The sequence below is a fragment of the Centruroides sculpturatus genome, unplaced genomic scaffold (assembly GCF_000671375.1).
Source record: "Centruroides sculpturatus isolate CEXI.00-Female unplaced genomic scaffold, Cexi_2.0 scaffold63, whole genome shotgun sequence".
NCBI lineage: Eukaryota > Metazoa > Arthropoda > Arachnida > Scorpiones > Buthidae > Centruroides > Centruroides sculpturatus.
This window is the reverse complement of record NW_019384640.1, coordinates 70,102-142,190: the sequence shown is the minus strand read 5'-3', so window position 1 is coordinate 142,190 and position 72,089 is coordinate 70,102. Positions and strand designations below refer to the sequence as shown.

General features: G+C 29.7%; 2 protein-coding genes and 1 pseudogene across 4 annotated transcripts in view; 1 reads left to right on the top strand and 2 right to left on the bottom strand.

Annotated features, from left to right (window-relative positions):
• The window catches only part of LOC111625968 (autophagy-related protein 13-like), a 42,167-nt gene extending 38,132 nt beyond the window's left edge, over positions 1-4,035 (top strand). For both annotated transcript variants that reach the window (XM_023369227.1, XM_023369225.1), the window contains 2 exons: positions 40-409; positions 1,459-4,035. In XM_023369227.1, the coding sequence (XP_023224995.1) occupies positions 40-409; positions 1,459-1,680 (592 nt within the window). In that variant the 3' untranslated portion in view covers positions 1,681-4,035. The remainder of the gene's footprint in view (positions 1-39; positions 410-1,458) is intronic.
• A 7,716-nt stretch (positions 4,036-11,751) lies between these two features.
• On the bottom strand, positions 11,752-19,967 carry LOC111625966 (annotated as a pseudogene).
• A 2,873-nt stretch (positions 19,968-22,840) lies between these two features.
• LOC111625967 (post-GPI attachment to proteins factor 2-like) lies at positions 22,841-61,992 on the bottom strand. Of its 2 annotated transcripts, XM_023369224.1 has the most exons (6): positions 61,651-61,784; positions 59,614-59,712; positions 42,113-42,377; positions 34,326-34,432; positions 31,033-31,141; positions 22,841-25,718 (listed from the first exon to the last, which is right to left on the bottom strand). In XM_023369224.1, exons 2-6 carry the CDS (start codon positions 59,617-59,619, stop codon positions 25,561-25,563), a joined length of 645 nt encoding a protein of 214 aa, XP_023224992.1. In that variant the 5' UTR covers positions 59,620-59,712; positions 61,651-61,784; the 3' UTR covers positions 22,841-25,560. The 2 variants fall into 2 exon arrangements, with proteins under 2 accessions (XP_023224992.1, XP_023224991.1); XM_023369223.1 differs by lacking the exon at positions 59,614-59,712 and having other exon boundaries at positions 61,651-61,992.
• Positions 61,993-72,089: the final 10,097 nt, after the last annotated feature.

Sequence of the window (72,089 nt, the reverse complement as noted above, 5' to 3'; positions counted from 1 at the left end):
TGATCTCAATATTGTTATGTAATTGCATTTTATTTTTAGAGAAAAATGCTTCGGTCTCACTGAGTCAAAAGTTGGTGCCTTCGTTCCAAGCAACAGGCGTCCGGATCCCTCTCCGCTTCCGGATCTGCTACTGCCCGACACGCCATTTCTAAATCTGGTCCGGAATGACAGTGACAACAACCCCATTTCGGACGGGCCAGCAGATGGTAAAAAGGAGAGGACGTCGGAAGACGTGGTCGACAGGAATGCAAACATGGAGACCGCAAACAGAAATGCCATCAATAGTAATAATGTGACTCGCAAGAAATATGGAAATTTTGTGGATTTGAACAGCAACCCTCAAGACTGCAATTATCGTAAATCTTCGGGAAGCGAAAATTCTCCTTACGATTTTGTTATGGTTGAATTGGTAAGTGGGATGTTTTCCTGTCTTAAATTTTATTGTTGCATTAAGTAGTTTAGCAGGCCTTAAACAAACAGATGGAAATTCAAGTAATAGTATTATCAATAGTTGTTGATATGTAATAAAAATGATTTGTTAGAAGCTTGTTATAAACTTTAACTAAAAAGACATTTATACTTTCGTACAATAAAAACATGAAAACACAATCTTCAATATTGTAATTCTATTTTATTAATGAACAGTTTTAATACATAGCATTATCATAGTGTGAAAACTAAAGCAGTTAAGTGATACTTGCTCTTTGATGTTCATAATGATTGGTAAGCAAGACAAGATTTGAATTTACAGTCAATATCTTTGGCCATAGAAAAAAAATTCAACTACATTCTGGATTTATACATATCCATTGATGCAAGAACAATTGCACAAGTACTAATGTTACTATTTAAAAAATGTTTGGCAGCTTAAATGAATTAAACAATTTACCTTGCAAGTGAGGTATTTTATTGACAAAAAGAAGTTTAAATGCCAAGTAAAGTTCATCTCATTAACATTTTATCACTCAAAGTATTTATATTTTAGTCTAGGGTAAGATTTCTAAAAATATCATGTGATAAATGAGCAAATGATTACTATACATTATTTCACTTAGCTTTACCTTGCCAATAAAAGGACAAAACACAAAGGGTAGTCTAAGATAGCAATAAGATCTAACTGAACTTCATTTAATTGCAAAACTTCTTGCACGGATAGAACTTTTTAATGTTGCTATATATGGTGATGTGTTGTTGATCATGCCCCAAAACACCTCCAGATTCATATCTGTCAAAATATTGTACAAGATAAAAAAAAAAGTGACAACTTATCGTTGGCTCATAAATAAAGCAATGTTGAGAATTTAACTCCACTTGTCCTAAAAGTTTTGTTTGCGATGACACGATATAATCCTCAACTATTATCAACATATCTGTTTTATCATCCTTAAGATATTTGGTTTATGTAAATATTAAGTCTGTATGTAATAATTGTTTTTTGAATTTTGGCCTACTTAACAGAAACCATCATTTGCCGACTGGAGCGGAAATGGAGACCTGGGCGCTTTTTTCCGAGAATGCCAGTCTGCGCCTCCCCTCACTTCATTCGAAAGCCAGCCGTCACTCGAAGAACAAGTGGTAGAGATAAAGAACCAACTGGCAGTCTTCGAGACCAGCATGAAGGACTTCGATGATTTCGTGGACACACTCTGTCGTACTGAATCTCGCAAGAATTCCGACTGAGACGAGTCAACGCCGAATCTTTGCATTCGTAATTGCTTTATTTTATTGATACTAACCATTGAAAATAATTATGAAACTTAAATGAGAATTCTAAAAGTCGTTTTAAAAAATTGGAAGTTTACTTTACGATCTCTTAAGACTTCAGACTAAATAGCATAATATAAGAAAAGATTGTATTTAATTTATGAATGTGTTTATATTAAGATTTTTATAGTATTTAACTTGTACAGTTTTTTGTAAAAAGTAATTTACTTACAATATTTGTTTCAACATCCAGAAATTTTTTCGACGTATTTATTGTTAGTTTTAAGGCATCGACGGCAAAGTATTATCCAGCATATCATGCAATTCGTTTATCGAATAAAAATATATTGCCATGCAAGTTTTATAGTCACAAATAGCAACTAAAAAGTAACTTATATGCCATTTTTCCTAGTCAGAATATAGTAGTATCGCATACTCAAGAATTATAACTATTAGATACTTCATTATATTTGGACAGCCTTTAAAATTTGTCTTTTCAACTTGCATTTAGACTTTGACAGCAGTTGGAACGTTTTATATCCGTATTTGAATCTGCCCGAAAAAGGCGACTCTTGCAAAGACTTGCATTATGTTTTGCATCCAGGCTTTTATCTTGCTTCGGAGGGACGAAACCTATCTAAAAGTAGAAACTCTTTGATCAGCAAGTTCAAAATAAGAGAATAATATTAGATCAAAACTTTTAAATCTTGCACATCTCACAAAAAGATCTGTCAAGGCATGATACATAATTGAAAAAAAAAATTCTCTTGTTTTACTGATAAAAATGGCAGATTTTGGAAAATCTGCACATCTAGAATAACTTTTATGCCATCCGTCTAAGCATTTGATATTGAATTTAAATAAAATCAAAATTATTGTTATAATTCTCATGTCAAATTGTATTTAGGTGCTATTTTTATAAAAATTCAAACATTCAGTTTTAGCAAAATTATTAAACCATTAAAATAAATTACAAAACATTTAAAAAATATGCTATGCTAAATTCCAGGACTTTCTACAACAGACTGCCCAAACTTAAAGATCGTTCTCTGCAACAGTTCGATACTTTGTAAGCCACTTAACCGATTTTAACATTTATATACAGTTAATTATTGGCTTCTCGTTCATCTTTAAAATTTTATAACGTTTGTGCCAAATGTATCGTTACCGCTGTCACTCGGGAAGAAAGGGTCGAGTTTAATTTCTGTATCTTTGTGAGACGCCGACAAATATTAGTGTAGAAACTAAAATTGGGATGTTTGATTAGTTTAAACAATGTCAAACTGTAATGTCAGAGTTGTAATTCTTAGTTTTTTGTTGGCAAATTCTGGAAATAAATAGAAAAGTAATGTGTGTCTTTGTTTGAAGTAAAAACATATTATTTTTTATATTTGTGGTAATGTTACATCAACGTGGCTGCAAATAACAGAAAACCAATTTATTTGTAACAAATTATAATAAAAAGATTCCTCCTTTAAATGGAAAACATAGATTTAAAATTTGGTATGATTTCTTTGATATGGCCAATTTTGTATTCTGTACATTATTTGAAGTTAATTGTGCCAATAGGAATGTTAAAGATTGCATTGAACTGATAAATTCTGTATCAAGTATCTGAGGTATGGAAAATGAGTATGAGGTGTCCATACAAAGGCATGCGGCATTTTTCAAAAGTTTTGACCTTTTGAAAAATATAAATTAAATAAAGAAATTAATCATTATCATCAATAGCCTTTTAATATTCTTTTCACCGATTTTTTATATAGCATAATTTGGGTGAAATTTAATGCAGGAATTAATTGGAATGTGTGTACATAAACAAGAATTCACATAGCATAGAAATACATTGAAAGTTTAAGAGATTCATTCTTTAAATAAATCAAAAAGTTTATGCTTAAAAATTCTTTGAAAGCATAATACAGTTGTTTGTCTATGTTAATAAAGTAGAAATTAGCATACAATATTCAAATTATTTCTCTTGAACACATGGAGGGTGTGTGGCTGTTTACGGTGGTGCCATTCTAATCCCATTTTCTGATATTTAAAGAGAGATAATAGGTTCCAGTCTCTTGTTCCTTCAGATGGAATAACAAGAACTAGTCTGTAAAGAAAACACAAGTCATTTTGATTATGTTTGAATGATGCTGTCTACAGAAATTCAATCTCTTCTATGAGAAGAAATTAGAAATACATAAACTACAAGTTTCTTGGTATAAAGGCCCACATAACATTTATCCCAGTGACTACAGAGTTCTGGAGACAGTTGTCTGGCAATGCATAATCTGTCACACCTTATGATTAAAGCTGCTAATAATCTTCCCACAGTTTTATACTCTTTGGTGCTGTTTCAAGATCTAGCCAAGTCACTCAATCTCATTGAACTGCTGCCACAACCTCAAACACTGTAGGATGGACATTTGATTCCCTTGCAACCCAGGGTCGAGACTTGCTTGGCTTTCGGTATTCCTACAGCTCTTCGTTGTATTGAGTCAGATGCACACCTGTGAGGCACAGGAAAAGAATTTGCGTGCAATAGAAAGCTTCTTGTGGGTCATTGCAGAATTCTACTGGTAAATTCCAACCAGGCAATATTGTCAGTGGTATATTTAGGCAAATGCACTGGAACACTATTCTGAAAAATTTTTTACTGGATAGGTGTCTTAACAGATATAAATACAGGAAAATTATCAAAAACTGAAAGATCTTTTTAGACTGCAAATAAAATATTAATTTTATTCTGAAAGTCATTGAAACATTAACAGTTATATCAAAGCAATTCTTTCGTGGCTTTAGACCCTAGTCACTGTATTAAGTCATTTTTGAGTTGTCTGTTTCTGTCTCTTGCTAAGGAGTTTGTATGACATGCTACAGTAAAGCCACTTTTCATATTTACTATGTCTTTTGTTTTTACTTGTGATGAAATATCCAAATAATTTTGTATATGGGAGACCTATTTTACTCATTCTTTAAACAGCCTAACTGTTGTGATAACAAGCTGGTGAGTGAAACATCTTATACTAAATATCACTTTTGGATAGCTGTTGTAATGTTATATGTATGTCTTGTCTCTTTAATCCGACATTAAGTTTGGTAGACTATCATTACAGCTTTCAGGTTAGACACTTCTTTTATTGTTTCCACATATGCATTTCAGACTTATATAAATGTTAAGTCCCTCTTCAGTGCAATACTATGGTTCTGTCTCCTAAAACCACAGTGTACAATGTACAGTGTACAATGGTGTAATTTTCACCATTAATACGGAAAACCTGTTTTCTTGATCCACATGTTTTCAATATTCTTCTAAATATCACTTTTGGATATTTGAGGTGTTTTTAATGGCTGTATTTTAAAATCTTTCCAATGTTACCCATTGTACACCATGGTTTTAGGAGACAGAACCATAGTATTGCACTGAAGAGGGACTTAACATTTATATAAGTCCGAAATGCATATGTGGAAACAAATATGTGGAAGTGTCTAACCTGAAAGCTGTAATGATAGTCTACCGAACTTAACGTCAGATTAAAGAGACAAGACATACATAGAATCTTATACTAAGTTTAATTCAAATGTAAGTTTTACAACCATAAGTACACTTATTAAACATCTTTTAATAGTCAGATGTTTCCTGAAATTTTGAATATATGCAATGATACACATGTGGGTTATTTGTTGAACTTTAGAAAAAATTTAATAATATTTACAATATTTTTAACGATTGTGAACTATTACAAGTAAATTGAAAAAAGCAGGGCTGTGGAGTCGGAGTCGTGGAGTTTTGATGTTTTAGCAGGAGTCGTAGTCGGAGTCGTCAAAAAATCCGCCAACTCCGACTCCTATTTACTTACCAGCTTGTTATGTATATAAAACGGAAAAGTATTGGAATCGTGTCAAATTTGACCCTCCAAGTTTTTTATTTTTTTGCAAATCCACACGTTTGGAGACCTCCCGAACCCCCTCAAAAAAGTCAATAAAGGGGAAAAATTCGCGCGCGCGTGTGTTGGCGTCTAATTTGTTTAATTTCTTTATTTTCTGTTCTGAGATATTAAACAATATCTCAGAACGGGTAAAGTTTAAGAAACGAAATGTGGCACTGTGGCTTGCATATAAAGGGGCATTAATACTATTAAATTTTGGTTCTTAATTAAAGGTGGACAGGGTGAAGACATAAAAGTGGCCATGTGTCATATCTCTTAATGAATATTTTACTCGTTTTTAGCGTTCAAAATTTAAAAAAATAAAATAAAACTCGTCTTTACCCTCAAAGTACGCTTTTTTGTCATTTTATAATAGTACAGTAGAACCCGTTAAGATGTTGTCGCTTAAGATGTTAGAATGTATATGGGGACACGATTTAGTTCAACCACTTTGACTTAAATAACTAACTCCTGTGTTAAACCATCCGACTCGTATTCTGACCACTCTGACCACAGAAATTATTAGGCTTCAAACAGGGTGAACGAAATCATGCCCCCCGCACACAGTCTAACATCCACACATATAGAAAAAACCTCAAATCTTTTGCATATCTCAAAATTTCAAGGTGTCCCGAGTCCAAAAATGTAAAAATTTGGGAGGGGTCATTTTTTGACCGAGTGCTACACTTTTCCTCTGTTATACAGGCCTATAACAGCTGGAAAAGTAAAAACTATCGAATAAATATTTATATATTACTTAGAGAAGTCTTTTAGCTTTGGAATAAAAAGTTTCTACGCTCTATCTTTATTACAACTCTATTTATTGAATATTTTATTCTGATGTCACGTGATGACATCAGAATTTCCGGGTCTCTTTCGGTAACAAGTCTGCCCCTAGTCGGAGTCGGATGGTAAAAAACAGTCGGAGTTGGAGTCGGTAGATTTTTACGCGACTCCACAGCCCTGGAAAAAAGTACAACTTGAACCTCTTAGGCCTAACAGACAAACAAAAACCAGTGTTTTCCTAATTGGTAACCACAGCAGGAAGATAACCTCTATTATCATCAATGAATCATAATTAATATTCTAGTATTACTTAACTGTGTTGGGTACCATGGGTCAGTCTGACCTCATGCAAATAAATGTTGATTGTTGTTTATATTCTCACATAATTTACATTGAAAAATGTCAGAAGTAAACAATATCATTTAGGTTTTATGATTATAAATATTTTAAAATTGATTATTGTTAGTTATTAAATGACACAAAATTCAACCCCCTCCCAGGCCAGTTCTTTTTTCCAGAAAGACACAAAATTGTTAAAATTTCAAATGAAATAAAAACATGTTAGAGAAATTATTTATTTAAGTTCAAAAATTTATGAATTATTTAAATAAAGTTTCATAATCTCTACAGATGATTTTACTGTGATTACCACAAATGCTTATTTCTTTTTTGTACCGGCTGCTTGTCTTACCATCTCTATTGCCGAGATGTGAACGACATCTTGATCTTTTAGTCCCTTTTTCCAGTTGTGCTGAACCTACTGGAACTTGACTGTATTAACTCTATAGTAATGCAACACGCGTCTGACAATGCTCGATAATATACAAATTTATTAAGTAAAAAAATTTTACAATAGTGAGAAACTAATAGTTTGTACCAGAATATAAACACAATTAGGCCCAGAGTGCAAGAACTAACAAAGTCGCTCAAAATAAGTAATTAATATCTAGTTCTAGTTTTTAAGTGCCATGTAACAAAAAGATACCATGGTGTCAGTTTTTATACATTTTGAAGTCATACAAACATTTCTTTATTGGTTTAGGATATTTAAGTCTCCTTCCATTAGTATGTGTATACACAGGTGATCTGAATCGAGACACAATAATCATATCGCATGATTCCTTGTCAGAAACAAACTGAAAAAAGTGTTATTTTTTTTTATTATTATTAGATGTGGCATTCCAGAACTACTTTCATCAAAAGATTTATGACGTCACTTCCAGTCATTCAGAATTTTAGCTCTAAAAAACACCAAAGTATCCCTTAGGTTTCTCTGTGGTGTTCGTCACATGGCCTGATAGATTACCCAATCTGAATACTGTAGACTTATTATTATGGGGGCAGGGTGATCAGAATCAACCATGCAATTATCATACCACACGATACCGACATGGAATCGTGTGGTATGATAATTGCGTGGTTGATTCTGATCACCCTGTATATTCTTGAGGCAGCAAAAGAAAATACATATAGCAATGAACCTGAAAAATTAAATTTTTATTTTATGGCACTTTAAAAGTGTCTGGGTCAAAATGACCACATAGTAACTGACATGGGTTAATAATTCATTGTTGCTCTCCACGTGTACTTAAAGTTTCCACTATGTGCTTTACATCATGCTTCATATTTTCTTCTTTTCTTCATATTTTTTTCTTATTAGGCAAAACAGAAACACTTGATTTTGCCTAATAAGAAATACAAATCCTAAATAAAGCTGAGTTAAATTTTTGTTAAAATCAAGCTGTTTGTCATATTCAGGTTTGTGATGTATGCTAATGTTTATTTCACGTGGTTGAGAAATTATGCTAGTGTCGTCGACACTAAAGCCTTGATTTCAATTGCAAGTTTCCAGTTAATACAGAAACAACCCAAAAAGCATTTTTCTAGTGGCTTGCCATACCACTAAGGAACATTTTTCTTTGGATAGCTAATAAAGTGATTATATCTGATGTCAGAACAATAGAATCTTACTATTCACCACATTCAAGTGTGACAGTGAATCTAATTGGCCAACATATTAGCATCCGACCGTCTCCTTTGCATAGACACAAATACTACTACTATCAACAGAATAAATTTCTATATCTTTGTCACTGAACGTTTGCCTCTGGCACTTGCCGCCGCCGCCGCCACCACCGGAAAATTGCAGGTGGAATGTAAGCTTACTGTAATTATGTGTTTGTGCCAATTTGGTGCTAGTTTTTTCTCCTTTCATAAAAATAACCTGCTTGGAGGAAAAAGTTATTTTAAATACTATCTCTGACAATATCTACATCAGTATGAGTTTAAATCAGGGCTTCTTAAACTTTTTTAATTCACGACCCCATTTATGATTATATTTTTTGGGTCACGAAAAAAATCACAAAGATATATACAAATTTGCAAAAACAATAATGGTGTACTACCACAGTTCACTCTTGTGTTACAATGGAACAGGGACAACTGAATACACTGAAAAGCGACAATACTACACCAGTTCACACTACAATCAGTGTTGCTGAATCATTGTCTCGCTGCACCAGAAGTGACACAAAGCACAACACACGAAACCTATGACACAAAGCAGGCCATTTTCAAACTCTCACAAATTATTTTCAATATTTTGCATTAAAATCTCACAACCCCAAGATTTCACTAAACGACCCCAAATGGGGTCGTGACCCATAGTTTAAGAAGCCCTGGTTTATATAATCTGTATTGTATTGTACATGTAATTGCGAGATACATTTAGGTGAAAGTTATTTGCATGGAGCTTGATCGGCACAAAGTTTCAATTTACAGTCATTAAGAATATAAACAGAAAATTCAGGACTTCTAACAGTGATAGGGTCCATTTGGCATATTGATCAATGGAATATCTATGCATGTGTTCTCATTTTATTAATTTTTAAGTTTGAAATAAACCTTTACTTCTAATTTAATTTTTATATAACTCATAGTTTTTACATTAACTTGCCTTTATAACACACACAAGAATATAGTTACTAATGAACATTAATTAAAAAACCATTATTATAAAGCTTTGCATATAGCATATTTTTCCCCTAGGTGACTAGGAATGATTCTATAACCAAGCCCTTTCTGCACTGCCAAAAAAGAGAAATATCCATTGCAATGTCAGCCAGGTTTTCATAGGTTGACAAGTAGGCAACTTAATTTACCTTTTCTTGCACAATATGTCTTTTGTACAATAAAACAATGATGGGAAGCTTTGAATGATTATCTGATCTAAACGTTGCAATTTAGAAATTTTATTTTTGTTAAAAATTGAACTGTTATAAGTTTCAGAGTAGGAACCATTAAGTGTACACTGCAATTGTAGGTTAAAAAAAAAAATGTTTTTGGCAAACATGCAGGTTAGACTTTTTTCATTTGGTTAAAAAACAGGTCTGACATCATTGTGCTTTCTTACTTTCTGCATATTGTAAAGGTAATAGTTCTGTATAGGTCTTGGCATTGTGGAAACAATTGGAAAAATCTTTATAATCTCAATAATAACCTTAGCAGTTTTTACCACCTTTTCATGTTTGCTCCCAAAAGAAGAATTACACAATACTTTCGTAACACAAATTACTTTTTCGACATTATTGTTTTGTCCGGAAGACAGTTAAAAAATAAGATTGACTTGTCCTCACTGAAAATGTCACCCAGGTTACAGTTTCTTCAAACTTTTTACTTTGCACAATCTTCCTCTTGCACTTTCCCACAGGTTTTATTGAAAATTATTCTTAGTGTTCATTCATAAATTCATCCAGCTACCTGCTGCTTACTTTGAATTCGGTTACATCCCAGCTGTTATCCAATTGTATGGCTTTTTTCTATTCGTTTCAGACTTATATATTCATACCACATATTCATTTTGGACTTATATAAGTTTTTTATCAAAGGAATATTCTTGCAGAAATGATTTTGGTACACATGCTTTCTTTTCTATTTTGTCTGATTATGTTGTTCATTGAAGCTTTTCAAAATCCTCTCCTTTTTTTTCAGATATGTCAAGAGAGTACTTGATGGAAAATCTGATTCTTTTTGCTTTTTTCCGCAGTCTTTATTATAGATTAAATTTTTTCTCCCTTTGACAAAATCTTGTTTTCTACCTACTTTAAATGAAAATCATCAATATAACAATTAACTGATCACTCTCAATTATGAAAATGTTGACATGCAATTTAAACTTTACATTGAAATTTATACAATAGGAATGCTTAGCTCCAAATAAGAATGTACAGTATACAGTACAGTTCAGTACAATACATATAGACAAACTCATAAGTCTGATTGTAATTTCACAACTTTATGAAAGCCAATGCTTTCATTGGCTTTGTCATTCCACTGCAGTTTTTCCCAGAGGATATGCCCACATACTGGGTCCTAAACAATGGAACAAAAAGGCTTTGAGTCCCAAATAACTCAAAGACGGCACCAAAGTTTGTACGCGACTATGGCTGTAAAGAATACAAAACAGCAAAAAATTTGTTCACGTGCAGTCGAGCAATGACCCAAAGTTCAGGTTACATAAATTTATCGTCTGTGAGTTTTGTGCAGAATGATGTTTCCGGGCATACATTGAGATGTGTATTATGGTGTATGTACTGATATTCATTGCAGAGCAAGTGGAGTATTTTGTTTAGTAAAAAGTTTCCTTACTGTTTATGACAAGTGCACATGGGGTGGGCATACATTTACTGCCACAAGTAAGGTAAATAATAATTATTACTGTGTTATTTACTAAAATTGGAGATGACAATGGAGTAGAATTTAGAAAATTTCTGGGAGATGTTTAACATCACAGGGATGTGGGATTGGATAAAAACAATATCAGGAAAACACAACAGAGAAAAACTAATTGGCATTACTTTACTTTCTACCTCCACATTTTCTATATCATTCTCTATGCAAACTTACATGTAAAGATTGATTGCAACGACATATTTAAAACAGTTTTGTTGTAATAATAATAATAATATAATAATAATATAAAACAAATGTCTATTATGTTGTTTTGTGCACTGCAATTTTTTCCTTGGGCTTTTTCTCTTTAAATTCTATTTGGTCACAATACCATGCCAAGTGGATTTTGGCTCTAATATGTTATTTGTAAATCTGATACAAAATAGATTTCTTACCAAAATAACTTATGTATATAATGTGACTTTGCTAAAGCTTTGGTATCACACATCCAAGAATCTTACTGTTAGTGTCTTGAAAATGGTGTGCCATGGAAAATTATTTAAATACTTTCATTTTGACTACCATATACTATATTTACATTTCAGTACTAGCCTACCATACCCGTCAACTAATGTGGCAGGTACAAGTCTAAACCAGAATTTCGAGCCGCGGCCAACTTCTTCAAAATATATGGTATCGTCTTTCAGAGTAGCACCGAAAGATGCCACATGCAAGTACTTAGCATGGGAACGGTCTGGGGTTTGAGTCCTTCAGCGATTTGGTCGGCCTGTGGTTACCATCAGGAGGAATTCTCAATACAAGATCCAGTTAAATGAAAACATAGTCTCTGATATTATTAAGACTTTATTAGAAAAGTGAATCTCTTCTAGAAATCATGTTAGAAGAAATATTCTGTACATCATTTATAAACAAAGTAGTGAAAAATATACTGTACATTATAGCGATCAACACAAAATAGTTAAATAAAAGTTCCAATCGAGCCGTTGGATTGTTTGGTAAAGTTAAAATTCAATACCGGAATATAACGGGTGAAATTCCCAAATATATTAATAAATAAGAAAAAAAACCATTACGACTCTATAAATATTTGCACGAGAGAATGCAACACAAATATTGTGCAAAAATCATAAGATAAAGGATTTTTACCTTATCTCTTGTAAATATCTTACATAATATACAGAAATGGGAATATTTAAATCCTCGCCAGAATGGCGAAGAATCTGAAAATTGTTTAAGTGCTATCGATTTCATTGCTTAATTATAATTTACTTTGTGTTTGATGACATTAATAATATGATAAAAACTTTTAGCAGATGGATTATTTGCTATTTACACACAAATTTAGTGGATGAATAGCTTCTATTTACACAGTTTTTCTTCTACTACTCACAAAAGAAATCATGAAGATGTAAATTATTAGAAAGAAAATTTGACATTTTTTCTTTCTTTCTACGTAATTTTTTTTTCACAATTATTCTGGCAATTAAGGAATACGTATGGATTCTTGTCGGACAGTTCGAGCGTCACTCACGCAAAATACCGAGGCCTTCGATATATTGCATATTTAACGAAAGGAAATTCGGTTTTGCAGAAGAAAATTTAAATTAATTTATATTCAATTGTTTTAATAAATAAATGTTTGAACTCGAGTTATTACTTACGTTTCTACTATTGTTTTCTTCGAATGCTACCAACAGTCGATGGCATTTAATACACAAATGACTACTTTAAAGGTACGAGGACGAGACGAAATACTTAATTTGTCATAAGAAAACGCAGTAAATTCTAAAATTGAAAGAAAATAATTTGGCACTAACGCACTAAGAAACGTTTAAGATTTTAGAAACTGCGGTTTTATGGATATAGAACGGAAACTAGAGCATCGTTTTACCTGGTTAGTGTCGAGAATCCAATTTCGTTACTTTGTTCAGATACCCTACTAACGTATTAATTATAGTAAACATTTGGCAGTGTTTATTAAACTAATTAGAAAGTTCTTATCTTATGCACTGTGTAAGTAAGGATGCTAACGCAATGTAAATGTTAGTAACGGGAGAAAACACTAGCTAACACTACTACACGAACCGTGTAGAAGATCGAGGAGAAACATTCTGCCAATTTTAATACTTTGCGCTAAAACAAATTTACCGCACGTAAGTAGTTTCGAGTGAGGCAAAAATCTCACTGCCACCGGAAAAAATAATGGACAACCCAAAAGTCGTCGGGCGTTTCGAAATTTTAGTCCAGTTTAATTGGAATTTTTCGAATAATTGCTTACGCTGGAATATATTAAAAGTATTTAAACTAAGCACGGGGAAAAAGAACCGAATAAACTAATTTACACAAAATTTACAAGTAATTACTTAATGTGTGCACGTGACTCAAAGAATCACTAATTAACCAGCAAGTAATAAATTAAGTATATCTTTGCTTTAAGTACTCAATTTTTGTATAATTAGTACAAAGTATTACGTTTCCGGAATGCATTTTAAATATTAATAATTATTTTTATCACAAAACTCGGTACGGACACTCCTTTAATCTGGAAAAGATTACAGGGGGACCTTGAAATTCCTGTAGCCATGTATGGTGTTCTTCTTTACATTATTTACACTGCACTCGTCGGTGGTGTTACCAAAATTTTGTGATAGTATATTTTACTTCAATTTAACCCTTAGCTTTGGCTTCTTTAATAAGAGAGACGAGTGTCAGTGGTGTTGTCAAACGTTTAAGTTTCTAGCAATATACGATATACTGTACTTTAGACACACGGGAGGCACGTAGTTAGTGGATTAGAGGTGTCGACAAATTATTAAGCGAGACCACGGTTGGTCCGGCAAGTCTCCGGAACCAAAGGTGCGGGAAATTGGGTGGCGTACCCGTAACAAAAAGAAAATTTAACAAAAAATATTCTATGAGAATTTCGGCATTCTTTCTTGCAAAGTACGATTTTAATACAGCAAAACGATTACCGCGTTGTTTAAAATTAAACTCGAAAGTGGCCAATCTTATTTTAAGCACTAATCATTTATAAATAACTTTTATGGCACGCGTTACGAAGAAAGGTTTTTTTTGTCACTTGGATTTTGAATGGAAGAATCAAACTTTCTACACAGAGTAGATTACATTTCGCCATATTTTTAAATACGTCTAACAATACCTAAAGCCAAAGTGAGCAATGTCCATTGCAACTTTCAGTCGATGTACGGAAATCTTTGAATGCCCATTTTGATGGGTGATAAATAACACAAATTGCCTAGTGCAGCAAACTTCTTAGATTGCTATTTTGATGGATAAAATGTGTGTGAATTTATACGAGGAGGAGTCTGCCTTCTGTTAATCAAAAATTATATAATCTACAAAATAGTAATGACGACACCTTTACGCACATCTATTCTGGATGGCCGATAACAAAGATACTCGAATAAGCCACCGTTACATAATACATAACCTAATCTATCTACAAGTACTAATGTCTGTCTTTTCGGCCATTCGAAGCAAAAATTTTTTCCAATTTTGTGTAAATTTATTCATTTTATTTATTTATTCGAGTCACATATTCGCCGGTATGTATTATTTACCCTTCTAAATATGTTTGCTTCTCGTCTGTGATTAATATATCTTGATGTGGCCTAATTGATTCCGCTGAGAACATGATCATCATAGTACTAATTAACAGCATTACAAGTAATATATACAATTAAACTTTATACTTGTGCGTTAAAAAACCAGCTGGTCTTTTCTTCTACAATCTGTTAATTCGGAGGTAAGATAATCATATAAGTGTAAGCTAAAATGATCTGTAAGGAATTTTTTTGCTAAAATTTTTATAAATATATCTAAATTAAATAGGTAAATGTGCATTTTCAGAGTAACGATCGTCGTTATGAGCAAGATCATCATATTATCTTCATGTACATGCTCCAGAATTTTCTGCTTATAGGTGCAATTTACATGTCTGATAATTATTTAAATATGTATTTGACAATTAACTTTATATTATATAATTTTAGTCATCTACACGAACACGAACTGGTTGGACCGAAGGACTGTAGAGTCCGAAATGAATTTCCAATGTTAATAAAAGCGTATATTTTTTGGATCTGATCTCTGACTCAGTTTTTATCACTCGACCTGCAAGGTTTAATAATAAGTCTGAAAAAATTATCCAAATTTAGGCCACATCAAGATGTACTATTTACGTGCAATACTTTCCGGTGTAGGGCATCTCAGAGACAAATACAGGCAACTTATTTTTCTAATAAATTGGAACTCGTAAAAAATAAAAACATTTTTAAAAATGTAATTCTGTTTTAAAGAATAAAATTTGACAAAGATTCCTCTCTTAATACACAGATGCAACGGGATAATTTGTAAGAAATGGTGCTGCTCTCGCAAATAGGCCGCACCAGTGAATGTGTGACTACAATCGGTTTCCAATACGGAAAGGGCATTCCTTCGTGTCTTGGCTTTGTTTTAGACAAGGTGTCGTTAACGCACGAGTATTGTTTCAAAATATTTAACGATGAAAAGTTCTCTTTGGCACTACGTTTACTTAACATCGTGGACGAGAGGGGGGTCTATTTCGAACAGTCTATTCATTAAGAACGCAACGATTGAAATATCCGGGAAGTTTTAGGTGTACTGGCAAAAAGCACTAACGATTCCAATAATCTTAATTTACACATAAATCTAGCATTTTATAGTACGAATACAAATCGAGTATTAAAATTTTTGCTTGGCCATTCACGATTCAAGTTTTTAATATAAGTTTCATTTAATAAACCTGATTATAAGTTGGGAATGTTTAATGTACAGTACAATGGTTAGGAAACGATCCGTTAAAATTCTAATTTTTCGAGCATCGAGCCTCAAAGATCACACAACAACAATCACTGGTAAAGTTTTTAATTTACGAGTGATCCGGAAAGCTATAATTTATTTTGATTGGCATTTGACACAATTAATTGATCTAGAAAGTAAAATTCCTACCGAAATCTCATACAAACAAAATAGAAATCCTGTCTAAAGAATCTGCAAGAGTACACTTTTCACCATTGAAATCCTGCTCTAATTATTGCACTGTTTGAGATTACACGGGAAGCTGTCGATTTGGAATCTGACTAATTAGCATAGGTAAACATTAAATTGTCAAACCGTATTAAAATTTTCATGAAATTCGCCACGAGCAACGTACAAAGAAACTGTCGGCAATAAGATATCGAGTCGGATTTTTTTGTAAACACCGAACTTTTCAAGAATCCGACATCCATAATTAGAATTTAATAATTTAGGTATCAAAATAATAAATGTAATTTGTTTTCGAATGACCGCATATTGTTGTCCGGGAACAAATTTTATAAAGAATTTGAAAGATTGAGAAAAGGTACAAAGAGGTTAAAATTTATTCGTTCAGAGACAAAATCAATAATATGAAAATTTTCATTTTCAAAATCGTCGACTTAATTTCTGAAAATTTAATATTGGTCCCAAGATTAATATTTGCCTTTCAAATCTCAGGAATTTTTGATTGGAAAGATTTTTTAATAAGGTCATGCAATGAAAAAATGAATATAAACTAAGTAATTTTACAGATTATTTCACTAACGGTACAAATTATAACCTTGTTTTATTGGAGGGTGACTAAATTATGTGATTAGTTTATCTAGACGGTCACTAATGTATGTTTTTGTCGAAGGATGTTAAATTTTAACTGTTGACTTCATTCGACGTATTAAATTTTAGCTATTTTCTCCGAATATAATTGTTTTTGCTGTTCCGATAAAACATTTGGCAGTGACCAACGTGCCAATCGACTAGCACAAAAGAAAATATACGTATGAACACTTAATATCGTTCTAAAAACAGTTGATACAATACTTTTTGTGTTTCTTAACAGATTATTGTAACATGTTAAATCAGAGTTAACATTCTGAATGAATGGCAAACTTTTTCCATTAACGTCATTATGTAATTATGACAATTACGACGGTAACATCCATCCGAAAAGTGTAAATAATCATCGACGAATGGGAACGAACTAAAGCTCCAAATTGTACGAAAAAGAATTTTTGCAAATAAGTGCTCGTTTGCCAAACTAATTGCAAAAATTAAATTTGAATATTTGCAAGTTAAACGAAGAGTATACAAGAAACAAAGATACCTTTTTAGAAGACAAATGTCAGAGATCACCGTCGACCACTCACACAAAAGTTATAATACAAAATACATTATCTGCAAATCTGCAACGAAGCTTATTACTTGATTACCGTGCAAATTGAAGTTTATTGTTTGACCAATTGTTCTGCAAGAGAAATAAATAATTGTAGGTTCTATTTACGGGAATCTATTCTTCCCTTCTTTCGGACAATAATTACGATTCATTCTATACAATTTAAAATACATTAACAGATTGCAATGTATTCTCGAATATACCCATAGCGAAAATTCAATTCGATTCAAAAATAAAAACAAATAAGAAAACATCAGTCGATGAGACTACAGATTACACTAGAATTATGAATATTAATAATTTAAGGTTTACGTTGGAGAGAAAACAATCCGCTGGATATTGATATTTTGAATTTGACACTATTGCCGAAACTTCTTCATCGATAATTTCTTCCTCTCTTGCTACTTCTGCTTGACTAACATTAAATAAATTGGATTTTGAACTATCTGCATTTGGTGTCAACTCTTCTTCCGACTATTATCCATAGAATTTATTTCTATATTCACATCGACTTCGGAACTGCCAGTAATAGAGTTAACTGACACATTTCCTTGATTTTTTCTAGATGAAGCTTCTAAAGAATCAATCATAGAAGCTTCCTCTGGTTTGGCTTCTATGGCAACATCTAAAGGTGGACTTTCTCCTACCTTGGTTGCAGATGGCAAAGAGACTAGCCCTGAATCAGGTTGTGTACTAGTTGTAGAAGTTTCTAAAGGACTTAATTTATTAGAGGGAGATACATCTAAATCACAAACTGTAGAAGGACTCCATATGTAACCATGCTCTTTTGTTTGACATTTTGTTAAAGCTTCATTAACTACTGAAGTAGGACTAGCAGGAGTAAATGGCAGAGAAGCAGATTCTCTATGGACATTTGAAGCTGAAAAGCCATGTTTACCACCCATAATTTGACATGGCTTTGGTAATTGGCATTGGGGTACTTCTTCGCATGCTCCTTCAATTAAATCTAAAGAAACTCTTGCACATTCTACTAATATGTCATGTAATATCCATTTTTTTCCATCTCGTTGTTGTCAGCTCTGTTTCTTTTGATGCTGTTACTAATAATGGATGTAATCTTACTCGTTCTAACATTGGCTTAATAGTTTCAGCGAAGACGTGAAAACTTTCTTGATTTTGATCACGACGGCCATAATAGGAACTCAAGTAAGCGAGAAAATTACAAGGATACATGGCATACAGACGGTGAAATAATGCGTAAACACTAACTTGAAGATGTAGAATAAAAATTTCAGGTATATTGCCAGGTTTTTTTGTACTCCAAGATGCTAAGTGTGAGAATGATTCGAAAATTTCTTGAAGGTGAGAACCAATAAGTGAAGGTATTACAGGTAATAATGTGACAATAATAAGAACAGCACTCACTAAGTTTGTTATGGTAGTATCTGTCTTGAGAATATTAATTAAATTGTGCATTATATGATGTTGAGTGATTTTATGTAACCAAGAAGGATGTCTACAAACAATATATCCCAAGAGAGTAAGAGCATCATACCTTGAATTACCTTTTAAACAGTCTGCCAGCTTATCAAACAAATGCTTATCATGTGGTTCTCTAACACCCACAATAATTTCTAAACACTGCTGTGATTGCATAGCTAAAAAGTAATCTACTAGGCCATGTAACAACCATGCTTCTTTAGTGTTATTCAGTTGTTCATGTATCAACATTTTAATTTCTTCCACCACATGATTGTCATTTGTCTCCAGTAAAGAGAGCAACTCCACAACTTCTATATGATGAGTTCCGCTCTTTGCTTGCTCTTTCTTCTCTCCCCGATGATACATAATGAAAGTTATTTTAATAACTGCACCAATTGTCACATCCCTTGAATCCTTAACTTCCCGTCAATCAGATGATCCTTGTCTAATCCTTGAGCGGATTGTTTTCTCTCTGACGTAGTCTAACTCCGACTTTAGTCTAACTCCGTTCTAGAGATTACAGATATATAAATTCAGTCTGTCTACAAATTTTTGAAAATTGCAACCCAATTGGTAGGGATCGCAAAATGTTTGTGATAATTGTGTGACAGTTTAAAGCTTTGTCCCGTGTCTTCTACGGTATAAAATGCAAATTAATTTTTTGGTTTTCAAATGAATATTTCTATAATACAGTACATGGTTACTTACTCCCATTTAGCTTTTGATTATTCGAAATGAATCTCTGATGTCCTAAAATGTCATTATTTGATTGGTGTTTGCAATTAGAAATTGGGAGAGGAGGCCAGCTTAGCCTCAAAAACCATTGTATCTTAGCAAACTTGCGGACTTCCACGCCATTTAGCATTTTATTACTTATTTTAGAAATTCTGTTTTATATAGAATACATTCCAACATTTTAAAAGATAAGAAAAAGAAAAGCAATATCTCTCAAAGACACTCTAATAAAAAAATTCTCACAATCAGATTTATTTGGAAAATATTTTTAAAAATAAAAATGGTCTTCGATTATGATAAATATCACAAAATGCAATTAGAAACATCATTAGAATCTTGTCTTTCCCTTAATGAGTATATATGACAATCACAAAAATAATCCTAATAAGAAAAACTAGTGAATGTCCCTTTTAAATAATTTGGTAATTACAATTTTAATTTTATTATTAATTTAATAATAAGTAGTAAGAATTTCTTTAAGAGAAAACATTTATGGGAAAAAAAAGGAATTTAATTAATATTTAAAGTTAAATGACTAATTATTGTAATTAAATTACAGCATAAATGTTTTAATTATTTAATGCATTAATATTAAATTATATTTTATGTACATTATCAATTGGTGTATGTTCAATGCCCAAAATATAATTTGCAAATGAGTAAGCAAGGCTTCCAGTAGTAGTGGATAAAATGGTCTTATCCAGTTCAATATACAAAAAAGTAAATGTGTGACCATTTCAATTTAAATTTTCACAAGAAAAAATAGGTCATTTTGAATTTATTTTTAATTAATTAAATTATTTTTTGTAAGGAAACTCCTCTAATGTAAAATCTTATCCAAATTGCTTTTCTAGAGTAAATCTTTTCAAAAATTCTCCTGTTTTTGGAGTTAAACGTTATCCAGTGAATCAACTGGAGAAAAAGTTTTGTCTGAAATCAACTGGAGAAACAAGTGTATGTATACTCCAGAAGTGTAAAGTTTTTGAAAATTTTTTGCTCCAAGAAAAAATAATTTAGGTTAGATTTTAAATTTTGTTTACATGCTTGGTAATTCTAACTACCATACTACTGAATTTATAATCAAATATTTCTAGAATAATTGTTAACTGTATCAAATTTTGTATTTAAGGTATTTAATGCTGAATGTTTTCAAGTGTCATTCAAAATCAACTTTATAATTCTGTTGTGATCATTAATTTTTTTAAATTTTCTATTTATAACTTTTGCTCCAATACGTAGACACTTATTTTTGAAATCTTATGACCTAAAATTTTATTGGATTTAACTATTATAGAGAGGAATTTTAAATTTGAGTTTAGAAAATTTCTAAAACATGCTAAATTTCCAAAATGATCAAATTAACTCAAATTTTTGATCATTTTCCTGTAAAGTACAAGAGAAATCTTACAGCCAGAAAATAGTCATTTGTATACCATAACATTATTACATATTTGAAAAAATCAATTTATAATCAACTTAGAGTAGAAGACTGATAACCTATTAAAAATCTTTTTTTGATAAGATTTCCTTCCTTTAATATCAATAAAAAGGATCATTTGCAGCACCACAAATTTAAATCAATGCTCTTAAACAACGGTGGGCAACCCCCGGCCCGCGGGCCAGCTACGGCCCGCGAAGAGTTTCTATCCGGCCCGCGAGATGTTTAGAAGAAATTATAAATAAATATTTTTCGATGTAATTCTTCTAGTTTAAATTGAATATTATTTTCTGAAGTGTTGCGGCAGCAATGACAGGAAAAAATAAGGGAGTTATTTCCTTATTCAAACAAAAAATGGGAGAACAGAATGTTTCTAAATTATTTATATCTCATCGCATCATCCATCAAGAAAATCTACGTGCAAAAGCTATGCAATTAGAAAATGTAATGTCTGTCGTATCCAACTACATAGTGCTGTTTTTATTGTGTTTAAAGTCACTTAGATTTTACAAATAGGTGAGCCGTTCACAGCCCGCACACGCATTTGTAAAATCTAAGTGACTCATACAACATGGAATTCATATAAAACGGAATAATCAACTGTGTTATAGTGGGATCGACTGTAGTAATTAATTTCTTTTTATTTATTTATTTCATATTTGCAGACTAAAAATTTACAGGTCACAAGGTGTCAATTAACTACTATGGCCCGCGGAAAAAAAGTAAAATTTATTCTGGCCCATGTTATAAAAAAGGTTGCCCACCCTTGCTCTTAAACATCAATTCTATTTAAATCAAAACATTTACTTGAATAATACTTGAGGTTTTAGGGATATTCTATACTTTAAATAATTTCATTTAAACCATTAATTTGTAAGAATGTATATTTGAAAATGGAAGAGATTCTAAAAATCATAATGGCATTTGGTAATCTAATCGTAATAAATGGCATTTAATTTAATATTGATTTATATTCAATTTTTGAAGTTAAAATATTCAAATTAAAGTTCCATTAATGAATATGGCACTTGAAATAAAGAAATTGTTCATTAATCTAACTTGTCTTTCAATATTGCACCAATGTTTTATCTCGATCTTTCTCTTCATAAAACAAAGTTTCTTATTTCCACTTATTTCATTGGAAAATAAGTTATATAAATACATCAGTCGTTACTTTGAGTTTGCTATAGAAGATTAAAAAAGTGTGAATGGATTTTTGTTTAAAGAACTCTTAAGATAATTAGCTTAATTTACAAATTTGAAGTTTGAATTTTTCTACACATTTAATGATTAAAATTTGGTAAATCAATTCTAAAAATTTGATAAGATCATCATAAATCATTATTGAACATAATGTTTTGATTACAACAAATCTCATTTCAAATTCTTCTACAAGTTATTTAATTTGCAAAAACATGATATATACAGCATATTTTAAACAACATTATTAAGAAACCTAAAAAATATTTTTTAAATTTTAAATAAAATATGCTGATAAATTTCTAATGGCACTATTAATATAACAGCATTAGAACATTATGTTTATATTCTGTAAGAAGATGAGATTCATGCCATACAGTAAAACCAGAATTGAAAGTCCACAGGCTATGGTTGTCTTAATTTTATCTATTATGCCTGACCTAATCTGCAACAGAGTTAATCAGAATGAGGGAGATATGGGAATGGCAATTGGCATTCAATTTAAACTACTCATGATAACATTTAACAACTCAAAACTGATTCAAATTCAACTTCATAATGTGCATTTGTAATATGAACAATAGCATATACTGGCATTTCTCAACACACATGCAGCAACAAAGAAATGCCTCTGCTGTATTGCAAAAATATTAAATATTTTTAAAATTTTGAATAAGCTTCTTTTTTTTAAATTCCATTTATCTTTCATCTTTTAACTACAGATCAACTGAGAGGAGGAGGTATTCACTAAAATGCCAACTGTTACAAAATTTGCAGAATCGGCAAACACCCTCACAAAAGTGGCATGCATCTATGTGTCTGCCAGCATACCAACTCTTTGGAGCTTCTATTAACGTTGCAGTTTACTGGCTTAAGAACCGATACTAGCTCTTTACGCATTGATTCAAATAGTCTTTATTTTCATAGTACATTTATACAATTGTGAGTTTTCCTCTCGGTAAGTTTAACTTTTGTATTATCAAAATTTGTTTTTAAATCAATCATAATTTATTTTAAATTTTAAGCAGATAATAAAATGGACAAGTTTTTTATTAGAAAATAATTTTATATGTTTCTATTTTAAAAATTATGGAATTTAATGTTGCAAGAATATAACTAAATTCAAAGTGTGTTGCTAGTCTGAAAAGGTTGGGAAACACTGGTATACTAAATATACTACTAAATTTGACAAATCATGAAAATTTTTGTATTAATCTGTTTAAATTTTCATAAACTCTGGATTGGAAATATTATTACAGTATTACTTTAAAAGATTATCAGTCTTCTAATGTAATTCCTTATGTTATTGGTAAGAGCAAAATTTATCATCCAGTTGAACTGAAAATATTTCATTTTTTTCTGCAGCTATGTTTGAAAATGTCTGGTCTAAATAATTTATTAATTGTCTCAAATGTATATATTATGTATGAATTTCTCTCAACTGATATGTTTTCTGACATGAATTCTAATTAGGATTCTAAAATATTCAGAATTAAAACAATTTTCTCATAGAAAAAGTGTTATCACATTTACTTAAATTGAAAATCAGATTTTTTATTTATTATTATTTACATAAGAGGAATTAATTTATTAGTTCCCTACATTTAAATTGAATGGACGAAATCAAAATTATGAAATTAGTATTTCAAATAAATAATCACCTAAATTTTATTTTAAAAATTATTTATAAAATGTGCTTATAAGACTTGGCCATTACTAATTTCAAATAATCAAATTTAAAAGAACAATTTTTGCAACATTTATTTAGTACAGCCTAATAAATAATTGTGTAATTTGGAATTTATAAACAGGTATCTAAACTAGTTACTTTTGATTTATATCTATTGAAATTTTCTAGTCAAATGTTCAAGTATACCTAAGTTTTAAAATTTTGTTTTATATTCTATTCATTTATATGATTTATGTTCAATTATTAGAATTATAAAGAAATTCAAAGTTAAGATGTTAAGAAGTAAGTGTGTCTTTCAAATAAATATCTTAAAATATATACATACACACACACGACTTAATAATTTAAGTTCAACAGCAGTATTCAAAGAGAACAAAAAAATTTCTCATTTTTCAATTTATATAAAGTTTAAAATATTTTATCATAGTTTTTGAATTACAATAAAATAGAACGTGTGTGAAACAATCTGCCAAACATCAGATATCATTATTATATCGTGAAAATTACAATGTTCAAAGACATTTTGCAAATGCTATAGTTCAAGAAAAATCGAGCAAGGTTGTTAATGTATTATGTTGAGTTTTGTAAATTCAATGATTAATCAAGTACTATAATGTTTTAAGTTTTCCTCTTAACAAATGATATGAAAAAATTCTAGCATAAATATGTTTCATGAGATTAGTAGATGATTAATCAGTGAAATATAACATTTTGACATCAACCTTCATATATAGAAAAAGGTAATAATAGTATTTTAACTGTAATTTTTGAGTTTCTTAAATGATCTTAGAGTAAGTAGGACAATATTTCAGAAAAAAAAATTCAATTTTAAGTAAAAGTGAATTTCTCTCTTGAAATATTAATTAATTAATACTTAATCATCATGAAAGATTTAAAAATTTATGTTAATTTATTTAACTTTAAATTTATTTAGTTTCAATGTATCAAATTTCTATGAACTAAAGTTTTTGTAATTTTTGTTCATTTTGCTGTGCCAGAATATTTTTATAAAGTTTTTTCATATAGAGGAAAATTTCCATTTTAAAAACAGTTTAATGAATTTTGTGATAACTAAAACAGAAACTACAAACATTTTCTATTACTAAATTATATTATAGGGTTTCAAAAATTTGATACTTTTCTTTAAACTACAATGATAAAGAGTAAACATTCTGAATGTATGTATATAAAGTTCATATTAGAATATTCTAGAATTTTAAAATGGTAATTTAATAATTTTTAAAATTCTCTATTTCAAATTTTTATGATTTAATTAAAAATTCTTGATGAAAAAATGAAATTTTGAAAAGATATAAAGTGGTTTTCTATTCGTAAGTAGTCTTTAAATACTGCTGCTAACTATTTAACTATATTACTAAATTATTAATTAAATAAAAATACGGTAATAAATTATGCTTTTGTTTTGTATGTATCGTTCATTTAAATAAAAAGTATTTCTTTTTTCCCGACAACACTTGATAATAGCTCCTTTGTTAATGCCATCGAGGCGATTCACTTACTGTATCTCTTCATTGCATTCAGAGTATCGCAACGATTCATTTGACTTCTTTAAAAACAGCTCACTGTCGATCAAATGATCACATAGGCAGAATGATCACAGATTTAAAAGTACATTTGTGAGAGGATGTTGTACAAATGAGAAGAGAAAAACCAAGTTGGGCTTCCTGGTGACTTAACACTTACTATTTACAGTATGAAATCAATCTTCTTTGTGATCTTTTATGTGATTCACTGCAGTCTTTTTAGATGGTAGTCCAATTACTATTTCTTGATCTTTTAAATCCCAAACAATAGTGGCATGAAATGCCATGTTGGCAAAACATATTACATATTCACAAAGAGAAAACCAGCTGAAAGCTGAAACAAAATGAAATGTTTTAGAAAATATTTATTTTTATAAAATTTAAAGCATAAATTGTTCATATATAGAAATAAATTTCATTTTCTAATATAAATATTGATCATATAAAATAATGGATGCAATAATATTAATTATACCCTTAAAATTCAAAATACTCTCAGCATAAAATAGGAAATATTATATATCTTACAAAAGAGTTGTTCTTTTGAGCTTGACATCAAAAACTTTTAAATATTAGACAATTTTTCCATTTATTATTGTATTAATATTAACAAGTTAACAAAAAATTGTATTATACATATGAAAGTCAAAAATTATCCTCATTTTTGTCTTAACACATTGTTAGGTTTGTCACACTACCTTCTGTGCATGAATGTTTACACTTAATACTACTGTGGTCACATTATCAAAGTTTAACCTTGATAGCACCATTTTTCTTGTTTCTGTTTCAGTGTAAATATGGCCACTCTGCTAACAGTGTGTACTAAGGAGAAACAAAAAGCAGTGATCTGATTTCTCTGGTTGGAAGGTGTATCATGGGCTGAAATTCATCAGAGACTTACACACACAATATGGGAACAGTGCTCTACCACACAGAAGTGTGTATGAGTGGATTGAGAAGTTTAAAAGTGGGCAGATAAGCGTAATGCACGAAGAAGAGCAGAACACCTATCAATCTCCACCACTGACAAGATGACAAGATGATTCAGCAAGCTCAAGAAATGGTATTGGCAAACTGACAAGTTACCATTGACAATGTAGTGTGTTCTCTGCAGATTAGTCATGATTCTGCCTATCAAGTCATCCATGATGAGCTCAGCTTCCATAAAGTCTGTGTGAGATGGGTGTCAAGAGAGCTTATACCAAAGCATAAGTGCAAATGTATTGAGATCTGTCAACATTTACTCGACTGCTACAACAATGAAGACAAAGCATTTGTCAGTCACAGGAGATGAAACACGGGTCCATAACTATGAGCCAGAATCCAAAAAGTAAAGTATGGAGTGGAAACATCCAAGATTTCCAACAAAGAAGAAATTCAAGACTCAGCCTTCCATGGGAAAGGTGATGCCAAACATTTTTTGGGACACACAAGGGCCTATACTGGAAGACTGCCTGGAAAAGGACATACAATTAACAGCGCAAGATACAGTGATTTGCTGGCCAACAATATGAAGGCAGCAATTCACACCAAATTTTCAGGCCTATTGTTGAAAAAATTGTTGTTGCTGCATGACAATGCACGTCCACACACAGCCAGCCTGACCATTGAAACCATTACCCATTTGGATTGGAATACCCTGCCTATAGCCCCATCTAACTATCATCTTTTTGAACCACTCAAAGATGCTTTAAGAGGTCGTCAACTTTCTATGGACAAAGAAGTGTGGGAAGCTGCATATAAATGGTTAGGTGACCAACTGAAATCTTCTTCTTGGAGGGAATACACAAGCTTGTAGACTGTTGGACCAAGTGCATTGAAAAAAGCTATGTAGAAAAATGACACACTTGTTCAATCCTTACATTTGTATAAATAAATTGAAAAAAAATAAAGTGCGGATAATTTTTTACTTTCCCTCAATTTATAATATTAATGCAATTGGTGCGTAACCCGGCCTTGTAAATTTCAAGTGCCTCAAGGTTTTGTAGGTGTTCTACACGGTGAGACAGTTTAATCAGTTTGGCCTCATGTAGTCAGCTCTTGAAATTTACAAGGCCGGGTTACGCACCAATTGCATTAACTCTAAGGATGCTGGTAATTTGTCACATGCTTGGAAATTCTGCTATGAAGGAACAGGCAATGACCACAATAGTAGTTAGAAGCCATACCCCTATGTTGTGTATTGATATATGTCACTATAGGAGTGTATGTAGCACATTTATGTCATTATATGTAAGTCAACGTATGTAGCACATATATGTCATTATAGGAACGTATTTTCACATTTAACATGTCGTTGCCATGGCAATGCACACGCTTAACTTTTTATTCTTTTAAATTACGTTGGTAAAGTTCCATTTTTTGAAAATAATTTCAGAATTTTTGTTCTATGCATTCACACGTTCGAATATAACTGGTTTTTTAAACCTGAAGAAGACCGAATGTACGGTTGAAAACGTTAGTTTGCTATTAAATGTTTATTACTGGAGTTATAAGGTTTAGGAGTGTTAATTTATACATTCTCCAGTATACGCATAAGAAGATTTGAAATATGACTAATAAAAATTTTTTAAAATATGTACACAACTTTCCATAGTATGACTGGAGATGAACTGCAAAAATTTTAAATGTTGTAACACACAAACTAACTAATGACTGAGATGACAAAATTTACAATGCTGTGTTAAAGTTCACTACAGTTGGAGGTAACATACTTGTGCCACACTTATGATAGATTAATGTTTTCTTTACTGTTAATCATTAATACAACCTCCCTTGAATATTGCTTTATAAATTTTGATAGCCGAAAAAGATCTCTGAAAGTGATTGAAAATGTTTGTTTTTTCCAATAAACAGACCTGTTGGAACCAGTACGGAAGGTGTCAGAATGTTTATTCTAAAAATTTAAATAATCCTAACTGTTAATTTTAAGTTCTATTTTTAATTTTTTAATTTTCTTTTATATAAAAGTTTTTAGAATTTAGAATGAATTTAGAATAATTTACATTTAAAAATGTAAATTATTCTAAATTCAATTGTCATTTGTTTTGTTCTATTCTATAAATTATTCTAAGTTCTTCATAAAGAGCTGATAGACTAAATAGGTCTGAAAGCATCACTTTTTGAATAAATTTATTGGTTTCCTCAACTTTTTGTGTGTGTTGAATTTTAAATTTCCCTTATCTAATAAGTAATGTGTATGTTACAGGAGAAAGAATAAAAATTTATGTTGTGAATGTATTAATTAAGTGTTTAAAAGTTATGTATATGTTACTGCGAATGACCAATATTTGGCGAATGTCAACATTCTCTGGTGAATGTCAGCATTCACACAGTTGTTTCGTGTATGTATGAAATATTTGCTAAATATCATTATTTCTCACTTACACTGGCAAATGTCAACATTCAGCATGCACTGATGGTGAATGTTAAATAAAAATATTTTTATTATGTTAAGACAAAAATGCAACTTTTTAATATGTCAAAAAAGGAAAAACTTAAGTAACAGCACATTCTAAATCATTAAAGAAAATAATACAATAATAAACTTACACATAAATTATGTGATTAATGTTATACAATCTTATTTGTTGTAACAACTTAAACTGTTATGGCACTTTGAATTGCACAAGAGTCCCTTGCTTTTACAACTGCATTTATTCGTGGAACACTTCTTTTTGCAATGACAGCGTGTATAGTCTTGCCCTCCACTTTTCAAATTACCTGCAGTTGCTTCTCTCAGCGATATTCCTTGAAAAGAAATCTCATGTATGGAAAGTAACTTTTCTTTACAAATTATAAACTGATTATGTTATTACGTGATTACAAACTGATCTGTTAATGGTATCTTTATTCGGATATTACCAACGACCCCTCTCATCCTCCATCACTCGATGCGACAAATCGATCCCCACTCCACGAGATCAAAAGAACAAAAACGCCATCCGGTGACAAAGTGGGCAGTTTCCACCAAACTGTTGCCGGGAAAAGAGGTACTGTACAACTTTGTCCTATCTCCACAAAGTATTTGGCAACAGACTATCGCCTCTCTGTCGACATCGGCTTCTCAGGTGTCGTTTCAACCTCCACCAAAGCTTGTCTGTGCTTGTCAACATACACCGGCGATTGTTCAAATATATAATAATATAACCAAATATTCAGTCTTTCACCAATGTATTTTGTATGTGTCAACATTCACCAGAGAATATCAACATTCTCTAATTTCAGTCTTTCACAGTAACATATATATCTCTTATTTTCATAACAATATCTCAATATATGTATATATATGTACTGTACAGTACAGTGAAATCTCCATAAATGGACATCTCTACTTAACAGATATTTTTACAATCCCTAGATTCAAATAGGACATCTATTATATTTACCTCTAAATAAAAGACACTCTAAAATAATGGATGCAGTCATCCATAACCAACCTTACAAAAATGCAATATTCTGCCTTCAAAAGAATTAATTATGCATGAAATATTTTAAAACAAAAACAAAAAATGAGTTCAAATACTCTTTCAGACAATAAATTTTGACTGTAGGCATCAAATAAAGACTGGCTTAAAATAGGAATATGGGAGAAGGGCAGGTTACAAGAAGTTGAATAATAGTCTTTATCTGTTAGAGAAGTTTAATCTGATTAACTTTTCAATCACCATATGTTGTTAATATATTAATGTTATTAAATTTCTGTCTTATTGTTAGAATTAAGCTTATGATACCAAACCTATAAATTTTTCCGAAGTTATTCATTCATTTGACAAGAACCACAGTATAGTATTAATAAAAAAGAAACTTAAAATCATAAATGACATCATAAACGTAAGAAAACCAAATATCTTCCCACACCTTAAAGTGGTTGCCTTTGTAATATGATCTTCGAACATTCACCAAACAAACACTGTTCTTGTAACTGTTTTAATAGCTTTGTGGTGGCTAAAGCATAATTTTTAATAAATCAGTTACTGAAAAAAGCAAGATGTTTGAAAAGTCACACCTACTTGATAACTACAAAGCAGACAAATTCCTATATTGATTTTTATTTGTTAGATCATAAACAACGTTATAAATGTAACAATTCTGAATATGTTCCCTACCCCTTGAATTGGATAGCAAATCATCTTTGTTACTCGACATTCAAATGAGATTCAATTGAAATGAGAATTTTACAGCTGAAAAAATAAATAATATATTGCATATATACATGGTATGTATACTTTCTGGAATATTCACATTCCTAACACAAATTTAATGTTTTTGTAATCCATCATACTCTTCACTACATGATGACCAGTTTAAAATACAGTATAGCCAGCAGCATGTTCCTCTGAATAACAGACACCTCTAAATAGTGGACAAACTTCTCAGTCCCCATGATGTCCGTTATTTGGAGATTATACCATATTTACATACGTATATGCATTGGTGTATTGATATATTGGTACAAATTTGATTATATATAATCAAATTCTACCAAGTTATCATTAAATGATTATAAAGTTTATCATCAAGAAACATTACCATCATAGAATTGCCAATATACTATTATCAACTATATTGTTAAATTTCATTTAAATGTCATCCTGTTTTTCATTATACAGAATAAATTTTTTTAAATTAATTAATATATTACTTACCCATTTCAACACAATACACTCTATGCTTATAGAAAAAATGCATCATTCCTCCCGAAAACACAATAATGATTGCAAAAAGAAAGAATTTCACTTTCATAGACTTCCTTTCCTAGAAAAATAAAACTGAAATAATGACACATTTCCCTAAATACTTACAAATTTGTTAAAAAATCTGTACTATTGCTGCTTTTTTTCATTTTTTAAAATTAAAATTCTTAAATACTTTTTATACTTAATAATTATTATTCAAACTGATTTATCTAATCAAAGTAATAACAAATATAGTAATATAAATATAAATTTTAGGATTGCTAATTTAATAACAGCCTTTAGTGATAGTTATCAATATTGTAAGTAACAAATCCATATAAAAACAAAAATTATTACTAAAATTAAGAAATAGGTTATTCTAAAAATATATAAAAACTTCAAAGAAGCAGTGCCAAAGTAGTTTTGATTCTGAATTTTATTTAATTTGAAACTGGATTTACAAAACTTAAGTGTGTGACTTCATCACTTCATTGATATTTGTGTTCTGTGTCTATTGATTCTTGGCATCTCTACTTTACTTAACATAATTAACTTGAATTAGCAAAGTGTAATTGAAAACATTTCTGTTTCTGCATATTTTTAGAAAAACTTTTTCTAACTGTGTGTACGTGTGTACGTACTATACATATGATTTACCTTCTTGGAATCTGTGCAATTTATTTCAATAAACATCTTATTTTGGTAAACAAAACTTCATTATTTTAAAAACCTTGTTTTGTAAGTTATAATTTATGTACAAATACTCAAAATTCAAATGTTATTTGATTATAAAACAAAGCTTATGTCACTACTATGCATATGTAGCTAGAACTATTTCTAAGACTAACAGCACAAAACCTTTCTCACTAATTTCTAGCCTTATTAACTGGAGTACAAACGTTTTCGGCCTTCTTAATAGGCCTTCCTCGGGTACACTGTGGAGCGTCGTAACACCCCCCCTTCCCATCCACGGTCGTTCGCACGCCTCTTCTTACGGTAGCGTTGAATATTTACGGCCTCAACGAAGACGTCACTCCCCACTAACCCCCTGTGGTGATTGTGCATCTCCTGTACGTAGCGCGCTTACTCTAAAATCTTTTTCCCCAACTTTAGCAAGTATCCTATCTGCACACCTCCCTTCTTTACCAAAAGTATGTAGTTTTTCTCCCTCGGTATCGTATACCTATCATCAACGAAGACGTCACGGGTAAGACGACACCTGGGTAAACATTGGCAGCATTTAAACTTCTTCTAACCGACGCTCCACAGTGTACCCAAGGAAGGCCTATTAAGAAGGCCGAAAACGTTTGTACTCCAGTTAATAAGGCTAGAAATTAGTGAGAAAGGTTTTGTGCTGTTAGTCTTAGAAAGCTTATGTCATTCAAAATTGAAGAATTCTGAAACAATTTTAAAATGCAATTTTTAAAATGAATATTCTGTAGCAAACAGCTGCAACTGAAACTGTTGAAACTGAAGAAGCTAAATGGTAGTCAAAAACATTCTTTCAGTAATAATTAAAGATTGGCTTCTTTAAAAAGCAGTGTCAAAGTAATTGAATTATCAGTATTATGATATATTCTTGATCATTTCTTCTCAATACATATCTTCAGAAAAAGAAATTAACTTTTATAACAATCCTATTTTTTCTATTATCATTAATTATTTTAAGAACTTAAATTTTTCAAAATAAAAAAAAATATCATATATAACTGTTTTGAGGATTTAAAAACTATTTTAACTATTCAAAATGCTTTCTAAACTTTTAAAAGTACAGTCAAACCTTGGTTTTCAAAACTTAATTCATTCTTAAACTTGTTTGAAAACTGATTTGTTCTCAAACCAAAACAAATTTTCCCATAAGAAATAATATAATATGGATTAATCCATTCCTGACCCCCAAAACAGTCTTTTTTTTTTTTTATCTTTTTAGCTGTATTTCAATGCATAAAAATGCCTACAAATGCAATATAATATTATCTATATCCATTTTATGTATATATTAAAAGTAAAATTCACTGTCAACCAAAACCGAAACCATCACTTTACAAAAAGTGCTATAAATAGACAGACAACTCTGAATGCCTGCATGAAATATAACCAAATCAATCAAGACAGACAAGCACTTTATCTATACTTTCTGAAATATTATGTTTCTATTGCTCTGATTTAAATTTTAACCGCTCTTATTTTTAATTTTCATTTCAGTGTAAAAACCAGAGTTTTAATTATTATTTTTAGTTTTAATTAAATGGCTACCTAGTATTAAATTAAGTATTAATAATATAATATATATTATATATTAATAAACTTTTATTATTTAATTTGCATTAAACATCTTTAAAAACAGATTTGTGGATGTCATTTATATTACACGAGTGTTAATTAATATAGTTTCTATTAATTAATTTGATTTAATTCAATTGAGATGCATACTGATAAATGGAAGTAGTATCTTACATGCATGCACATTAAAATCTAATTTGAATAACAATGTCATTGATGGTTCATGTGGTGATGTCTAATGGTGTGAGGCAACTTCTGCACCACTAACTTCTGAATCAGTAGTCCCATCAGTGATTGATCGGACCATCAATTTTCTTTAACATAAGAAATATAGGAAGTTGACTGTCTTTGTCTCTGTAATCAGTGGCCAGCTCTTACCGAGTAGCTTGTTCGACAACCAAGTCATCGTACGGAAACTGGGACACACATTGCGTTCAAAATTTTGTTTGTAAACGAACCTGTTCAAAAAGCGAGGTGTTCAAAACCTGAGGTTTGACTGTATTTAATAAGAAGTTATGTTAAAAAAATAAAACAGGCTTGATTTTTTGCAAGATACTGACACACAAAATTGAAAGTGGTTATGTAACAAAGTTGTCAATTAGGAATTGACTAAAAATGCTGATACTAAGAGTTCTGTTCACCATTCCTTATTCAAATGTAGTATGAAAGAGTCAGTCAGCATAACTGATTCTATAGAAAATCCATTTGGATGAGGAATGGGACAATTATTAAGATTTAACCTGTAAAACTGAAAATATCTAAATCAGAAAGATCTCTTACAGCATAGAAGAATGCTTAGCGCAAAGTAAAATTAAAAGAATAGTATACTCTTAAAATAATGCAATTAGACTTAAAATCTGTGATATAATGTTCTGATTTTATGCAATGAATTGTATTATTCAATTATTTACAGTTAATAATTCAACAAATGGTTTCTTTGCTTGTTTAAAATCTGGACATTAAAAAACAATTATACATACCATATCTGTCATTTCTTTAGGTCTTCCTTTATAAGAAGCTATGCATGTTCCTAACATGTAAGCAACAGATGCAAACATAAAAACAATGAAGATTTTTTCATGAACAGCTATAAAAGAAATATGGCATTATTTCATTAATAAATTCAGCTATGAAAAGAATAAAAAGCTATAAAAAGAATATTTATCATGAAAATTGATTAACAATAATATAAAATTTTAATATGTATAATAAAGCATTTCATTTAAATGTGTTAAATACAATAAACAATTAAAAATTGATGATGTAGATTTACTTATAAGGAGTAAAATTTAAAATTTTAGATAATATATTTCTTTACTAATTATTCTAACAGTATACATTTACAAATATTAAAAGAGAATCTGTGACATGATCTTAATTTGTTTTGAAATATTTATATATTAACTATTTGATGAGTGGGTTTACAGATGGTTATGTAACAAACCCTTTAAAAACTAACCCTTTCCTCCCAAGGGTTAGTTTTTAAAAAATGTAACATTTACAAAAAATTAGTATGTTACCTTCTAATTCACATTTTTTAACTTAATAGGCAATATTTTCTTCTTCAACACAATCAAATCTTCTGATTTGATTGTGCTGAATAACTCCAATAATTAAGCAGGAGACAGAAAGTGTGAATGATGTGAATGACTACTAGATGCCACGTTTGTCTTTATGCTAGAAAATTCTATACTAAATCATGCCATCATGGAAGCATACTACAATGACGCAAACTTGAAGAACATATATACATTAGTGTGTTTGTTTGCTTCTCTGTAAAACCTATCACATGTAACACGTATATTTATTGAAGTACTTATCCAATTGTTTGACTTTACTTATTCAGAAACCAAAAGTAGTAGTAGCTTCTGATAAGACTTATTGCTATCGTAATTATACTCGTAAAACACAATCAAATAGATAAATAGAAATCATAACTCATAATTTTCAAAATCATTCATTTATTTTTATAGAATTCTAACTAATGATCAAATGTCATGAGAAGTATATTAGTTCTTGTTTATAATTATTTTGTTTAAGATAAAATAATAGTTTTATATATATATATGTACAGGAACCAGTCCACAAGAGAAATGCATCTAAGATCTCACCATAACAATATAATTCTGTCAGAAATAAGTAGTTATTCCATTTTATATTACACTAATTAATTTTGTAACACATGGATATTGTAAACTTCAGTTTATTCTGAAAGCTGCTTTGCTAGTTTGCTAGATAAGATATTCAAAATAACTTATATCCTATATGTAGTAACTAGACATGGCATGTAATTTTACAATAATGAGAAGGTATCATTTAGGAAAAATATACTGATTTCCATGTAATGTTTTTCAATGTTCAGTTTTATGGACTTAAAATTCCAAAAATTAGACTTAAATTATAGTAATATTAAGTATAATTTTGTTACAGTTAAATTGTAATATTAAAAGCAAAAAGTACTAATAAATACTGGTAATGAAATTAATTATGGATATATGCAGCAATAATCATATATAGCCTAACTGCTGAATTAATCAATGTAACTTCAATAGTGGATGAAGTTGAAGGTACACTAAAGTTTTCAATCAGTTAATGAACTATTCTCAAGCATGGATAAATACAGTACTACATAACATGTAACTACAGTTCTTGGGAATTCAACATAAAAGCTTCATATAATCTACTTAGAAGAAGCTTTAAAAATTTTTATATCCAAGCGTTCTCAGCCTTTAGCAAACCCTTTCAGCCACTTCAGCAGTTTTTCCTATACAAAACCATAATTTTCCAACGTTAATGTTTAGAAATTCTTAACAACGGCTTGTAATAAAGAGAGATTATTATAGCATCACTTCATATATATTATTTCNTACATTATGTTATTATATATGTAATAATCATTATATCATAAAACATAATAGCCTGAATCAGAGAAACTGCCAAGTCATTGGAATAAACGACTAGTTGTTTATATAAAACTATTTCAGCAGTTATGATATAGTTTACGTCATGCTTATTATGCTAACTGAGTGCATATAAGATATGATAAAAACAGCTTACTCATGCTTATAATTATTGAATTAGAACAAAATAATATTTACTTTTATGATATACAGTGCTGGTTTTTTCATAGTGAATGTGATAAAAATCCTAAATCAATGGGAAAGTTGGCACAGGAAACTGATGTAGTTCTAAGTATTATTACACATAAAGTTAAGACAGAAATAAAATAGGGAATAAAAATTCAAAACTTGCTTTTGAATTAAAACATAATTTTTCAATGTATTTATCACTGTGGAAAAATACATTATATATTATTATATATTAATCCAAAAAATTCTGAATGACAATTAATCTACTACAATTATGTTATTAAAATCCATTTTTAATAATTATAAATTTCAATATTTTAAACCTATTTTATTACATAATTTTTTTATAAATTTTTAGTTAAAACATTCAATAAAAAACATAGTCCACAGTCGCCAAACCTTGCCATCCCCAGAGCCATATGAACATATCAGAAGTATGAGAGAGTCACATCCTTTATTGAAACAGTATTTTATATGTAACCTATATATTATCTACCAGATACCAGTGTTTCTTAATCTGTTTAGTGATCAGCACCCATTGAATCTCAAAATACAGTCTCACACTCCCTCAATGCTGTATTTCAATGTTTTTTTATGAAATCCAAATGAGTTCAAAATGCTAAAGATACAGAGGTTAGTAGTGAGGATCCCAGACATCACCAGGCCTCTGAGAGTACAATGTACAGTACCATCAAATTTATATAGAATAAGACAGCTTAAAATTTAGTATTGCACATCTAAAGGTTTAAAACCTATTGTTACTACTTGCACCTGTGGAAATACTTTCTTGCATACCAGTTTAAGAATCATTGCTTTATACTATCTATATACATAGGTGTATAAGCTTAAATCCACTGTTTCTTAGTCAGAAAAACACACATTTTTTTCTTAGAAAGCAAAAACAACTTTATTCAAAGTACTTTCCCTCACTAGTGACACTTTTGTTCCATCTCTTGGGCAATGTGTGGATACCATGCCAAAAAAATTTCTTCTCTTTCGAGGCAAACCACTCATCAAGCCATTTTCGGACGTCTTCGTAAGAATCGAAGTGCTGCTCAGCAAGCGCGTGGCCCATCGATGAAAAGAGGTGATAGTCAGAAGGGGCCAGGTCTGGTGAATAAGCGGGATGGGGTAGCACCTCCCAGTTGAGTGTCTCCAAGTAGTTTCGGACCAATGTTGACACATGCGATGGTGCATTGTCGTGGAGGAAAATCAGCTTGTCGTGTCTTTGCTGATAATCCGGCCTTTTTTCACGCAGAGCACAGTGCAATTTGATCAGTTGTTGGTGGTAGCGGTGAGCATTGACAGTTTCACCAGGTTTCAACAGCTCATAGTAGACAATACCCTGCTGATCCCACCAAACGCACAGCATTGTCTTCCGTCCAAAGCGATTTGGTCTTGGGAAAGATGTTGATGGTTTGCCTGGATCAACCCACGATTTCTTGCGTTTAGGATTCTCAAAATATATCCATTTCTCATCGCCAGTTACAATCCGATGCAGAAACGACTTTCTTTTTTGTCTGGCGAGCAAGATTTCGCATGTGTTTTGGCGTCGCTCCATCTGCCTATCGTTCAATTCATGCGGCACCCATTTTCCGATCTTCTGAATCTTTCCCATGGCACGTAGACGCATGGAAATGGCTGGTTGAGTAACACCCAATTGCTCGGCAAGCATTTTTTGCGATTGGGTATCGTCCTCATCCAAAAGAGCCTGCAGTTGATGGTCCTCAACCTTCCTGGGCCGATTTTCACGCTTCTTGTCGCTCAGGTAAAAATTTCCATCTTTGAACTGACGAAACCAATCTCTGCACGTGGTTTCCGATAAAGCTCTGTCTCCATAAGCCTCCACAAGCATTCGATGTGCTTTGGCAGCCGATTTCTTCAAATTAAAGCAGAAAAGCAAAGCTTGCCGCATATGCTCTTTTTCTGGCACAAAAGTAGACATGATTACAAAAAAAAATATATGTTGTTGTATGAAATATCTGATGATGTGCACTGATTACTGTTGATAGATGTCAAAATCATCAAAAAAACAATATGGCGTCATCATGGTAACTTAATACGCTCGCTTACGCCATCTATTAGCAAACAGCAGATTTAAGCTTATACACCTGGTATACATATAGAGGAATAGCATGATAGTCAGACCTCACATCCTTAAGTAGAACCCTCTGGCTTATTTTGCAAAAAAAGTGCTGCATACTAGCATTGAGTGGAGTAAATACTTCACAATCTTGTCATCAACCCATGGAATCATTATTACTCAGTTCCTGTTTCTCGTCTATTAAAGTATGTAGATTTTCATTTTTGCTAACCACAAAATTGTTAAAACATGACTTTATGGCATCACTTCTAAACAGGTAAATGTTCATTCCTCATTACCAACATGTACTGTACTTGTAATCTATATATATATATATAAATGGACGTGTGTGTCCCTATATTTCACTTTTCAGCCAAAACTACACATTGCACATGAATGGTGTTTGTATGTGGTACTAGCCCCAAGTCTCCATTCGTGCACTATGGTAGTTGCATCTCGATAGCTATAAGGGTGTGGGAGATATGGGGGCTTAAAGTGGTTGACTTCAAAGATTTTCTATATCGATTTTAAAAATGTTCGAACCATTTTAAATTCGAATTTGAATTGGTTCGACTATAGAACGATTGTAAATGTTCCAGAAAATTGATCAAATTGAAAATAGTTTGTTTGACTGGACGTAGAAATTCTCTAATTAGTCTGGAAACGGAGGACCTAATTCTTGCATTCTGTGCTATAAGGGTGTGGGAGATAAGGGTGTGGGAGATATGGGGTTGAAAGTGGTTGACTTCAAAGATGTGTAACAATGGAAGTGTCAACAATAGAAGTGTTAAGAATGCAAATGTTAACAACGAAAGTGTTGAGTAACAAAGGAAGTGTTAATATAAAGCAGCATGCAAGATTTACAGGCGGTTTTTTGCGTTTTTGCGGGAAATTGAACATATTTTTAGACTCGTAAAAATTCTCTAATAGTCTGGAAACGGGGAACCTAATTCTTTCATTCTGTGAAAACGGGTAAGATTGGCTATAATGTAATTATCTTAATCTTCACTATCGTTACTTTTTGCCCAGAGAAGCGGATCCTTGCAGCTAGATTCTAGATTACTTAGAAAAACAGTCTTTTATATATAAAAAAAACTATATTACATACANTAAACTGTTATCGCACTTTGAATTGCACAAGAGTCCCTTGCTTTTACAACTGCATTTATTCGTGGAACACTTCTTTTTGCAATGACAGCGTGTATAGTCTTGCCCTCCACTTTTCAAATTACCTGCAGTTGCTTCTCTCAGCGATATTCCTTGAAAAGAAATCTCATGTATGGAAAGTAACTTTTCTTTACAAATTATAAACTGATTATGTTATTACGTGATTACAAACTGATCTGTTAATGGTATCTTTATTCGGATATTACCAACGACCCCTCTCATCCTCCATCACTCGATGCGACAAATCGATCCCCACTCCACGAGATCAAAAGAACAAAAACGCCATCCGGTGACAAAGTGGGCAGTTTCCACCAAACTGTTGCCGGGAAAAGAGGTACTGTACAACTTTGTCCTATCTCCACAAAGTATTTGGCAACAGACTATCGCCTCTCTGTCGACATCGGCTTCTCAGGTGTCGTTTCAACCTCCACCAAAGCTTGTCTGTGCTTGTCAACATACACCGGCGATTGTTCAAATATATAATAATATAACCAAATATTCAGTCTTTCACCAATGTATTTTGTATGTGTCAACATTCACCAGAGAATATCAACATTCTCTAATTTCAGTCTTTCACAGTAACATATATATCTCTTATTTTCATAACAATATCTCAATATATGTATATATATGTACTGTACAGTACAGTGAAATCTCCATAAATGGACATCTCTACTTAACAGATATTTTTACAATCCCTAGATTCAAATAGGACATCTATTATATTTACCTCTAAATAAAAGACACTCTAAAATAATGGATGCAGTCATCCATAACCAACCTTACAAAAATGCAATATTCTGCCTTCAAAAGAATTAATTATGCATGAAATATTTTAAAACAAAAACAAAAAATGAGTTCAAATACTCTTTCAGACAATAAATTTTGACTGTAGGCATCAAATAAAGACTGGCTTAAAATAGGAATATGGGAGAAGGGCAGGTTACAAGAAGTTGAATAATAGTCTTTATCTGTTAGAGAAGTTTAATCTGATTAACTTTTCAATCACCATATGTTGTTAATATATTAATGTTATTAAATTTCTGTCTTATTGTTAGAATTAAGCTTATGATACCAAACCTATAAATTTTTCCGAAGTTATTCATTCATTTGACAAGAACCACAGTATAGTATTAATAAAAAAGAAACTTAAAATCATAAATGACATCATAAACGTAAGAAAACCAAATATCTTCCCACACCTTAAAGTGGTTGCCTTTGTAATATGATCTTCGAACATTCACCAAACAAACACTGTTCTTGTAACTGTTTTAATAGCTTTGTGGTGGCTAAAGCATAATTTTTAATAAATCAGTTACTGAAAAAAGCAAGATGTTTGAAAAGTCACACCTACTTGATAACTACAAAGCAGACAAATTCCTATATTGATTTTTATTTGTTAGATCATAAACAACGTTATAAATGTAACAATTCTGAATATGTTCCCTACCCCTTGAATTGGATAGCAAATCATCTTTGTTACTCGACATTCAAATGAGATTCAATTGAAATGAGAATTTTACAGCTGAAAAAATAAATAATATATTGCATATATACATGGTATGTATACTTTCTGGAATATTCACATTCCTAACACAAATTTAATGTTTTTGTAATCCATCATACTCTTCACTACATGATGACCAGTTTAAAATACAGTATAGCCAGCAGCATGTTCCTCTGAATAACAGACACCTCTAAATAGTGGACAAACTTCTCAGTCCCCATGATGTCCGTTATTTGGAGATTATACCATATTTACATACGTATATGCATTGGTGTATTGATATATTGGTACAAATTTGATTATATATAATCAAATTCTACCAAGTTATCATTAAATGATTATAAAGTTTATCATCAAGAAACATTACCATCATAGAATTGCCAATATACTATTATCAACTATATTGTTAAATTTCATTTAAATGTCATCCTGTTTTTCATTATACAGAATAAATTTTTTTAAATTAATTAATATATTACTTACCCATTTCAACACAATACACTCTATGCTTATAGAAAAAATGCATCATTCCTCCCGAAAACACAATAATGATTGCAAAAAGAAAGAATTTCACTTTCATAGACTTCCTTTCCTAGAAAAATAAAACTGAAATAATGACACATTTCCCTAAATACTTACAAATTTGTTAAAAAATCTGTACTATTGCTGCTTTTTTTCATTTTTTAAAATTTTCTCTAAAAAATTTTTAATTAAAAAGGTAGTAAAACAAAAACATTAAAACTGATTAACTTTGGGAACCTAACCTTATGTTTTGCATTAGTTCTTTGTTTTGTACAGCATGGATTCGCATAACAGCACTTTTTTGAAATGTAACCATCGTGTTATACGAGAGATACCTGTATTTATAAATTCATTTGGATGTCATCTACTGTAAGCTACTTTAAAATGTTTGCTACTTACGATAATTCTCTCTGTTCGAAATATACGTTACTCCAACCAAGGACATGATTTCCAAAATGTTAAACCAGTAATTCCATTTTACGATCTTGTCATATTTGGCGCGTTGGCCAGGATCGACATTTGTAACTCTGTGAACAAAATGCTTATGATACACTGATGCCAGAAGCAACCGTGGTGCGCAGTGTAATGCCACACATATTCTCCAAATGTATCTCTGGGGAGACACTCCAGTAATTGCACTGACGGATGGGCAGAAGTTGTAAACCTAAAAATAAACATTATGCAATTTTTATATCAGGATTTGTCATATTTTATTAAATTAAATATAACAAGAACTAAAGTGCAAACTTGGAGGTAAAAATTAATTTTATAAAGCCACTAATTGGATTTTTTGAATAAATTTTTTTCCCCTTTTCATTTTTCTCTTTCTGCCCTGTGGACACTAAGAGAAGAAAGAGTCCTTTTTCCCCATGCTCATCAAGAGTTTGGCAAGGCACACAATGGGTATTGGATGGTGAGGGACAGGGCCCAACACATTTGGGATAGCTAAATACAAAAAATTCCAGAGATGGTTCAACATTATATGATATAGTTAAGATTGTGGGTCATCTAGAAATTAAGTTCTGATTGGTTATAAAGGAACAGAAGCTTACTTCTTTTTATTGTCATAGGAAAAAAAACATAGTTACAGCTGATTTTTAATATTTACCTTTTCAGGTTCAGACATTTGTCCTAGAAACAGCTTTTGTAACACTCAAGTCTCCTGCCAACTTATGGACCCAACCTTGCAAGAGTATCTGCAGTTTCCTTGTCATTATGGAGCAACATTAAATATTAGAAGTTATTGTAAGACCCTGAAAAAAATTATGGTGAACTATTCAAAACAAAAGACATGGTATCTGGAAAATTTTGCTTATAATAATACACAACCATAGTCTGCCAGTAATAAACAGGATTTATTGAAAAAGTTCAAGTAAAAAAATCTCTGAATATGTGCCATAGAATTCCAATCTAGTACCTTCTGACTTACACCTGTTTCCACATTTAAAGAGATTTTTTCGGAGAACGACAATTCAACAATGACAAAAAGCTGCAGACAACAATGCAAGGTTGGATCTAAAAGTTGGCAAAAGACTTCTTTGATGAGTGTTTGCAAAAGCTTTTCTATTGCTATGAAAATGTCTGAACCTCAACAGGTAAATATGTTACAAAATAACACCTTTATTGTCATACATAAATACAAAGTTCAAAGAAGTACAGCGGAACCCCGGTTAACAAACTTAATTCGTTCTGCGACTCCGTTCGTTAACTGAATTGTTCGTTAACCGAAACAATTTTTCCCATAGAAATTAATGCAAATGTAATTAATCCGTTCTGGTCTCCGAAATTTTTGTGATTTTATATGTAATATACAGTAATTTTCTTTGATGAAAATGTAGGAAAACATAGTGTCCATCATTACAGCAACAAACATGTAAACTTTGTTTAATAAAATAGCACTGTACATATCTTCGTTTGTTGTAGTTGGTGGCAGAAAAGTGGAGATATACGAACCTTAATGCTTAGAAGGGAAATCCCCTCCAAAAAAAATAACGGGTAGCACTTCATCAGAAGATTCTTCGAGTCGAAGTCTCTTTCGGTAAAAAAAACCTACCAGTGGCTAAGTGGTCTTCATACCTTGAACACGGGGAGTTTGTTTGTGGGTTCGCACCTCTCTCAGATGGGCTGGCCACGTGGAGTTTTCCAGGTTTTCTCCACGTCTGTAACGCCTAAATAGGGGCCAGTTTCCCTTAAAAACACCTCCCAGAAGGCATTCCCCTAGACAGATCGCCCCAGTGTTGCATTGCCATAACTTAACAAACAAACAAACTCTTTCCATAAGGAACAAGAAATTGATTGTCTTACTCTTTTAATCAAAATTTTTCTCAAATGCGATAACGCATTGTCGTTTATATTGCATTGTCGTTTTCTAATGCCACTATGACTTTTTTCTTTCTTTGATGCCGTATTGATTAAATATATAAATCACAAAACTGAAAAAAGAAGTATAGCACAAACACTCGGAAAAGCAATGCTTAACTTGCACATTCCTAACACCAACAAAAATTTGACATAAAATACCGTTAAGTTCGTTATCCGAGACAAAATTTTTGCAAAATAAAAGTTTGTTAACCGATTTGATCGTTAACCAGGACGTTCGTTAACCGGGGTTCCACTGTACGTTTATGTTCCCTTCTAGCCAGATAACATTTAATTTCTGGATGACCATACATCAAGTTTTTAGCAATTTTATCAATCTTGATATAGTAGAGAACTATTATCAAATAACCTGAAGTTTAATTATCTTAATATTAAATTTTAATTGCTAGAGAATACAAGAAAAAAAAGAAAATTAAAAAAAATTATTGTTGTTTGATTTATGACAATAATGCATGAAAATTGAGAATATCCAAAGAGAAAGATGCTTTTGGAAAGATAAACATTCAACTTCTTGTAAACAGATAAAAAGTTTCACTAATATAAACATAGCATTTATGTAATTTTTATATAAAATTTTTAAATATTTAAATAATAAAAACATACATTAAGTTTTATTCATTTTAACTTAATAAAATGAATAAAACACAATGTGAAAATACTCTTTTAACAAACTGAAATCATTTTCAACTAATTAAGTTCTGGTAGATAATCAATTTAAATTGCTAATACACTATCATTTCAAGAAAAGGATCATCATCAATCAAACAACAATTTTTATTTAACATTTTACATATATATAATATTTCAAGAATAAGATATATAATTTAAAGATATAGTAAAAGAAAACTTGTATATCCATTGGATTGATAACAACTGTCAATGACAGTCTACAACCATATTAAGTAGCTAATGTTGATTTAATGTGATGACTTAATTAAATCAGCACATTGTGTGTATTAGTAAATCAACACTAATTTTTCTCACTCTGTCTACAACTGATGCCAACAAAAATGCCATTTCTGGTTTTTATATGCATAAACAAAAGAAAAAAGTATAAAACTCATTAGGATAGACAAAGTTATTGCATTATTCATGGAAGAAAACTTAAAATAACACAGAATGGTAATGAATGAGAACAATAAACTTAAAAGTAAAAGTCAGTGGACTGAAAAGTTTCCAACAGATTAATCTTTTTTAAGAATAATACATGAAAAAAATAGAATAAATCTAGTAGAGAAAAGTTGCAATTTGATGAAATCTAGCTTATTATCCAGATTTCAATATGCTCCTTCTCTTTTGTTCTGTTTTTTTTTTTTTACAGATTTATGTGCATTATTCAATTCAGCTAGTTTTCAGAAAGTATAAAGTTTTTATAGCTGTTATTTTACTAACATTTAATATGAATTAAATGCTATTTCAATTCTTTAAATTATGATTTAATTAGCAATTTGATCAATAAGCAAACAACAAGAAAACATTTAGATTCCTTTATTAGTTTGTTTAAATGCTTACATAAAAACCTGTAACAATTTCAATTGTTTCAGCATGTCTTACAGATTAGTCATCAAAATACAATAATTAGTAGCTTAATTGTAAATTTAAATATTAACAAGTTACAATTTCTATTCTTTTTTCTTAACCACTATCACTTCCCTGTAACCAATCTTAAGTATGGTGTTGAATCCCTTTAAAACTATTTAAGACCATACTTGTTTATTTCCTTTCTATGCTAATTACAGTAAAGAAACAAACTAGATTTAATAGATTTTGTAATGATAATATGAATGCTTGCAATTTTGATAATAAAATAAGACAACAAAAAACACACTAATATAAATTAGAAAATTAATTTATATTTGATCAATAAAACCTAAGTACTGTTAATTAAAAAATTCTTAACTTAGGCATAATTAATATTTATAACAATTTTTATATATACTGTATATGTTTTTCCTTAAATCTTTATTAATATGTTATGTCTAGATATCTTTAGATCAGCTGTTCACAATACAGATATGCTGCTGCCTTCCAGTATAGAACCATTATTATAGTACTTATGAGTTAGAATAGTTAGTTTTCAACCAGTGTGCCACAGCACAATGATTGAGAATCACTGCTTTCAACAATGGATTAAAAAATGTTCAATCTTTCAGCTAAATGTACCACAAATAGCAAATATTGATAGTATGGTAAAATGCAATCTTAAACTGGATAAATCAGATCAATAACAGAATATTTTTAAAATAATTTATAGATTTATTTATGAACTTATTCTGCTACTGAGGCAGTATTCTACATAATTTCTCTTAGCAACAAAGTTTAATTATCATCATCATCATCATCATCATCATCATCATCATATACAAATGACACTCATTCCTATTCTTCAGTCAGTGCAAGTTACAAGTTGTTAACATTAACATCTATATTTGACCATAATTTGTATAACTATGTTCCAATTATACATCACAAAAACGAAATCAAGAATATTGAGCAATGATATATGATCAAGTTGTGTTAAATTTGAAAAAAGTGCTTCAGAAATGCTTGACATGTTAAATTAAGAAGTGTATCTAGAAGCACAGCACAAACTTTTAAGGAGAATTAAGAAGACATTGAAGACAAATTCTGGACAATGTTCTGGACAATGTCCATATCAAGAATGGATGAAAACTGACCTAAATTTTTAAACAATGAAATAAATTTTCAATCTGCAGGCAGTGTTGACTGACTAAGATGTCTGATGGCAAGTGGGCCTCCTTAGGCTGTGTACACATTAGGCATTTTTAAACATGCGTTTTAAAGAATCAAGAGTTCTGCATAGGCATACATACTCAAATGCACGCTTTTGGCCAAGCGCGCATTAATTGATTTTTGTTAAAACGCGCGTTTTATGGGTGTCAGCCGCGCGTTTTGAGATATATGTGCTGCCATGTTGTTGTACATTTGATCGCACTATTTCGGGTAGAGTGGACGTACGTTGGCCGAATTGGAGAATGATCATTTCGATACTGATCTATTTATTGATGAAATCTAAAAGAGACCAGCCATCATCAAATGATTTTATAGATATTCTAAAAGAATTTAAAAACTTGGGTTCATATTGTCTTAGTTTTGGATACAATGTCAGAAACATTCCATGCATCAGTCTATCTCGTAATATTGGGTGCACCCAAAATTCTCTTTGCCTCTGCCATTGTCTTTTATAGCGACGATGGAGGAGGCACATACAAGCAATTACTTTCACGTCCATTTCCAAACTGAGGCAGTGCTAATGCTCCACTAAACAGTCATCGGACGCCGAGCTAATGCATGATGTGTACGCTGCTAACGCGCATTTAATGCAACGCAAAATGCCTAATGTGTACAAGCCCTTAAGCATTACACAATATGTTAAAAATGTTAATGATCTTTTAGTAGCTTAAAAGTATAACAGAAGTTCCAATATTATTACTATATGCAACTAAAATTTATGTTGTATTACTATTTTAATAAAATCATTTTTTGAGGATACATCATATTTAAGAATGTAATAAATAACTCTAAAAAATATAATTCTGATTCAGGTTATGTTAGACCGTGTGAGGCCAATGAATAAATTTTCAAAATTACATATTTCTTATAAAAATTAAATGATAGTTTTATAATTGTGGGTGGGATCCTTTTGTCTCCTTGCAACAATGTTTTTAGTCCCAGTCCGCAACTGTCTGTAGATCCTTTAACATTTGAGGAAAACGATTTGGTGTGTTTGACCTGACATCACAGATTCATTAACTTTGCACGAATATCCTATCATGCATTGCCATTAGTGTTTTGGCAGGAAAAAATATTTCAGTTCTCCCATATCCAACCTACAGGTCAAACATGGCATTATGCAAAAAGTTTATTTCAGAAAATAAAACAAGCTGAAAGGTCATCATAACAACACAAATTGTGAAAACTTAACAGAAGACATCTTCCAGCATTAATACCAGCAATGGCAGAAGCATTGGAAACACTGTATATTCCCAAGGACTATATTTTGAAGGTGATAATATTACTTTGTAAATTATTTCAGGAAAAAATTTATAAAAAATAATTCTCATTATTTTTCAGACACACCTCATATGGTACATATCTAGACTATTTCTAGTTAAGCTATTGAAATGTAACAGTTATATTAATATAAAAACAACTAAATATGGTATTAGCTTTTGCAAGTTACAACAGATTTGATGTTAATTAGAATAAAGCTATCATAATTAATGAAATTAAAAATTGTATCTGTGCATAATTATGTGAAATCTTCAAGCATAAATCATATCAATCTAAGAAGACATAAATCTCTTTTAGCAAAGGTATTTCTATTAATCTGAGTTCATCTTTAATTATATTAAGCTTCTTTTTATATATTAAAACAAATACATTTTTACATACTTTAATTTCCACAATCTGAAGACAACTATTTTATAAACCAAGAATGTTTATTTAATATGTACTGCAGAATCATGGGGATTGTCTGCTATAGTATAATTTAAATTTGAACTTTGATTATAATATGTTTTACACAAAAGTATATTAATTCACATTGGTTAATGTTTAGTCATTTCATTTTACTTCAACTTTATCATTTAAAACAATGTAATTAATGAAAAATAAAAATCCTTATACATTCAAAAATATCTTACATAAGCATTAACTCAACCTTCTTCCTATAAAAACAATCAAAATTTTCTTTTATTGCTTCATATGTTTATATAAATACAATAGAGTGTTGATGTTCAAGTCTCGGTAGTTTGAGGCACTACCACTCTTAAGCCAAAGTATATGCACTCAACCAGAAAATGCAAAAATTACATATGACTAATTCAAATCAAGTATGTGATGAGACAGCATACACTGAAATTGTAAGCATACCAAAAGGTCTAATATTGGCTTTTAATTTGTTGCATTGTGAAATGGTATGGTTGCCAGATACTTCCAGATACAGTTGCTACTTGCTCTGTATTGTATAGGATATCATGTACTTTAAGTGCAATATATTATTATAAAATAAACACGACATTATTTAACACCTTTACTTAAAACTGTTTTCCATTGTATATATATTCTGTAACTTTGAGTTTGATAGTTTGAGATTGTCTGATTCTTGTTCACGTTGAACTATTGTGACTCTACTGCACTTAAATTTTTTCTAAACAATAATATATTATTTTATATGCTTGCTGATGTGTGTATCCTCTGATGATGAAATTTGTGAAGTTCCAAATTATCTATATTTTGAAAGTTTATACCACGATAATATGAATAGTATTTTTTATATTTTGAATGACTACTGTAAAGAAAAAGTATGGCAATAGTCATTTGACAATCAAACATTATCAGCAGATATTAATAGATTGACATTTTGGATTTAATTATCAATTTGATTAATTTTCCAGTTATGAATGTTTTAATCTAAAATTATATAAAATTATTAAATTTAATCTTTCAAATAAATCTAGAAAGAATAAATCCATATTAATTCACAAAGTTTATAACATTGCTTCAGTATATTTAATGATAATGTAATTAAATCTGTATTATAATAATTTATAATTCATATAATTAAATGTAAATTTAACAATAAGAAGAAATTTATTAAAGAATTAATTATATAAACATTTTCTAATAATTTTAAATTTTGATCTTATTAACTTTCATATTCTATTCTTATTTATAATCAAATGTAAGATTTATCATAATTAGACATTAATTTTTTTTAGTTTTTATAAAATTTGAATTTGTTTCAGTTCCTATGTCATTTTTCATTAAAAATTTTTTGATTGAGAAGGTTATTATTTTAATAGATCCTAACAATATAATTATGGTATATTTAATGCATAATTAAAAAATTAATAATTTAAAAACCAATTAATTGGACGACAGAGATTTTACAGTGACCATAAAGTCTAAAAAATAGTTATCTATGATAACAGTCAATTGAAGTAGCATAAAAATTAATTTTATTTGGCCATTTCATTTCTAGTACCTTAAGTTATGAAGGTTTTTATTATATCTCAAGCACTATCTTAGAGTTTCCTAGTTTTCTAGCTCATTTGCATAAATTGTGTCCACGTGGTATTGGAATATTATTCATAAAAACATCAGAATTATAAATAATGGTTTTAATAAATAATAAATGTAATATTGTAAAACTATGTTACTAAAAATAACTGGCCAAACAGTATTAATACAATCAAACAGTTAAATCCAGCACAATTAACATTACTCAACACTAACTAAATATGACTGAAACTAACATTTTCAGTCATATTTAATGACTTTCTTCAGATTATTCATAGAACATCAAAATTTTAAACAGAATGGAATAAAAACCTAAATATAACTTGAAAAATTATAATTATATTAATATTTTTAATAATTAATTTAGAAGGTTCTGGAAGAAAAGAATTGGCCCAAAGTGGGATTTAAACCCACAATTCCGGCTTATCATGAGGTCACGTTGACGGTTAGGCCACCTGGACCTTTCTCCCTTCTAGAACCTCTAAATTAATTATTAAAATATTAATTTAATTATAATTATCAAATTTTGCAAGAGATGGTGCCTAAAGCCTGCCTCTAGTGCCAAACTACCTAGCATTTAATTAATAATAGTATTGTAAGCCAATATAATTTTGGCAATTGTTTGGCTTTAAGGCATATAACAAAGTAATATGAAGAAATCTGTAGGAAATCTCTTATGTCAAGGGATTTAAAACAAGCTCACCAAGCATAAGAGATAACTCTCAAGCAGACAGTTTATAGATTTGCCTTTAAGAGAGAATTTATATATTTTCAGTTCTTCTAGGTGCTTTAGATGGTAAGATTATAAAAGCTGACATTGTATGTCTTTCAATACTTTATTGAAGATAAGAAAATCTTCAATAACGTATTGAAAAAGTATTCTTAATTTTCTTCAGTTAGTAATTTCCTTCAACTTAGTCAAAAAAAAATTTTATTTATACAGTATAAAAATTTCTTATGTTTTTAAAAAAACAATATCAAATTCATTATTTCAATTTTGTAAAAAGATTTATCAATTTGAAAATTTCAATATTGTATCATTTATATTGTATATAAAATCACGTTAATCCATGATGTTTAATCAACTGACACAGATTAAAGTGATTTTACATACAGCATCCATACTACATTGTATCATTTATGTTAATAAGCTAACATCTAATTTTCATTTCATTTCATTATTCTCCATTAATAATGTTTTCTTCAATATTTCTTCTATTCAACATTTATTAAATACAGAAAAATCACTATTATTTTAAAATTAAATTGCATCATCTGTTTGTTGGTCTGTACAGATTCACTCTCTCTAAATCTATTGCTTAAAATTTGGCATAAAACAACTTATTTTTATTTCTCTTGTTCCATTTGATGTAAATTATAAGAATTCTTATTAAATTAATTCAAAAAATTAAATTGTTTATGAATTTCTTTGAGATTCTTCCAAATCTGTTCTAACTATAAAGGTTGAGTTGCTATGAGAGTGATCTTTAAGCTTTCTAATTGTAAGTTATTGGAGTATTGATTAAGGGTTTTTTTTTTTTCGTTCTTTTTCACCATTAATCAGGTTAATACTAATTGTATTTATTGAACTGTGTATTTTGTAAACGATTTTAAAATTAATAATGATAAAATTATACAAAGTCAATACTATTTGCCAGTATTGACTTTGTATGGACTTGACAGGAACTAAAATTTTTTTAAGAACTGGCAGAGTTTTTTTTTATTAGGATATGACTTGTTTTTTTTTATCTCTAATCTAATTTATATAAAACATGTAACCAAATACCAAATAAATTAAAATAACTGCAAATATGAGATTAGTTTGGATGATTTGCCAAAACTACACAATGACATTTTTCTGTTTTAGCATATATTTCTGTTTTAAAGCAAAATAATAATTGCTTTACAACTTGTAATCAATTTGCACATTAACTGTAAAACATAACTGTAATAGAATCCATTTATTGTAGTTACTGTGGAACTTGCCTAAACTGATAAGAATAAGAACTGTCTGATAAGAATAAGAACTACCTGATGATAACATTAACTGGGTACGTAAATAAGACTAATAAGTGGAGATTCTTGTTTTATTAGAGAGATTGTCCGATGTTTATGTTTTTGTGATAAAAATGTAAACGTCGGACATTCAGCACCGCCTTTCTGTAAGCCTAGAAGTTTGACAATGGTGTTTGGAACGTCGAGCATGATTCCACTGATGTTCCAAACACCATTGTCAAACCTATAGGCCAGTGTTTTTCAACCTTCTTGAATACATGACCTCTTTACAAGTTAAAAAATTCTGGCAACCCCCAGGGCCATATTAAAACTATATCAGTGATTTCAAAAACTATGTATTTAATTTTCTTTCTGTTGAGAGCTAAATATCGATTGATAATTGGTTTTTCAATCAGGCACAGCCTTCTCACTGAAACTGTAGTTTTTTTTTTTTATTGTAGTGTAGGACCTACAAACACTTGTCTTTTTCTTTTACCCGTGACCCCTGTGTAAGGCTTTGCGACCCCTGGGGGGTCACGACCTACAGGTTGAAAAACACTGCTCTAGGCTTACAGGAAGGCGGCACTGAACATCCGATGTTTACATTTTCGCGATGAAAACATTGGCCGCAACCTCTCTATTAACTCTGATATTAAAAAGGCATATTTTTTAATTGTTTTAACATAACTTGAAGATGTACTATTCAGCAGAATTCAGCAGAAGAAGAATTCAGCAGCAATTTTCAAATTGCAGACCCATAAATTCTCACTGGCATCTGTATATTTACCTTCCTTAATTTCAAGAATGGAGTTATATAATGAAAGTCAAGTCCAGCTATGGAAAGCTTAGGAGCAGGAAACCCCAGTTAACTATATACAAACTTCCAGTCTGGATAGGAAGTCATATTATTTCGATTTTAAAATTTTCTCCAGAATGGAGTTAGATAGACGACCAGCATGACTTAATTGTTATCAGGAAAAGTATGATATACAGGGGCAAGACTACTAAAATCAAGAGCATGTATTTTAAATTAAATAAATTAAAAAGGGACTATCCATAAATTATGTCAGCCCTATTTTTTTAAATTTTTACTCTTCCTCCTCTTGTTCCACTTTGTCCAAGTTTCTGTAACACCCTCCTTCTTTGAACATCCAACAAAACTCAATCCCCTCAAAACCTTTATCATTTTATGAATAAAATGCATAAACTGTATAAAATTTAATAAAAGAAAAGAAACATACATTAAAGTTCAACCCCCCCTGTCCAACTTGTCATAACCCTCTCCCTCCCTTCATTTGTGTGGACATCATTTTATGGGCTTCACCAAATTTCAGCTTGGCATTGTGATGATGTCACAATAATTTTGTTGATTTTTAATTAATAACATTTCATCCAACATATAATTGAAGTAAGAAAAGGCAGCAATTTAAATTACTGTACTGAGAACAAATAAAATACCGTATTTACTCGAACATAAGACAATCTTGCACATAGGATGAGGTGTGACTTTAAAAGTCAACACAAAGAAAATTAGATTTATTAATACAATTCTAATATTATTTTGTTTAATAACAAATAAAATATCAAATGCATGTAAATGCACACATTGTCCTGCAAAAATTACTGGCATCTTAAACTTCAACGAAAACTCTCGTAAAATCGATAATAATTTGTTCATGTAAAGCTGGACAACCAGGAATCTTTTTTGCCAAGTCTTAACAGTCGAATTCACTCTTTGTTAATTACACTTATGAGTTTCTGCGAATTTTCAAATAATCATCTGTTTTCATGTGGAAATGGATTAAAACTTATATCGGGCTCCTGTGTAATTTTGGAATTCAATTCAAAAGCTTTGCTTATCCTATTGTTATTCATCTTTACTCCTGGCAACACACAAGAACGATTCAAACGACCCAGATAAAATACTTTTGTTTTTAAACATCAGAAGGTGAGAATCTGGTAAAATATACAAATACATAGTTTACAAAAATTATACAAAAACAAAAAGAATCCTTCACTCGCGCTTATAGGATGACCTAGGTTTTCGAAGCAGTGAAAAATGGATGAAAACCCTTGTCTTATATGCGAGTAAATACATTAATTAATGTTTAAAGTGTTAGTTAGAACTAATAATAATAATTGATAATGCTTGTGTATATATATATATACTGTATATACTTGTGTATACTGTACTGATAGCATTAAAAAACATCTTAAAAATGTCTATTTATCTGAAGATGATAAGTGTAACTGAAACTCTGATTATATTAAATGACTGATAATATTGTAATTTCAATATGTAGATTCTACAATATTTAATTTGATATACCATAAGTCAATATAATTTTAATTATTTTTCTTGTTCAGAAACTCTTGATGTGTTGCTTTTTCTTGGTAATCAATTTAAGGTGAAAGTTACAAAATTTGCCAACACAATCTTCAAAATTAGCATTGATCTTGCATTGAAAACTTAGTTCAAATAAGATTTCAGTTTTTTTGAAGATGAGTACTTTTCAATCAAAGATTTAGATCTCAAATTATTACATATTCCTAATGTATTAATTGATAAACATGTTCCAGATGTTTGTTATTTTTCAAAAATTTCTACTATACTGTAAGTAATAGATATGTATATATCAATGGTGCGGTTTTCTTTATATTCTTTTTAAAAATCGATTTTTCAAAAAAATATTTCCTCAAAAATTGATGAAACTTCATGGGTTAATTCTACAGAAATAACCACTGTTTTTTTGCCTGGACCGCATTTAATCAGAGACAAAAGCTTATCTTTGTATTCTTTATTTACTTATTTACTATGCATTTCAGGTGCAATATTTTTGTATAACTTGCACCCCTCTTCAGGTTTTTTACATTTCTGTAGAATTAACCCATGAAGTTTCATCAATTTTTGAGGAAATATTTTTTGTTCAAATTGTAAAAAAAAAAATACTTTGATCTTTATTAACTGTTTTTTAAAGTTTATATTTTTTCTATTCCTTGTACTGTATTTTCAGGTTTCTCTTTAAAATGGTTTGATTAATTAAGCTAATATCTTCTTCAAATTGTAAAAAAAAAATAACTGCTAAATTAATTATAATTTTGTTTGAATGAAATGCTTTTTAACAAGCAGTCAAAGTAATTTTATGATCCTTCACATGAATAAATAGGTTGGATATAGATTAAGTAAACACTTTATGCTCATGATCTTTCATTTGGATATACTATTGATAAAACAATTTAATTCTTTTTTAGAACTTATAAATTTATAAGAAGTTTAGAAGTTCATTAATAAACAAACAACGCAGCATAATCTGATGTTATTTAAATTAGATTCAAGAGAAACAAAAATATTTACTTCAAAAATCTTCTAACATTTAAAGCAAGATATGAATCAATAAAAGTATTAATAAATAATTCAAGTGTATTTGTTATTACAAGCTAACTGTTTATTATATATTCTTTCTAATGTTATATATCAGGTTTAACAAATGCAATATTAAACTGCGCTAATATATACAAACCTTTACAATCCAGCATTTAACATTCTGAAAGACAAATATTTTTGGATAAATTAACTAGCCATTCTCAGGTTCGATCCATACGATATAGAGTGAACTTGAGGATTACTAGTTAAAGCAGGGGTGGCCAACCTTTTGCATACCATGCGCCAATTTTTTGATAGACGAGTTCAGATGCGCAGTGGCGTACCGTGAGTGTTAGCAGCCCGGGGCGGAGAAAAATTTCGGCCATCCCTTAATTAGGTACAGTATTTCAATTTATAAGACGAAAATTCAGATTTGCCACAGAACAAGCAATGAAAAATGAGGTTGTAGTGTAGCTACTCGTATAAAATAGTTCTATATGACATCAGTGGTGTACATGAACACGAATGCATCGTGTGACGTACAAGCAAAAAATAAAAAAAAAAAAAGGTTAACAGGTCAATTGCACCGAATTGTGTAAGAAATACACTTACCAAAACACACTGTAAAAAATTAATTTTCTATGTAATATTCATAATTGCAATGAAGCCAAATCTGGCAATGTTGCTCGGAACCGACTGAAGCGCCACTTGTAATCGTCCAATGCGCCAAGTTTGGCGCATGCGCCACGTTTTGGCCACNGAAATACACTTACCAAAACACACTGTAAAAAATTAATTTTCTATGTAATATTCATAATTGCAATGAAGCCAAATCTGGCAATGTTGCTCGGAACCGACTGAAGCGCCACTTGTAATCGTCCAATGCGCCAAGTTTGGCGCATGCGCCACGTTTTGGCCACTCCTGAGTTAAAGTAACAGAAAACATTTGTTTTGCAGAAAATGAAATGTTGGATTGTAAAGGTTTATGGTTTTTCCCCTTATCTTGGCTTTTGCATCAGAAAATACCTACCAAATTAAATAATAATTATTTATTCAGCAAAACATCTTTGCAAAGTGAGAATTTTTATGAAATAAAGAATCACACCATTTAAATGTAATAATATAAATGATGCGCATCTAGTGTCATTGTCATTGATAACTCAAATTGNTGCTAGAATTAAAGTTTATAGATAACTATTTTCTTATAATCATTTAAATGCAAATTATTTTCAATAACCAAAATTAAACCAATCTAAAAATTTGAAATATTTAAATAAAAAAAAACAAAATTAGACTATTACATTTTTAAACACTTTAAATTTATTTAGAAAATTAAATGATTATTCTTGATTAGATTATTAGAAATGATAGAAAAATCAAAATTTTATTAATATTGATTTAAATTAATTTTCTACTTAGCTAAGAATTAAAATTTGTTTAATTATAAACAGTTTTTAAAAAATTTAATTTTCCAGTTAAATATCCAAAAATGTTTTATGTTTTATATATAAACTAGTAGGTAAGCTCAGCATTCCCTGTGCAAGAAATAAGAACAAATATTACAATTAACTAATTTTGTACTTCTAACACTTCTATTGTATTATATTATAGAATTTGGTTTATATAACTACAAAGATTATCTTACAAAGCCAATCTTACCCGTTTTCACATGGTGCAATAGTGCTAACGTTGCGAGTTATCAAAGTTTTATGCTCAATGTGGTCTATAATACGACCTCCCCCCTCTTCCAAGGCTAATTTGAGAATTTTTAGAAGGGTCTAAAAATATGTTTGATTTCCTGAAAAAAATGCAAAAACTGCATCTAAAATAGTACAGCAGAAGCTGAGTTCTTCAGGGTAATCCTTAACCCTCTCCCTCTCTCCTACGGGAGGAGAGGAAATTTTGAAATATCACTTCTTAGTGTGCATTCTTATGATGTACCCTAACTGTGTACCAAATTTCAACTCCTAACCATTTGGGCTCTAAGCTTATTATTATTATTATTATTAACCTATTTCGATTATATTATAAGATGGAACAAGTATTTAAATGTTGACCAGTTTTCTTAAGGAAACTAACCTAACTAAGAATGTTGTGCAAAGCAAACCACAGAAATGAAATTTTTGTTCATTTATAAAGTAATGTGAATAAGTGTTGCATTGATTATGTGCAACTCTCTTACAAACTCTGTGCATCTGATTACCTTACACATAATTGTAAATAATATAAATAAATTCGCTTATCACAAATTTGTCAATCAGTTTCAGTTTATAGTTATTGTTTTAAATAAATTTCATTTTGGCATAAGCATCTGAGTAAACAATTGAAAGTTAAATATTTAAATTGTTTCAGCTATTAATATTTAATGAATAATAATAATAAATTGTAATGTGACATAATTAGATTTGTTTTGTTTTTATTCTGCATGCACGTACACATATGTGCATGCAGAACTTTCTACAAAAATTTAAAGTATGCATAATTTATAAAATTTAACTTTATATATTCTGTTTTAAAAAGTTAGATTTCTTTTAAAATGAGTTAATAAACTTAAAACATACATTTCTGGTTATATACACAAGTAACTTTCATGATAGTATTTTACTACAAAAAAAAATTGATGTATTTGTAAAATAATAAGAAAACAAATGATTATATAAGGATGTTTTCTGCATCATTATGGTGCCACCAAGACAATCTTAACCTCCAAGCTGAATTGATGTGCAAAATATATCAACAACTCTATAAAAATATTGAAAATGTTGCATTCTGCATCTTTCAAACAATCTTTATTGAATATTATATGTATATCAATTAACTTATACTGTAAAAAATATAAAGTATTGCATTTATGCAAAGTATACATTAAAAATAAAATAGTATTGTCACATTCATATATACAAAATTATATGCAAACAATAAGATTTTATCTTTGCCAGAGGTCATTAGTTTCTCTGGTAGAGATAAAATAATATTTATTATTAAAAAGCATGTTTATTTTTTTAACATGATCTAGCAATATCATTACTGAGCTCAAGAGTCAGAATTAATAAATTTTTTGCATTATATATTTTCACTCCAACAAGAGCAGCAGTATAATTACACACAGCTATGCTATTAAGTGCATTATCATCTTGTACAACAATTACAAATGCTGTAAAATATATAAAAATAAATCTATTTACATACAAGTTTGATGTCATGTTTTTCTGATAGTTTATTAGAAATAACAGCTCAGTTCTTAATATAATTTTACAAATCAGTATATATAATTATTGTGTTATAAAATTATTGATTCAAAACATGCTATTTATATGAAAATCTATTTAAAATTTCTTTAAACGACTCAGCATAGTCAGTTTTTTTTATAGAATCACGTTCTAGACTGATTCACTCTACTGATGAAATGCTAAGTTATTGTAAAAAGACAAATTTTACAGACTAACGTTTTTAAATTATTTTTAAAATTACACTTAAATTCCCTTAATCGTATACTGTTAAAATCATATAGTAGTAAAATGTATTGATTTAAAAAGAAAAAGAGTGCATTGACTTTTATAAACAGAATAAAATGAAAAATTGTATTTGTTTTTTTACAAAAAGGGAAGAATATCGTGACATGCGAAATGCCATATTAAACTGAATGAAATAGTTTACAACTCACTGTCCATTCTCATCGTTTGTATGTCTAATACAGAAGTTCATTTGCTAGTTGATTAAAAATTAATAAAATTAATAAATATAGCTATCAAATTTAATTACTAATTAAATATTTTTATTCTCAGCAAGTAAATACATAACAATATCATGCTACATAATTCAAATTTAACTAAATTGTTTTATTAAAATCTGTTTTAGACTGGATAGAAAAATTATCAATGACTTGACTTTTAAGTATGTGTTCAAAATAATAATTTGAATGAAAAATAGCCTCTTCTTATAGAAATATTAATTTTTTTGATTAAATACATTTTATCCACTTGCAGCTAAAAATGTCTTCTTGAAACTAGATTTAAAATTTTAATGTAGTCGCGAGATGTACAGTACAGAACTGTAAAAGAAAATGAAATGGTCCACTTCAAGTGTTTCGTTATAAATATTTTAAATGGATACATACGGTCATATGCTATCTTTTAGCGATATGCGGCCACACCCTAAGTTATGGTCTTCACAGTAGGAAAAATCTGGTATTTAGGTTGTTCAATAACGATTCATTCTACATTTACAAAAATATATTAATTCTTTATTTAAAAAAAAAAAAAAAAAATGTATAAGAAATTAAGTTCATATGATACTAAAAATCTTACTTCTTTTAAAAAATAAAAATATGTTATTTTTTAAAATTATTTTAATATTTATTTTTGTTGTTTAATTAACATCTATATTTTAGAAATATTTTTCTAAATTAATGCAATTATGCATAAAAATTTCAAACTTATGATAAAATTTTTATAAAAATTTTAATTAAATAGTTTAATTTTTAAATTATATGTACACATTTTTTACAATAAATTTATATCAAGATGAGATATGAAAGGAATTTATCAAATTTAGATTATTAACTTTTCAAATATTTATTTATTTATTTATTTATTCAGTACAAAGGGTGTTAAGAATGAGATAACTAATATTCTCTGCATTAAAAAATGAAGCCATTAAAATAAAGTAACTAACAGACCAAAAAATAAAGTAAAAATAGAATAAAACTTTTATTTAAAAATAATTAGTAATAATTATTTATCAATCTATCAGATTTTTAAAACTTCTTATCGAATTAAAATGGAAATTGCTATTAAATTATAATTTTAACAATAAATATTATTATTTAATGACTTTAATAAAAATTTTAATGGGTAATAACTATAAATGTCAAACATTTTCCAAATTATTATATTTCATAGAAATAAAATAATTATTTAAAGATATTTAGAAAATGATTTAATTATTTATTTGAAAAATTCAATTGTTACCATCATTAATATCTGCGTGAAAAACAAAATATCGCACAGCAACGCTTCTACGTCCAAATCAAAACTACTCTATTTAATTCATAAAATAATTTTATTAAATAGTGAAAAAAAAAAAAAAAGAAACAAACCCATACATAAATAACGATCGAATGTATTATTAATTAAATTAGATCAAAGTGCAATCAAATATATCTTAGTAAAGATAAATTATGGCTATTTAATTGTATCAGAAATTTGAATACCATCAAAGCTAAGAATTTTACTAGCAAATTAGCACACACATCAATACTTAAATTATAAGTTTAATAATTAAATCAGAATTAACTTCAATAAATATCAAATTTGTTTAAAAAAAAATTAATTATTAACGAAGACAGTGCCAATAATTTATATTCGACATACTAACTATATTGTAAAGCATACAAATAAAAATTCCATAGCAAGATAAGCGTATCAAAATGTGAATTATTATACCACATTAATTTTATAAAGTACGTACGATAAATACTATCTTATATCTTACAGAGATTTGTTTATCTCAAAATATTATAGTACAGTAACCATTTTTTAAGTAAGGTAATTATTGTATTGTATTTCATAGTACATACGCGATAATTTGTTTAGTTTTATCCTTTTTCATCAGGTACCATTCTTTCCATCGTAAGTACCGGATTTCGTTACCGGCAAGCGTACTGTACACGTACGACACACTACAAAATACGCAACACACAAAATATGCTACACAAATCATAACGACAGAAAATTTTCAAAAAAGTCTTATAATACGAAGCATACGCACATAATATAAAATTCTCACATCTACCAGAAGATAACAAACATTTGAGTATCGTCGTATCATAATTACATTCTTTTGTTACAGAAAGGCGAGATTTAAACACAGAAATCACGAATTTCCGTATAATAGTATATTTATACAGAAATAATTGTATAATACTGTAATACGACTTACGCTCGTCTTCTATAAATGATCATGTTTTCAGTTAAATATATATTTGTGTGGAAGCATCATTAAACACTTTAAATTTAGAGACAAGAATGTAATGTAAACAAGTAATATAAAGTGTGAGTAGAATATAATGCAGAGATGTGTATAATGTGACATGTGACTTTTATATGGTGTTGTTTGAAGTGAAATGTGTTTTATATGTAAGAAAAGAACTTACCTTACATATTGTAGTATTGACTAGAGTAAAGTGAAAGAGCATGGATGTAGCAAAACAGAAAATCATCGCGATTAACGGTAAAGATACTGTATAAATGCATAATTTTTGTAAGCTAAACCGAAACAAAGTTTGTTCGAGTTCGATCGGTACATCCATCTTTCTTCACTTCGTACGTAGATAAGTAAAGATGTAATTTAATCCACTCTCCCGCCGGACGATTCTCGTTCGAAAACTAGAATTAAGCTGCCCAACATTTCAAAAATCCTGCGTTTCCGAACCTCCTCCTCCTTCCTCCCATCAATAGCAATGTCTTTAATCTCCATTATCAGCGCTCCCTGGCGGTTGTTTATTATCGTTACGAAATCGAACCTAATATGAATTTTTTTTGTTACTTACATCGTTATAAATTAATTTTTAATAATACTTTTAAATATTATATATTAAAACGTTATTATGGTAGAAAGATTAAAAAAATTATACACGGTTCTAAAATATAAGGATTTTTTTTAAAAAAAGAGTAAGCCATGTCGGACTTGATACGATATATCTGGCTTTGTAGTTAAAAAAGAAGAAAATATTTGAAAGAATTGTCAATGCTAGATTTTTTTAAACTAAATTATCTATCGATATACTTTGGCATTTGTATTTCTAGTCGGCGGCCCACCGCATTGATCACTTATGTTATGTAATTATCTTAGAAAGAATGAGAAAATGACGCCATTAAGGACTCGTATTCGCTCAACAAAGCTTAATTTGTAGAGTAAGTAACAAAATAATCTGTAATAAGCAAAATATTATAATTTGACGAATGAAAAAACTAGTTATTTCGGTATACTCATCAAATCTTGTTTGGGAATGTTGCAATAAATAATTAAATGTAGAACGCTTTAAAGAGGAAGATTTAAGAAAAGTCAAAAGTCATCGGTGAAGAAAAGACACAATTTTATTTTCAAACGAACGAGGATAAAAGCGAAATGTCTACTTAGAAAATTGAATTTGTTAATTGTTGATGGACCAGGTTATCCATAGTTACCAACAATTAATAAAACATAAAACATAAAAAAAAACACAACGAAACGTGTTTCACAAACGAAGAGAAATTTATATGCTTGATAAATTTTCAATATAGAATTATTTTACTTTCTTAATTACAAATATATAACTTATCATCGTTTTTCATTCCTTTAGTTGATTGGATTGCTAATCAGAGCCGCCCTTTAATTGTAATGTAGGCTGGACATAAGTACATCCTACAATATGTCGATATGCTGTATTAATTAATCAATCAATCAATAAGTTATAAATATTTATTTGATCATGGAGAAGTTCTTTTTCTTGATGCATTCTGCATAAGCGATTCTTAGTTTATTCTTACGAATTTTAGAAAATATAACTTGAATAAAACTTAAAATATTATGTTATAAAAAAACCAAATTTGTTTTTAAAAATAAAATATAATTTAAGAAAAAGACATTTTAATATTTGCAAGAAATTTATATGGAAAATCTTGCATGCGAAAGAAAGATGGAAAATGAATTCTCTGATTCCGCTAATTCGAAGAATTCTTTTAACCAGAAGAATCAATTTTAAATCACGATTTTTTCTGATAGAATTAATCTAGCTTAAGACTTTACTGATACGAAAAACACGAGCGATAGTCGAGTTCGTGACGAGAATTTTCCGAACGGTCTTATCACGCTCCCGAATAATTTTTTCGTATCTATTCTATCAGATCTACTTTCGGAATGTACAAATCCATTTTTACTAGAATTTTAAATAGAATTTCTTTACAAATATATCTACAACGACTGAATATTCTACCGAGAAGCTTTGCTTTAATACCGCCTCACTGGTATCAAATTGCAAGCCAGAACTTACAAGTACCAATAGAGATTTTTGGTTTGTAATTTGGAAAAATAGTATTTGTGGCAGATTTAAATAGTAAATTTAGATCATTTTAAAAGAAATTTTATTATTTTAGAGTGTAGTATACCGATTAGTATACCGATATATTCATAACTGATAAAATAATAATAGAAGAGGAATCGATGGTATCGATTTCTACGCGCCGCTATTAATCTTATTTATTTATTTATATTTATTCTTTGTTTTAGTTCTCATTAAACCAAAAATAACCAGTGAAAAACTTCATTTTATATAGGTCATATGATATAAATGCATTCTCACCTTTAACTCGTTACGTAATTTTTCCAAGAGCCGATCCATAAATCTACCTTCAACTCTTACTAACGGGATTATGCCATGAATAATTTAAAAGAATATCTATAAAATTCATAAATTAAAAACATTATATATATATATATTTATAGAAGATTTAGTTAATAAAGAAAAAAAAAAGATAATTTGGTTTAAGTGGTTAATAAATTTTTTACAGTAAAAAAAATGGCTAGAAATATTAATTGATCGCCATTAACAGGAATGGTAACATGGTCGAGTTGAAGGACGTCAATTAACTGATTTACTTCATTTACAGAATTTTAAACACGTGTATTTTTTTTTTTTTTTTCTAGAATTTCGATCCGTCCAACTTTAGTTACATTTTAATTTTACTTTAATAAGTAAATTTAATATAATTTAGTGGTTATTTAAAACATTAAATTTACCATCTTGTAATGTTATTAGCGAGTAAAATGTTTATTAATTTTATTATTAGGTGGCATTTAAAATAAATTATAACATTTAAAATGCGGTTAAATCGGTAAGATTTTTCGACTAAATTTAGTTTTCTAATTAATATTTTATTTTCGGAAAAGATCGAGCGAAAAAAAATTCGATCGGGTATGCAAAAATCATAAAGATTTAACCTCTTCTCGATTAATTTTTCTATCTAAAACAGTTTAAATTATAAGAATAAAGTATATTTGTATATTTTTAAAGTAAAAAAAGATCGATTTTATTCATAAAATTGTAGAATATTTAGCGTAATGTCTACGAATATCGATCGAGCGATGATTGAGTCGAGCTCAATTTATATCCAATTTGAATTATTCACATTAAATATTCTTAAAAGTAGACTTATCGCATGTTTTAAGAATTATAAAAATGACGGATCGACAGACGTACGAACGATATTATATATCAAAAAATGCTATATTTTAAGAACAATTTACTTTATAAGCTTGTAAAAAAACACATAGCGGAAAATAAGGAATAACGCGTTTTTTAAATCAATTTATTCGCCAACGATTTTAATAATAGAAATGCACGATTAATGAGCAAAATTCGTAATTAATTAATTAATTAAATTCGTTATTTAATTGAAGAAAACGTGAGAAATTACGCATTTTCAAAGGAATAGTTGGCAGTTTCTTTGTTGGTTTTCGTTAGAGGAAGGCATTAAACTATCGAGTTGTAAGACACGAAGTAATTGTTAGACGGGTAAAATACGTCCATCTAGTTGATATAATAGACAAAAATGTGGCGATCATTATAAATGACACGTGATCGCCACGCAATTTATCTAGAAATAGATCGAACTTTTGTGTATGTTCTACAGTACTCTTAACTCGGGTTATCGATCCGAAATAACAGGAGCGCAGGTAAAACTTTCTCTTTTATTTTATGAACTCGTCTTTAATCTACGGCCTAATAAATTTTTTCTTATAATTATTTGCGGAAATGTTAAGGCGTACGTAATTATATCCTGGAGAATTAGAGCTCTTTTTTGGGTTTAGGAAGTGACATCTTGTCGCTGTCTATCACCAGAATTTCCTCCTGGTTAATACGTCATTTGCAAACTAAATAGGCAATGACCGATATAAGAAATATTTAGATTTTTATCTGTTTATTCGTTAATAAATTCGTCAATCTGATAGAAACTTAAGTTAAAGAATGTACGGGGTGGCCCAGAATTCGATTAACCCGGTCTGTTAAAAGTACAGTACAGGCTAAGTTTCTTTTATAAAATGGGATATTAATTTAGTTTTTACAATAGTTAACTTACTTTTGGACCACCCCGCATACGTAAAACTCATTTTACGGTTACGTAGATTACTTTGTAACATTTAACTGTTAATTTTGTGTTACTGTTTTGTTACGTCATCGTGTAGGATCCCGTAACGCGTAAACATTTCGAATTCTTCTCGAATATCTAAGAAAAATCGAACGTTAATTCTCATTCTTTCCATTATATAATTGTGTGTAAACTTAAAATTAGTTAACAGAACTGACCTACTTTCAACAGATTTTTAGGGAAAACGTCGGTGATTAATATTCATTTCGTGATAAAATGTAGTAGACCTTGTAAATGTAAATACCAATATCGAAGAGAATGTAAATATCAGTATCGTTTCACCAATATTGATGAGAATCTACGTAAATGTATTCGATTTTCTTCTCTACGCCCGTTAATTTGTGGAAATTTACTTTAAAAATTTTAAATTTTATTATTTAAAACCTTAGTTTCTTTTTTAAATTTTTTCAACAATATATTTCTATTTTCTTTAATTGTCTTATTGTAAACTTAAGTTATAGCCTAGTTTACTGGAGGCGAATAACTCTTGTGTGTTCTAATATATAATTTGTAAAATATAAAGTAATTATTATCTAATTTATGAGATAAACGTCGTAAGAACTTCTTAAACACGTAATTTTATCTAAAATTCCAAGTTTTTCAAGTAATTTTCAGGCATTTTCTAATAGAGCACGCACTTCTGTACCACGTAAGACCCCTTTTTCAAATATAATCAGAATGGATTTACCTTACACAATGATTTAAATTTCGATTTTTGAATGGTTATTACGTAAAATATTTAAGAATACCTCACCAGTGAGCGAGAATACGCACATATTTACTCATAGAAGAGCTTAGAAAATATTTGCAAAAGGTGTTAAGTAAACATTGCGAAGAAAGTGGGAGATAATAAATGGTTTCTCAAGGGCACTGGGCCACGTCCTCGCTACCTGAAAAATTATAATTTTACAAGAAAAACTATCAAGAAACTTTGGTTTCTTGAAGTTTCTCGAAGTCAAGAATAAAAGTTAATTATGTAATTCCAATGGGCGTATTTTTTTGGACCCATTTACTTTATACAAAACGAAGAATCGTGACGGAGTAATATAAATAATTGAATAAAACCGAGCCATTCGGATTGCTAAGTTTAACTTTTTTTTTATATTTTAAAATGTATAATTTCAATATAAATTAAGTAGGATTTATATTTATCTTAACATCCTCCTTAATGCAGCAATGAAAATTAAATGGTCGAAGTTCTTCGTGCTGTTACATAATTGGGTATTTGAGATTAGGGAATGAAGTAAATGACATTTCTAATGCTCTTTCACCTAAAAATGTCTTCATTGATTGCTTTACACAAAGGAATTCTATCGACTCAATGCATTTTTAGACATAATAATTAATCGAATTAATAAATAATTATAATTAAAAGTGAAAAATTGACTATATAAAGTGATATTTTTATGTAGGCCTATAATATTTTTTTACCTTTTAAATTAATTAAAATATACCGTAATTAGGAAAATTAATATAAATAATTTTTAATTAACCTTACGAATGTATTCGAAACATTAATTTAACTATAACGTTATATATGTTAATTAGAATTAATTATTTATATATTATTAAATGTATAAATATTGGAATTAGCGATTAAAATAGAAGTTAATTACAATTATTTAATGGTGAGTAATTGTTTTAATAATTTTTATTATGATCGAAAAATACAATAATTTAAATAGTTTTAAAGTTAATTAAGATTTACAGAAGTCAAATTATTTAAAAATAATTTTAAAATGATCAATAAATAGAAGAAAATCGATCGATAAATGTATCGATTATCGATTATTCTATAACGTGAACACGAAAAATGCTCCTTTAGAGTAGCAAAATTAACATAAAAAATTCTCTAATTTAAGCCTCCATTTTAAATTTAATTACAAATTAAATTTAAAATTTAATTACAAAATTTAAAATGTAATTAAATTTAATTTAATTACATTTAAGAAAATTCAAAAAATCGAGTCTTTTTAGACTTTATTTCATTAAATTTTTAGATTTTTAAGTTTTAATAACCATAAAATCGCAGCTTTCTCGAAGCTACGAATGGACGAAAATGTTCGAAAATCGCCTGAAAAATTAATTTTTTTATATATAAACAAAATAATTTTGTTCTATTTTAATATTTAAACACAAGAATATACTTAAAAATTAAAAAAATATTAAGGAAAATTTCAATTTAATCAACACTAAACTTAGATTTTGTAATACTCTGAATGGTTAAAAATGAATTTCTGGTTTAAAATTTCAAGTAAAAAGGGTCATTGTTCCGTTAATATAACTAATACTTCCTCAAAAACAAACGTCCCTTTGTTAATTTTAGTAACATTTAATAGTTTAACTTTACTACTTACTTTTTTTTTTTTCCTTTCGTTTAATCTATAACAAGGAAAATTTCTAAACACCTTAACTACTTTGAACTTATAAAGGTTATTCTTTGATCTCACGTGCATTTCCATGACCCCCACCGAAAAATTCTAGAATCTTTAATGAGTTTTTAGTACTCCTCTATAGATATATTTTCGAAAGTATGTTTGTAGGGCTAACCTTTCTTTTAAAGATTAAGGAACTGAGTATCGAAATACACAAGGTCAAAGAAGTATCTTTGCGTGTTCGTTCGAAGAATATCGAATAATTTAGGTACCAAAACCTGTATATTTTTGGAATTTCTAGATATTTTTATACCGGTTACAAATTAAAAATAAATTTTTAAGAATATAAATTACTAGAAATTTCACTTTAAATATACCCGAGAAGAGAAAATTGTAGTATATGATCTCATCTGTGATCTTCAATTATTCAGGTGTATATGAGCTATTCTTTGAATAATTTGTAAGAATATTATTTAAAAAAATTACCGGAAATCGTGGAAGGAAGAGATTTTCGAAAAAAAAAACAGGAAATATTAATAAAAAGTTTACACAGCTTACTCTTTGCATCGTTAACCAACTATAGAATACTTTAGTCTGGGGATGGAAATCTTGTTTAAAGTAGTAGAAACACCACGTCTCGGTAAGTTAAAGTTTATTTTTAACGACTTTAAACTGAATTAAATTATTTAATATTCATCGTGGGTTGGAAAATATCAATTTATAAGTGTCCTAGAATTAAAGAGTGGTATGAAAATGGCAGTTATACTTGAGAGGGGTGAGGAGTTTGATGTTGTTGTATATGAAATTTCTGTTGATGAGGACGAATGTGATCGAATTAATATTCTGATGATGTCGAAACCGGTAACGTTGGCATGTGTTGGGGGTGACATATGAACAGGATACGTCAGCTGTTCTCGATTGTGACCGGCATTAAGCGTGTTTTTAAGTGTTAGAATGTATAAGGATAATGTACTTCGTTAATAATCGAAATTACTTTATTAAATTAATTGAAATTATATTAATTTTACTTAAATTCTTATAGCGATTTTAGATATTTAAGTATTAATTTTGACTAAAATCTGTTTTGGAGTCGTTTCATTCCGTAATTTTCCAACGATTTTTATTCTTATAGTTAAGCAAAGTGTCGTTTAAAACGTTAATAAACTCAATTAAAAACGTTAATTCGTGAAAAATTTATAAAAATGGATGAAAAAATGTCCATTTCAAAACACGCAACTGTCCGAAAATCAGTTAACCTTAGTTAAATCAGTTCTTATAATTCCCCCCCCCAAAAATTATTAAAAGTACAGGTTGGCCCAAAAGTCGGTTAAAAGTAAAGCATGGATTTAAGCTCGAGGATGGTTAACTGAATTTTGGTCCACATGTACAGTACAGTAGACCTCCCCTATAACACTGTTGATAATTCCGTTTTATATGACTTCTATGTTGTACGAGTCACTTAGATTTTACAAATACGTGAGCCGTTCACAGCCCGGCACACGTATTTGTAAAATCTAAGTGACTCGTACAACATGGAATTCTTATAAAACGGAATTATCAACAGTGTTATAGGGGAGGTCTACTGTACAGTACATCGGTTATTTACGGACGGAATGGGTTTTATATTCATTAAATTTAGATTCGAAAGTGGTTTATTGTTTTTAAATTAAAATTTAAACAAGATCTCGTTAAAATCGACGTATCTTTTTAGCAGAAAGTTAGCAAAATTTCAAGTGAAACACGTCTTTTTTTAGTGGTTGTAATAGGGTGCAATTGCGATTGATCTAATTTGAAATGCAATTTTTATCACTTGACATCGATCGAGACTTTATTTAATCTTCTTAAGATCTTTCGTTCGATAATAAAGATAACAATAATCAGTTTTTTTGCTTAATAATGTAAGTTAGATAAGAAGATAAATTTACCTGTTCGTAAATAAACTACTGCAGGGTATTTTTATCAATAGCTTCTACGCTATTCTTGAACTTTAAATGTTATAATTTTAAAGAAATGTCTTCATAAATCCTTTTTCTTTTTTTCTTTTTTAAGAAGTCGCGTATAGGATACACATTATTTGATTATTAATTAATTTACACTCCGTGACGCGCGGTGCAGAGCAAGATGGCGACTCGATAAATCAAAACTTTCATTTATAATTTCTGAGAAATAGAACTGAATAAAACATTAAAAAGACACTTTAATGAGGCATTACGAATAACGAATGTTAAATATTACGAATATTGGATGAAAAATCTTGCCCGAGATCGACCGAAACGGGTAGACACTACTAGGACGTTCCAAAAATTGTCATGTTTTTACTCGGATTCGTAATTTAAACGTTTTATTAAATAGTTTAGGCAAGTAAAAACAAAGTAAAGTTATTTTTTATAAGTATTATATTTCACTATTTCTAACGCAAAGTACAGTACAACAACTATCAGATAGAAGAGTATCTTCCCCATAAATTCCGATTCTACAAGATCGTAATGTAGATTTAACATGTAAAATAATTCATAAAATCGACTCAAAATTAATTAAATATCATAAATATATAACAGAATTTGGCTTTAAACTCGTGGTTTTTACGTGCAACACGATTTACCACTCACACGAGCCATTCTATCAGTGGAATCTTCACAATAATCCGTTCTATTTTTAAAAATTGAATTACTTAATAGTAAAACAATTTACCCGGTGATGCAACCATCAAGGCCACTTAAAAATAAAAGCGAAAACCCTACAACACTCATAGGGTTTGACCTATAACTTTATGGAAATGACCCGAATAAGGCAACACAGTTATTCTACCAAAGGAACTAATGACAATATATATATATAGCCTACATACGACCTTGTAGTTTTTACTCTTTATTTATGCTTTCTACACTCGAATTTCAATATTAAAATGGGACGATTTTCTCTCTATGATATTCGACGATGGCATAAAGGGCAAATATTATCATCGCGACCTTAAATATTTATTGTTAACGAAAATAGATCAGGGAAATAAATTAATATAGAAATGAGATCAGTGGACTCATTTTTTTAACATTAAATGGTGATTTATAAAGTATCTGCCACTTCTACTCACTTTAATAATTATCCTATACTTCAGCAGAGTGTTGTGTTCTTAATGTATATATTAATTAAGATTTCTGTCTAATTTTTCTCCCAAAAACATAAAAAAAAGGAAATAATAATGGCTCGAGGATAATTTTTCGACCTATATTAAGATTTCTTTTAAACAAAGAAGGCGATGCCCTGTATATTTTTAAAAAATTTTCCACAAACTTTATCCCTCTATCCGTTCTCTCTTACAAAAATGTTTACCTTTTTCCCTAATTATTTTTTAAATTAATAATTATCGATTTATTTTAAATCATTTTACTCTATTATTACATTTTAAACATTATACAGTAGATCCCCCCTATAACACTGCTGATAATTCCGTGTTATATGAATTCCATGTTGTACGAGTCACTTAGATTTTACAAATACGTGAGCCGTTCACAGCCCGTGACACGTATTTGTAAAATCTAAGTGACTCGTACAACACGGAATTCATATAACACGGAATTATCAGCAGTGTTATAGGGGGGATCTACTGTAAACAGTCCCAAACTACGGCTGAGATGACGACAATTGCTGAAGATAACGAGTAAGAGTTAATTAAAAATTAATTATAAATGCAAGATTAAGAATAAAATTATGGGGTGGTCCGAAAGTCAATTAACCGTTTCTCCATTAACCATTATAAAAAAAATACTTTTGGGTAATCGAATATGGCAGCGATTTAGTCTTTACAGTAAATAACCGAGTTTTGGGCCACCCTGTGTATTATAATTAAGTAAATAAAGTAATTATTGATTTCTCTAAACATATTTAAATATACATTCTTACGGAAAAATCGCCAGAAAAATATTTTAAAAAAAAACAGACTTTAATTAAGTTTAAATGGAGGAGGGATGAAAAATACGAAAGAAATATTGATTTTAATGTTCTTGTTTAATTATAAATGTAACTAATTTAAA

Coding starts and splice junctions, on each gene's coding strand:
- LOC111625967 (XM_023369223.1), bottom strand. CDS start 61,806: ATGGATGTACCGATCGAACTCGAACAAACTTTGTTTCGGTTTAGCTTA. Junction 42,378..61,650: donor TCAATACTACAATATGTAAG/GTAAGTTCTTTT, acceptor GTTTATTTTTAG/GTTTACAACTTCTGCCCATC. Junction 31,142..34,325: donor CTAAAGAAATGACAGATATG/GTATGTATAATT, acceptor TTATTTTTCTAG/GAAAGGAAGTCTATGAAAGT.